This window comes from Centruroides vittatus, unplaced genomic scaffold (genome assembly GCF_030686945.1).
Source record: "Centruroides vittatus isolate TY-2023 unplaced genomic scaffold, ASM3068694v2 contig_926, whole genome shotgun sequence".
Lineage (NCBI taxonomy): Eukaryota > Metazoa > Arthropoda > Arachnida > Scorpiones > Buthidae > Centruroides > Centruroides vittatus.
In genome coordinates, this window is record NW_027122612.1 from 137,185 (window position 1) to 209,273 (window position 72,089).

Consider the following 72,089-nt stretch of genomic DNA (forward strand, 5'->3'; position numbering starts at 1 on the left):
CCCTCGATTTATTTCTTATTTTTCTGTAAATAATATTGAATTGAATAAAAGTAATTTTGTAATTATACAAATATTTTTGATGTATTGTAGATAATATTTTTCATTGCTTTTAAAATAACTTATTTGGTTTATTGACGTAAAAAATTGGTTTATATCAGAGCTAAAATGTAATCACAAGAAAAAAATTATAAATAAGAAATCATTTATTTTATAAATGATTTTAACTTTTAAATTTTGAAATTTTTCATGTGCTATATTTTTTCATTAAAATTTCTCTATGCATAAATATATTCTTAAATAATATGAATAGCAATGAATATTCTATAGAATTTTTCCATAATACTTGAAATTGTATTTAAAATACAATCCAAAATCTCTTGCCAATTAATAGTGTACAATAATTATGATAAAAATTGTGCTTCTTTTTAAATATATACACATTTACAGTATGTACAAACAGATTACAATACTGTATTTGCTTTCAGCTTAATTCACAATAAATAAATAGTTTATGATATTTGCTGTTCATTGTCAATTATCCTAGGAAATCTGTCTATTTCCTGTCCACCTAGAGCTCTAACACCAGAAATTCCATACTCTGTGGCATATAGATATACATCTAGAGTTCTTTCTGTACATTCTGCAATAAAACGTACAAAAGGACGAACATCTCCTTCATTTGCATGTTGTAAATATTCATAATATAAGGATCTATCTTGTTTTCTTATTATGACTGGTGGGTAACCAGCTCTCATTAGAATAAGATTCATTAATAATCGTGCTGTTCTGCCATTTCCATCAATAAAAGGATGAATATAGACTAGTTTATAATGTGCAAGAGCTGCATGCTTCACTGGATGCAAACTAAATGCTTCTTCTGAATTCATCCATTCTATAAAATCTTCCATCATGTCAATTATTTCAGTAGGAGAAGGTGGTGTATGTTCTCCAACATATACCTGAGACCTACGAAAGCAACCTGCTTCTAAAGGGTCAGCGTGACCTAACACTCTTTTATGAATTTGCAAAATATCCCCAACATTAATAAGACCAAACTTATTGACTAATGTATTATTTATATATTTCAATGCTGATTCCAGTCCCAAAATTTCATTATGTTCAACAATGCTTTTACCAGGTACAGCCATACGTGTTTCAACTACCATTCGAGTTTCTGCTAATGTCATTGTATTTCCTTCTATAGCAACTGTATGATGAATGTGCTGGAAATATGCTTCTTTCTTCATTCTTTTTAATGCTGGGTCATTTTCAGGAATATGAATAAGCCTGTCTCTTTTTCTGTCTATTCTAGTAAGTTGTTTCTGATCCAATTCTTCTACAACTGGTAATGTTCTTTGCCTATTCACAAGTGCTTTTGAATGTTCAGGACATACAATAAGTGCTCTCGTGTACATATGATCAGCTTTAATGACATCTTGATGATGATGCTCTAAAAACTCACCATAATGGGTGAGAATATCTGGTTGTACAGGATTCAGAGCTAAAGCATGCTGAAATAGTTTTTGAGCCTTTTCGTGTTTTCCACTTTCTTTCAATTGCAAAGCCATGCGAAGTGATATTAAAGCTTCTGGTTCTGAAATGTAAATAATTTTTAAAATGCAATAATTGTATAATTTCACTTAATAATAATATTGCATTAAATCTTAGTATTATAAAATAAAACAATTCTTAAATATAATCATACAAAATCAATTCAAAAATTAAAATAATAATACACTGGTGTCCAAAATTAAAGCAAAAAATACAAAACCTATAAAATCCACACCATGAAATGTAAATAGCTAAAACTTACATCATACATAAATCAGCAATGTTATGTACAAATGAGGCATGATAACAGCAAATCCAGGCAACAAAATGTAATATATATATTACACACACACACACACAGAGAGAGAGAGAGAGAGAGAGAAATCATTTCTAACAATTATCTACTAGTATCTCTAACAGTGAGGAAGTGTCCTGATACTGTATATCAGTAGCTTGTCAGGCATGTCTCAGAAAAAGCATTTGAATTACTTGTTGCAATGAAGGCAGTTTATTTCTGTACTTTTGCCATGTACATTTGTGTGTGTTGCTTTAATTTTGGATATGAATGTAATTATTGAAAATTACTAATGATCTTATATATTTCAAATTTCTGAATCTAATAAACTAAGGCATTATGATAATTATTATTAGTTAAAAATCTATCATTGTTTAAAACATTACAGAGCCAAATACTGTATTTTACAACATATAGGGCACAATTTTGGACAAAAAAAACTCTGCATCTTACACATAAAGTTGCAATCTCCCTTAGGCTAATGAATTCTCAGGCAACCTCTACCCAGTGCAATTCTTCAATAAAAATGTTACTGTTTATTTAAACATATTATTATTTGCTATAGGTAAACAGCTTTTACATGTACTGCATTAAGAAGAATACTTTAATGATGAATTTTAATTACAACCTACTACTATAAAAGTGTGTATTCTAATTTTATTGACAAAAGGAAAAAAAAAAAAAATGGAATACACAAAAAGAAATTGAAGCTGAGTGATAAAGACTCTTGATGACTTAAAAATACAGTAAATACTTTTTCCCAAATATTCTGTGCTGAAATGGGGGTACAATTTCTATTCTAAAAAAAAGACAGTATTTATTATATTAATAGACAATTTGAAAAATTAAAAATATAATCCAGGCTTTACTAACAACTTTCTTATCATCACTTTACTTGAGATATTAAAACATATATCCAAATATATTCAAGTATATATATTTTGATGTTATGATTAAAAATATGTAACTAAATAGTTTTTCATCAAAAATAATTTTATTCAACCACTTAAATTGCCCATAGAAAGAACTTCAAACTAAATTTGTAGCTATTAAATGCTTCATTTGAATTTACAAGATTTAATAATTGTGAAAATTATTGTTTTTATTGGATAATGTAATTAATAATTTTATAAATATAGGCTAAGCAATAAGTTCTTAAATAATTACTGAATATATTTCTTTATAAAGATCTGATTTATTTATGAAGATATCTTTAAAACTATACCTTTATCTTCACTTCATCACATCATTCAGGCAATGCCTGCTGTTCAAATTAGCATGAGAGGACCTAAGAGTGCAGGAATATCGGTTAATGTTATCTATAGTTCCAAAATGGCGGCTCGTCTGATTCCAGCAAATAGAAGAAAGGAAACAGTGGGGGGACACGTTCTAACCTAACCCTATTCTAATAATTTTGTTGATAATAATTATGGTAATTTATTAGAATAGGTTAGGTTAGGTTAGAACGTGTCCCCCCCACTGTTTCCTTTCTTCTATTTGCTGGAATCAGAGACAAGCCGCCATTTTGAAACCATAGGTAACATTAACCGGATTATCATTCCTGAATCACCACAGACTTGGTATATTGACAAAACATACAACAAGTCTATGATAATATCCATTCAACAATCAACAAACTGCATGCTGAGATGATATTTGGCAGGCTCCTGTTGTACACAGAGGTGATGTGCTGGAGTATAGTTCCTTGAGAAGCTTGCATGATCATCATTCTCTTTTCATCCCTCTCATCAAGGTATAATTTTCCAAACAACAGTCACTCATGAGTGGTTTTGGGCTTCACATCATTTGCAATATACTCTTGTTATTATTATGTATAAAAAGCCTGGAAGGTTAGTGATTTGGTTGATTACAGAATCAGCATATTAGCACTCATTATGGATGTTACATGTGTGAATTTAAAGTCACCCAGATTAATATTTTGATCATTCTTAACTGAACATGAATGAAAACTAGACCTCCACCATGTCAAGCTATGTAATTTATACTGCAGAAAGCAGTCACATCACTGAAGGAATGCTAGAGATAACTACTTTTTAACAGTATAAATGTACATAATATATTGGTATCTCAGTATACATTAAAGGATTTCTAAGACAATATTAATTTCTGATATGTAATATGATAAATTAATCATCAGTCAGTGTAAAAGAGGTATAATAAGAAGAATGATCAGAAAATTCTACATTTAATTTAATTTACTTGTGATAATACCAATGCTGTAACTAAGATTTTTACACATGACTATTGCTAAACACTGTTTTATACAGCAAATAAAATATTTTATTGATAAAATATATTATTTATGAATATGTTACATGTTCTGAAATTATAAATTTTAGAAAAAACCATTCTTGAAAATTTTGCATTTTGCAATTTTATCCCATGCAAATGTCCAATTTGGTCAAATCTTCTTACAGCACTGGATATTGTTGCATAGACATTAATAAAATTTTTCCTATCAGCAATAGAGAGGTTGCAGCCAATGTTTTCAATGCAAAAATATGTACATTGGATGGTCTGCCTTCCTGTAAGCCTAGAAGTTTGACAATGGCATTTCAAACATCAGTGGAATCATGCTTGACGTTTGAAACGCCATTGTCAAACTTCTAGGCTTACAAGACGGCGGTACTGACCGTCTGACGTACACATTGGAAACGTTGGCTGCAACCTCGCTAATATTGCATCTTTTAACTTCAAATCTTGCTCTTTATACTGAAACAAATTCATAGAAATTTTTGTTTGAAAATCAACAGAAATTTTTCTGTTGAGTAATCTGCAAATGAAACTTAGTATTTCATCCTTCCAGCAAATTTGATAGATTATAAGAATTATTAAAAAAGAGACTAATGATTTTATATTGATAATTAAAAAAAAAGACCAAAACACAACAATCAACATTTTTATTATACCAGAAATATTTTCTAGAAATCAAAAATATTGCTAAAATCTTTCCAACAAATCGTATTATTCCTGGAAGAAAATACTCATCAATATGATAGCAGTTTCAAGTGAAATATAAAACCCTGCTTTATTGATATCAAAATGGTTAAAATATATAACAAAATATCTGATTTTGAATAGAGAATGTAATTAACCTTAGAATTTGTTTATATCTTCCAAAGACAAACTAAGATCTGAAAGTATTAGGTAAGTTGTTGTGTGTTTTAAAATAATTTTATTTATTTTTGATAAATCTGTCTGCTTTCTATAAAAGTTAGCAGTTTAAAAAAGTATCCTAGATTTTTGCAATAATACTTGGATATCAAATAAAATATAGTTTCATGCTTAAAACTAAAATGCATAAAATAAAACTAGTTCAAATGCTTAAAAATTACATAAAAAGTTCATAGATGGTAATCCAGATACTCCAATTATATTAATTTTCTTATGCTTATTTTTTCATTTTAAAGCAAACAGAAAAACTTGACTTTTTATTCTATGAATCTCCTTATAGTCCTTCCTGACAGAGATTGTAATGTATGAATTAGAAGTAAATTTATAAAAAGTTCACTCAATTTTCATTATTTTATTTAAGATACATTGATGTCTTTTAGCTTGGAAAGGGTAAAATAATGCATATTTATTTGATACTTTAATAGTTTCTTTGATAAATTTAGACTATTCATTAGTGTGGTTGAGGCCGAAGTTTTCAACGCAAAAACGTGTACGTCGGACGTTCAGCACCGCTTTCCTGTAAGCCTAGAAGTTTGGCAATGGCTTTTAGAATGTCAAGCATGATTCCACTGACTTTCCAAACGCCACTGCCAAACTTCTAGGCTTACAGGAAAGTGGTGCCGAACGTCCAACATACACATTTTTGTGTTGAAAACTTCGGTCTCAACCTCACTATTAATTAACTAATTATTCAATTTTTGAAAAAGTTGTACCAGATGATCAAAGAAAAAGTTTGAAAATATTAATACTGAGCTGATACTGCCAGAATGATCTGTCACATCACTGATTACCAGTTTTAGCTTATTGTTGTTACTTAAATTAAATACCGAGATAACTGAAAATGCCTTACACTATAAAATTTTTATGGATGTAAAGTTACCAAGGATTAAAGCAATATTTTATGCAAAAATATATGGATGAGAAGAAATCTTTATTGTGACATCATCACAATGCCGGGCTATAATTTTTAATCATATTTTTAATTTATTTAATTTAAAATATATGCTCTCCACCTCAAATTAGTAGTGTCCTGCCCCTGTATATTATACTTTTCCTGTTAGCAATAGTCATGCCAGTCATCTAAGTAACTCCTTTCAGGAAAAAACTTTTGAATTGAAATAATGTGACTTATGGTTTGTATCAGAAGATTTGTATATAGTTAATTGGGACCTCCTGTCCCTAATCTTTCCATACTTGGTCTCAGCTTTCATCTAACTAACTCTGTTCTCAAGATTAAAGAAGACAGACAGACAGAGCCAGATGGATGACAGTGGGAATTTATGAAAATATCTGTAGGCAAAGATGATTGGGCTGCAATTTGAAAAAATTGAGGCCCAATCATCTTTGCCTACAGAGATTTGTTTACTTTTTATTAAGCAATAACCTTCCCTGTAACAAAAAAGAGTTTTCATAAACAGTTATTTGAGGAGAGACTTAAAAACATTTGTATGTACTTAGAATTGAGTCCACAAAATCTTACAAGATATTTTATCTCAAGAAATTGAATTATTTTACAGTTCTGCTCATACAGTTAATGAAAAGAGTAAAATTTTGACTTTATAAATGTGTTTTTGAATATTTATTCATTAAATTTCAAAGGCTTGAATCTTCATTAAATTTCTGAAAGACTTCATTAAATTTCAAAATCTTGAGTATGTAGTAAAATACACATTAAAGATTTCTCATGGCTTATAGCAATAACAAGAACATCTTTCTTGTGATGTCAAACTTTTCAAAATTAAACTTTACATTTGATTACAGTACTTGATGAAACAGTTCAATTCACGAATCTTGGCCAGGCTGTAAAAATGCACAGTAGCAGGGTCCAGTGTATTTACTTCATAAAGGGAAGGGATTGTTTGATGAACCTGTGATAAGGTCACTATTTGTTACCAAAAAGGGGCTCTTGAACTTTATAAAATTTCCAGAATCTCAACTGAGTACTGCACACTTCCTAGTCAAGATATATGAAGCAATATGTTTTATGAATATCACCAACAACATTTCTTGTATATCTAAAGTTTTCTCCATATGCTTTAGTTGTCATAATTTAATTTTAGTTAAAATAGGAATGCATAAAACATAGAAAAGTTTAATTATGTTGTTTTATTCCAGTTTTATTTAATGTAGTCAATTCTTTCTTCTACCAAATAGATGATTGAAATTAGAAATGATCATCTTTCTGACACTATCAAAACTTTGAAGCCTTTTCTACTGAATTATCTCATAGATTAGACAATTCATTTTCTGTTTTGAATTCTAAAATATCTTGATAGTTAGATCACCATCTGTGTAATAAAGTCCTTCCTTTCTCAGAAGCTGAATCACAGTAGAGAGTCGTTTATCCGAATCAATTGGGGACTGGGGTTGTTCGGATAACTGATTATGCACGAAAAATATATTAACCAGTCCGATGTTGAAATTTCTCTCCATTGCATGTTGCTTCGTGTTGAATTTTCGTCGATTTTAAGCCTAACAAAAATTTTTATAATAATAATCAGGCTATTGTATCGTTAAAAATTATTTCTTTATTTTGTACAAACAAAATAAATATATTGAAAAATATAAAAACATAAAAATTATACTTTAGAAGTAAATCTAGTATCAAAAATGTTCGATTCAGCACGACACAGTCCGACTGGAAAGTGTTCGGATAACCAGTGTTCAGATAAACGACTCTCTACTGTATTTACTGCGGAACTTCTACCACTTTGTCCATTCCAGTTAACAGACCATCAATGTAAAAATCTTCAAATACATGAGAAATCTTCATCCTCAGCCAATTGTTGTAAAGCATCTCATTACCAAGTAAAGTGCTAGGGCAGTGTCATAAGTCCCAGTTAATAATTTATAACACTACCTTTTTTCTACAGAGACTCCATAGAATTCTTTGTTAATAGGTTTGACATGAATCAATTTTGATTTGTTGGATACATTTTTTACAATATCTGCTGTTAAAATTTAAGGATTTGTTCAAAATCTACATATAATGGAAAACTGATGCTACTGAATTATGAGACCAACCAATAAGGTATCTTAAAATTATATTAAAATATATAAATTTTTATAAAACTTTGATAAAAATTCAAAGTTATTCTTTTCACTTTCCCAAATTTTCATTTGAGGTGAATATCATTTAGTGAAGTAATAAAATAAAAATAAGAGAACACTTTGCTATTATGAAAAAATTAAAAGATAAAAATGTAAATTTACTGAATTTAAATATGGGTATAAATGTATCACCAGAATGGTACACAATTGTAGATGGCACAGACACGAGAACTTGAATGTTATGGAGAAATTTTGTAAAAAGGCAGCTGTAAGTTGTTTTAAAAAATATTATGTACTTGTTGTATTCTTAGTTTTATGACAGTATTTATTATGTTCTATGATGTGTAATGAGGATTGGAAGATCAAAATGCATGTATGAGAAAAAGAAAGAAAATTACATAAAGCAATGGTTTTAAAGTTTTCAATACTGGTTCATGGTTATTTTAACATTCACCTCGAATGAAAAGTTGGGAAAGTGAAAACAATAACTATGAATTTTTATCAGTTTTATAAAAATTTATATGTTTTAATATAATTTTAAGTACTTCAACCTGACTTTGATAAATATAAAAAGTTAAAAAAGATTAAGAAAAAATTATTCTTAGTAGATTCAATAAGATATTTAATGAATAACCTGAAGAAATTTTCATTGGTGCATTGAAAACAACACTCAACTTTGTTATGACATTTATTTCATTCATCACTGCATGATGTGAAGATAAAAAGTTTTCTTATCATTGGTTTCTGCTTCATTCCACTCTGGAACAAGGGTAATGTGGCCTAAAACTGCATATTCTGTCATGAATGTAACATATTCTTGCTGAAGGATACAGTTGCTTGTAGCAGCCTTTCTAATGCCTTAAACTGTAATTTGGCTTCTGGTGTTATCTAGTTTGAAAATATTACCTACCATATATCTACTTAAGTTAGCTTGTGTAGTCGTCTGAGAAAAGATTTGCTCACATTTAGTCATTCTTAGATAAAGGGAGAAATGAAAGACATCTTTTCAACCTCCCAAAAAATTGCTAACAATTTCAGTTAAACTTAGATGTGTGTACTTATTGATTATTACCTCTAACGATCAACTACTGTCAAATTATCGGGCTAGCTAACTCTAGTACCAAATTATTTTAAATTATTAATATTACTATAGCCATTTGCTAGCCCGATAATTTGGCAGTAGTTGATCGTTATCTATAACGGGCTAGTAGTTGTTTATTTGGATTGTTACCTCTTTGACTCTTTAGAATAGAGATTTTACCTGAAACTCTCCAATTAAGTTTTGAAGGATTAGTCCTCAATTACTAACTCTTAATTGTCCTATGTTACACGGTTTAGTTTTCATAAATTCATTCCATAAATTTAGTTACATGGCACACCAATAAGTTAATTTGTTATAATTTCTAAAACATGAGAGCAATTTCCCAAAAATTGAAAGAATTGTTGTAGTGTATGTAGTTCACTAGGAGTTTTATATAGTTCCTATTTCCATCTTGTTATTGTATCTATTTTTAATTCATGAGATAGATGATGATTGTATTCTAGCAGAAACAGGAAATCCAAGATTTTCCAAGATCAGAGACTGTTTTGTTTGAGGTTTGAGAGAGATTAGTTATAATGTCCTTTGGATGCTGTTGCTCTATTAGTTCCCTTAGATGAGAGTTACTGATATACGGGACATTCCAATTTTCAACGCTGACTCAGCGCTGATCTCAACTTTCGCTAAAATTTGTTCCTGTTTTCAATGTTGAAGTGGCGCTGTTGTCAGCGCTGACTCAACACACTCAGCACTCAACAGATATGTTGACTGCTACTTTCCAATGAATTGTGGGTAATTGGTATGACATTTGAATGGAATCCATCTTGCTGAGAATGGAATTATGGAAACTAAGCACTTTGTATTCAAGTTGGAACGCTGTTGATGACGTCAAATTGTTGGTTTCAACACTCAACACTCGTGTTGAAAATTGGAATGTCCCAATATTGTTTGTTGTGGAATTGTTATGTTAAGAGTTGCCAAGTTGTTATATGTATAATTTTTGTTGATGGCAGTGATAGATTGTATTAACTGGAATAGTTCTTTGAGAGATAATTTCAAATAATATACTTTCTAGATAGGAGGAATCTGACTATTTTCATGTGTCATGGATACAAAGGTATCATGAAAGCTCATCAAATCTTGATATTTTCGAATGAATATCAGAATGATGAGTTGAAGAGCCCAACACTAGTTGATTGATCAGATACATATTGGGTGCCAATATTTGTTTTATGATTATATCTATCAGCATGTGTTTTGCATGTGGTGTGAGAAATAAATTGTTTATGAAGGACTCCATATCAAAGTATAATGTTTCAAAACCGGTCTCTATCTTCTGATTCTTCTTCCTCAGAGATTATCCTATTTGAACGACATCAAATTTAGCCCATAATTCATCTAATTTCGAATTTCTTGTCTCCAGTTGATTGATATTACCACCAGTCTTAAACTGATTGTCATATTTGTTGATCATTGTTATTGAAATTTTATGACTTGTTCTGACATTTTCTTAGGCCTAAGTATGTAGATTCCTTAAATAATTTGGAACCAGAGAGGTTATTCACAGATGATACAATATGCAACTGAAGCCAGAAACTCACTTCTACCATGATAGCTTTATGGATGTCATTCTTCTGAAGACTGGCTTCTATGTATGGATTCACACAGCAGATTGAGTCAGATTGTTCATCATATGTATACACAATGAACAATCTGCCTCGAAGACCATACACGATAGCATCTTCAGTGTCGGGAAAACTGGAAAATCACGTGCGACTACTTCCACAAAAAAAGACACTTCACATTGATTAGAAAGGAGAACTTTATTCCTCCCTGCACAGAACCAAATTGTCTCATCCTTGCTTTTGATCTCTCACACCAGTCAAAAACAAAAACAAAAATTTTGCTCCATTCTTCTACTAAACATGTATGTGAAGAGTGGAAGCATCAACAATACATTTTATGGAAATTTAAGAACTAATGTTTAAAATAATTCAGAATTAACCATAGGAATGACCTTAATTTAAATGTTTATTTAGAAATGCAGAGAGAAAAAAAGTAAATCTGAAATATTAACATAAAGATAAGATAACAGCTGTTACTATTTTTATGTTTCACACAACTTTGCACACTTTTGTCCCAAATACTGTTGGCAAGGTTACAATTTGCAAATAGCTCTTACACTTAACAAATTTAAACAAAAATTTTAACTAAATTTATCCTCACCATTTGCAGAATAATCAACTTGATGTCTTCTAGTCTGTCTGAATTCCGGTAATCCATCCAGAGTAATCTTGTCGTCATCATATATCCTCAATTCACTGGTATCAGGGAGAAAGTTTATATTTGACTTCCTAACAACATTTTTCTCTATATATGGGCTAATTTCTAATTTACTGTTGGATTTGGCTGGTGATTTCCAGACAGGATTCCTTATGAGAATTACTGCAAAAAATCCTATAAGGCAACTTATGAAAAAGAAGGATAGACTGAAGCTAGCAACTAGTTTCGTCGTTCTCACATCGTGAAAATTTAATATCCACTTCTGAATTAATTCTCCCATTTCGTTAACAATCCATTTAAACGACGAACACACATCCATTTGTTAACCAATACGCCTCATTATAAGTAATTTAATTCTTTCTTAAATTCGTTCATAATTTAGTAATATTTAAACAATTACATAAATCTTACTAATTCGACATATAACGATTACCATACCCGAAAATTCCGCTACTCCAAATGTAAGAGTGACATCTGACGCAATAACCACATCAATGAAATAAATTTACTGATAAATAAAAAAAATAAAACTTTATATATCGTGCTGTTCGATTATTATTATTACTACAAGTCTTGATATACTTTGATTTGTTTATGTAAAGTATATTTTAACAACAATTAGAAATTTTAATTAATTATAGAATATATAGGAAAATTTTATTAAAAGATGGCGCTGGTTAAGGGAATCGTGTCATTCTATTATTCGATAACTACGTGCGTCATATCATTTTTATTTCTGTAATCGACATTTGTTTCTATAGTTAATTTTCCTAGAAACACTCGCTGTTACATGTGATTTAAAAAAAAAAAACGATTATATGATTTAAATAAATTTTAATGTAATTTTATTAGTTATGTGTTGATTTTTATTTTCCCCCGTTAAATCCAAATAATCCCCCCATAGATTTTTTAAAAAGTTTCCTGTTCTGTGGACTCTGAACGGACCTTTTCTTATGTCCATCGTTGAATTAGACCAATAGAGGCAGGCGAATAAATGAATGATGAAGGATGAAACACGATACATCTAACATATCGCTCTGGGGAGCCGAGTTCGAATCCGGACAGGTAGATAAATCCCCAGGATTTTTTTCGGGGGTGTTCCGTCTGGATATGTCGGGTGCCGTACCTCACCGGCCGCCCCATTGTGGGCCTGGCCGAACTCATAATGGGCTTGCTAAAAGAGGCCTTCTTAGTGTCCACAGGGCGGAAAAAGTTGAGGAATAAAAACCCTTTCATAAAATTGTTGAGATTACACAGATTCGAATCTGTCCAGATCGGCATACTGTTATCTTTACCGGCATGGTCATCTTGCATCTCGGTCAGTATGCTGGATTAGTGGATTAGTTTCTACAAAAGCCAATAATATGCGATGTTTGAATAAATCAAAATGAATGGGAAAATGTTATAATTTTCTTATACGAAATAAACCCTATTCAAACAAATCATTAGTATGCTTGTCGGATGGCCGATCTATTTAAGACGTCAGTCTGCTGCTCTGGTAGACTCGGAAGCGAATTCGCACCGGTCGAAAACTCTTAGAAATTTTTTGGCGGGTAATCTGATTCGAATTGTCAGGTTTCGTCTTTTACCATCCAATCGCCATATTGTAAGCCTGGCCGAACTCACGATGGACTTGGAAAAAAAGCATTCTTATAGTCCATGGGGAAAACACCGCCTTGAGAGCAAGTAAAAAATGATCACTGGCGGAAACATAAAAATGGCCGTTGTTCGGAGGCGAATTTAAAATTGCGCATGTGGTATAAATTGAAGGATAACTTCGTTTATCACTTTCAGAATTTTACTTCCATCATTGGCCCAGTGAATAACACTACAGAACACATCGTTTCTGTGGTGTTATTCACTATTGTGGGTTCAACCAGAATTTCAATGGGGCAGCCAAAAAAATAAAAACAGGACCAGACATATTCTTTTTTTTTTTTTTTTTTTTTTAAACTCTTTCCGCCCTGTGGGCACTAAGAAAGCCTCTTATAGACGGCCCATTATGGGTTCGGCCAGGCCCACAATGGGGCGACCGGGTGGTGAGGGACGGGGCCCGACATATCCGAACGGACCACTTAACCGAAATTATTGCTTCTTAGAAAACCGTCCATCCACGAAGAATATCTACGTTTAAAGAACTTTTTGTGTTTAACTAAGCATAAATTGTTATATTTTTGCATATTTCTTTTGCTAGAATAACTTAAAAATTAGAGTTCCAGCGACTGAAGCTTATCTGACTGGAGTACTGTAATAATTATGCTGTACCATAGTTTTGTTCTAACATAATAAATTATATAGATGAAAGAGATATAGTTACAGACCTTAAACATATAAAAATATTGCTATAAAAAAGTATTATTTATAATAAAACAAAACATTTACATGTACTGTGGTACCTAAAAAATTAGTTTGTTATCCTGCTCAAAACAAATTTAATTCTATTACTCGTAAGACTTCTTTAATACACCCTGTACAATAACAATAAAGACACACTACCTTATTGAACGGCAGCATTTGCAGCATTTATTTGGTAATATTTGATTATTTAAAGTATAATTTGTAAAGCTAATACAATTTAGAAGGCATGTAAAAATTCATTATGCAAATGATTCTTTTACATTCTAGTACTTTCGTATTGTTATTCTCCCGAATGCATTAAAGGTATCTTAAAAGTCATTTTGAATCCAATTTTAAAATATACCCTTTAATTTTATTTGCAGTTATCACTGAAATAATGCCTGGATGTTCAGCTTTTAATTGTTCTAATTCTTCTGTAAAAGGATATATCATGAAATGTTTTCCAAAAGATCCTGTTTGGAGAAAAATTTGGGTTAAAAAAGCATGCAGAGAAAATTAGAAACCTACAAATAATTCTTGTTTGCGTGAAGTTCATTTTGAACCACAAATGTGGGAAAAAGTGAGAGTTGATGGGAAGAAGAAATTAAAGCATAATGCCATTCCAACTTTGTTTTCATTCACAAAACAAATTATTCACAGAAAACCACCAAAAGGAAGATCCTGGACTGTTATAAAACAAGTAAAAACTGCAAAAGTTACTTCTCCAGTACATACTACTCATACTACTGTTACACCATCAACAAATTTTGAAACGTCTTCAATATTTATAGAAGAAACCACATTAGCTGAAAACATTTCTATATGAATGATACATTTCTATATAATACATTATCTAAAAAACATACAAAAGATATATTTATATTTATTAATATGATAAAAATCGTTATACCAGAAAATTTTGAAGCTGAAAATATGCCTCTAAACAATGCAGAAATAAATTCATTATATAATATATCTGGTTATTTAATAACAAGTATAGAAAAAACCTTAAAAACCTGTAACAAATGTATCAATGGGATCCAAAGAAAGTCCTCTATTAGAATATTCAAAAGTAGTTGGATTTTTTTTAAACTTCTAATTCCATGTTTTTTGTAATAAAACTTTTGATATGTTTTTAGATATGGAAGATATTTTCTACCAATATTATAATGTGAAAAATCAAAACATTGATATAAGAAAATTTTATTTGGAAAAACTTAACAAATATATTAAAAATGACCGTATTCCAGACTGCCATAAATTTAAAAAAAAATATGACAAGATTTATATCTTTCGTGTTAAAATAAAAATTTAACAAATCCATATGCAAGTAAATCCACGAGTAAGCTACAAAATTAGCCATATTCACCAACACGAGTTTGATTATTGATGTAATAAAATAACATTTTTATTTCTAATACAGTAGAGCATCGATTATCCGACCCCCGATTAACCGACTTATCGGCTAACCGACCGCGTTCTAGTCGGCAAATTCAATTGTCCGCTAGTGATGTGGCGCTACAATATTTGGCTATGTCTTGGCTACTTTAATATTATTTTTGTTAAATTTTTGCGTGTTTTAGCTGGCAGCACTGGCTCGACCATGAAAAGGAGGCTAGTATTTAAACCAGGCCGAATACACTATACTAATAATGTATTTTTTCATACTTTTCGGTTATCCGACTAACCCCAGTACCCAATTAAGTCGGATAATCCAGTGTTCCGCAAACTTTTTGTGTTCAAGGTACACCTACCAAATCAAGAAATTTTAGAGGTACACCAAAGAAAAAACCAATGTTTATTTAATATTTATTTATTATAAAAATCAGTACAATGTTTAATGAGAAATGTGAACCTGCTTAACTGAGCACAGGCGATAAAAATTTGGAACAATCGGCTGCTCTCATCTCTTGGTCGATCGTCCTCAGGCGTTCTCTTTTTTTTTTGATTTAATCGTAGTGAGAGTTGAAAATTCCAATTCGCATAAGTAGGTTGTGGCAAATGGTAAGAGAATTGCAATAGCACGCTTTGAAAGCAGTGGATACTCATTTTTTATATGCAGCCAAAAATGTGCTAGTTCTGTTTCGGAAAATTTTAGTTTTAATGTCCGATTAGTTTTTAGCTCCATGAATTCTTCCTGCTCGTTTATCGGTAGGTGTCCAATGGAAATGCTATCTGAGAATGGATTTCGTACACAGTCCATAAGTTGCAGGTCACACTTAGGAAAATAAGAGTTCATTTTTTCTTCTAATAGCTCAGTGTTTCACTATCAAAGCCTGCACGTTTTTTCTGAATCGGCAGCCATGACATTTGGGAACATTTCATTACTACCATTGGTAGCGTGGCTGATCCATAACACCAACTTAGCGCGAAAGCTTTCAATCTTGTCCGATAACGTTAAAATATTAGAATTCCTGCCTTGCAGTTTTTTGTTGAGCTCATTTAAATTGGCGAATATATCAGCCAGATATGGAAGTTTTGCTACCCATTCTTCTCTTACACAGAAAAGCAAAATCTGAACCCTGGGCCTCTAAAAACGTCTGGGTCTCATTTTTTAGCTCGTAAATTCGAGAAAGCCATCGTAGTTCTGTATGAAACAGAAGTGACTGATGATCTGCTTCCATTTCCTGACACACTGCATTAAACAGACGAGAGTTCAGCGGTCGCGACTTGATGTAATTGACAATTTTGACGACTTCTTGTAGGACAGACAACAATTCATCAGGCAGAGACTTCGCCATCAGTGCTTCCCTGTGTAAAAAGCAATGTACATTTTTAATATTAGGGTTTTTTTCAGAAGCCCTGGTTATAAATTCCCTAATTTTTCCCGTTATAGCTGCTGCTCCGTCTGTGCAAATGCTTATGCAGTTGTGCCATTCCAAATTATGCTCACTGAAGTACTGGTCTGTTACTTTGAATATTTCTTCTGCAGTGGTATAACCAGGAAGCGACAGACAAAATAAAAAGTCCTCTTTTATTTCATATTTGTCAGTGTATTTGTCATAACTCTCAGCTATGTGTAGGTGCATTATCTTCACAAAACTTGACATTTTTTCGCGGCACACCAACTATTGACCACGGTACACCAGTGTGCAGCGGCACACACTTTGCGGAACACTGGGATAATCGATGCTCTACTGTAGTTCCATAGTCACATTTGATATGAGATGCGCGTGCCCACTGATATCAGTAGCCTCGTCGACTTGTAGCGCAAAAATTCCACTAAGCCTTAATTTTTCAATTAACGTTGATTGAATGTTGCTAGAAATATCATTAATTTGACGTGAGATCGTATCTGCTGACGCAGGTATTTTTTCGATTTCCTTAGCGGCTTCTTGGCTAATCATAATCTTGACAACTTCTTTGCAGACAGGTAAAATTAAAGTTTCAGCGAGAGAATGAGGCTTCTTGGATTTAACAACCATATTAGCGATCATGTAGCTTGCTTTCTGCGCTTTGTCTGATGTTTTGAAAGACGAACTCATGAGAGTTACCTGTTTCTTAGACTGGTCTTTCAAACGTTGAAAAAAGGCTTTGTCTGTTTGAGCCACCGATGGGTGTTTAGTAGTTAAATGTCGTAAAATTACTGGGCACCATCGAATTATTACCCAAAGTTTCTCCACAAACAAGACATTTTGGGATTGGGCATGATCTGTCTCCGCAATATATAAAGCCATAACGTATATAGCTCTCATCATATTTTCGATTAACAAGCTTAGGTTTTTTTTTTTCGTTGACTCTGCTTCTTGGGAATCATTAGTTTCACTTGACGAACTTGCGGTACGTTTAAGGAATTTATCCATTATATACACATACATGTATTAAGGTCTATTTATCTGTAATAAAAAAAGTCAATTACGTTCGCGACGACACAATCACAAACTAGCGGCTAGTTACTGGCAAAAAGCGATTTGTTTCAGTTTACAAAAGCGCGTGACAACGATGACTAAGTGGGGCGCAGCATTACAATATCACATTGACACGCGCATGCATGCGGCACGCGGGTGGGCTGTCCCGCTCCTCGCGCAACGAAATACTTCGCTCGCATAACTCTCAGCTATGTGTAGGTGCATTATCTTCACAAAACTTGACATTTTTTCGCGGCAAACCAACTATTGACCACGGTACACCAGTTTGCAGCGGCACACACTTTGCGGAACACTGGGATAATCGATGCTCTACTGTAGTTCCATATTGTTCATTTAATAAATTTTTATATTTTATCTGCATAGCCTTTTGATCTTGATACGCTTTATTACTATAAACTTGTGTAATTATTATGCATATATAAAAAGCTTTAAAATTGTAAAAAAATTTATTAAATTACTTTTTATCATACAATATTGCAATATAGATACAAATATGATAATTTTTATTTGGTTGATTATTATATTAAAGTACTTCAATATAATAGCCTTGATGTTAAATGTTTTACATAGTGAAATAACAAAATGACACATGAAAGACACACATCTTTACTCCAGAGGGTGTAAGAACTATTGTAACTTCATTTAAAGAAAAAAAGGATAGTTTTTACAGTATAAAGACGGGACGTTAAATAAAAATACAAAAAGACTATTAATAAAACCCTCAAAACCTTTCCCGGGAGAGAGGAGATGAGTTACGTCAAGCCAACACCCAGCTTTACCTTTGCATGTTGCGTAAGCACGCTTGCGTTGTATACATCCCAACATTAAATCCTGTCAAATTAGTAAATACAGTACTAGTTTTGACAAGCCGAATATCCATTTCATAAACTACTGACTGATTTTTTACGTTTGTTGTAACATAACGTTTGGAATTTCGATCTAGAAGTTTTTCAAATAAGTAAACAAAATTAATTTTTTATATAAAAATACTAATGCTAGAGATTTAAAACTTATCGAGACTGTAAGATTCATCCACCCGTCATATTCTTGAATAAAAAAAAAACGAATAAAGTGCTGTATTAAACTGAAAAAATCGTCATTTCTTAATGTAAATCCATTGGCCACGTGATGACATTCGACAGAACATGGCGGCAATGACTCGTGTGTCGCTACTCTGATAATATAGGTACTCTAATCCTATCTATCTAATCTGTAAGAGAATTTGCAATTTTCAACGACTCCGTATATCCATATAATAAATCATATAATGTTCTTTTCTGGTCATATGTATTTAGTTATATTTATATAAAGTGCTAAAATTAATTTACAAAAGGATAATTTTTAATGAGAGCGAAAAATCCTCAAAAGGAATCGGTGAGAATCATTTTAAAACGAGTGATTCTATACGATTTATCACAAATCCTTTCTCGAATTATATGATTGCTGCATAAAAATATTAGTTTCATTTTTCTATGCAACTGGGCAAATAGGGAAGCAAGAGTTTTCGATCTCCTATGCTGTTTTGAGACAGAATTTCTTTGCATTTAATATCAATATTTCGGAGATATCTTTGAATGTATTTAGACTTGTTCCTTTCCATCTTGATGTCTGTGATATGATAAATTTATTAGATAACCGTCAAAATGTGTATGATGTACGAGTACATTAAAATGTAACTGATTTTTATTAAGTTATAGAAATCAAAGAAACGAATAAATCGAATTCTTTTTATTATGAACATGTTTAAAATTTAATTAATTTAGAATTTATTTAAAATTTAAATCATAATAAAATTACCAGTGATATAACTATAATTTTGAGACTTCGCTTCAAATAGTTTCGGGAGCCCACCAATTTAAGAAAGTTGAAGATCATATATTTCCAATCATCTTATTCATATTTCTGAACAAACTTTATTTGATTTTCTTGGTTTGATGATAATTATATTCTTATTTAAAAATTATAGGCCTATATAATTTTTAGAATAGCAAAATCTTAGCAGTAAGAAGAGGGCTTTCACATCTTTGGTCTTCACATTGAGGGGGTTCTGTGGAGTCTGTTTACGCTTCTGAAAATTACACAAGCTAAATTTATGCCGTGAAAACGATTTCTATTTTTCTGTACGAGGGCTATTCGGAAAGTTTGCGGCCTCAAATAGAACAACAAACAAAATAATGTTAATACTTTTTTTTATTTTTCAATGTAGTCTCCTTTATTAGCAATACACTTATTCCAGCGATATTCTAGCTTTTTTATGCCATCACAATAGGTCGATTTGTCAAGGTGTGCAAAATACTCGTTTACTTCAGAGGTGACTTCGTCATTTGAGTGGAATCTCTTTTCAGCCAAGAATTTTTTTACGTTTGGAAAAGGATGGAAGTCACTGGGGGCCGAATTAGGTGAGTACGGTGGATGTGGAACTAATTGGAAGCGAAGTTCGTTTACCTTTTGTTCAGTGATTCTGGCGGAATGTGCAGGTGCATTATCGTGGTGGAACAGAATCTTTTTCTTCTTCAAGTGTGGCCTCTTTTCTTCGATTTCTTTCTTCAGTTTTTCCGAAAGTTCACAGAAATAGACAGCATTGATGGTCTTTTCTCTTTCTAGGTAGTCAATAATGATGATTCCTTTAGCATCCCAAAAAATCGAGGCCATCACTTTCCCCCGCTGATGGAACTGTCTTTGCCTTCTTTGGTGATGGCGAACTGTGATGTTTCCATTGCTTCGACTGTTCTTTTGTTTCAGGAGTGTAGTAGTGGACCCACGTTTCATTAGTAGTCACAAACCGACGCATGAAATCCTGTGGGTTTTTCTGATAGAAGCCCAAACACTCCTTTGACATCAAAGTGCGAACACGTTTTTGCTCGGCGGTCAGCAGACGCGGCACCCGCCTTGCTGAGACCTTCGTCATACCCAAATTTTCGGTTAGGATGTGGTAAACTCGATTGACAGAGATGCCTGTTGTCTCAGCTATCTCACACGTTTTCAAACGGTGATCTGCTAACACCAAATCGTGAACTTTGTCGATATTTTCTTCAGTGACAGCAGTTGACGGCTGCTGTCACTGAAGAAAACCCTCGCAGCGACTGCTGTCCGCTGCGAGGGTCATCTTCCACACTCTCTCTGCCAGATGTAAAAAGGGCTGTCCATTTTTCCACAATGGTGTACGAAGGAGCAGACTCTCCCAAAACTTCATCCATGTCAGCTTTGATTTGAGATGAGGTCAACCTTTTTCTCGTTAGGTATTTTATGACTGCACGAGTCTCCATTTTTTCCATTTTTGACAAAGCATGTGCCCACTGACTATCTGATAAGCTGTTGTGAAACAACTTTACGACAAATCAAGCAGAAATTCGTATCGTATCTTTAGCAAAGATGACTGAATTATTCCCGCCAAAAATTAAATTGATCGCAGCGCCGCATATAGGCAAGGCCGCGAACTTTCCGAACAGCCCTCGTATTTGTAAACTGTTTATGTAATATTTATATGTTACTATTTTTGCATTGGTAATCAGTTTCTAAAAAAAAGGAAGTAGAATAGCCTATACTTAAATAGATTTACTACAAGTCAATGTTCTGTACAGGAAATTTTATTTATATAATCAAGCTGTGTAAAATGTTTTGGCAATCTCAAGTTCGTAAAGTCAATCAATCAATCGTTTATCTAAACATCTGTTATGAAAATTAATGTGAGAATTATGCTAAATGGATTTTTATTAGCTCCTTTAGTTGTAAATTCATTGCAGGGCGCCAATTTTTTATAATTCTTGTGAGTGCTCAAGTTGTATAATCAATTCGCAATTGGTACCCGACTGCGTATTAAGAATAGACCTTAAATATATTATTAAATGTTTGTAAATAACATTTTATACAGTATTATTACATACTTAAAACTTTTAAAGTTATTTAATATCAATTTTAGAGATATTTTGGTATAGTAAATAATAGTAATTTAAAAACAGTGTTCCTTCAAAGCCATCTTTCAAAACCAAAGTTTTAAAAGCTGTGATAATTGCTAACAAAATGACTAATCCTAATCAATTTTCCCGTAAGCAAATTTTTAAAGGAAAAATAAACATATAACGTGGAACAACTGATAAAAACCATTGTTATTCGAGAGATTTAACAAAGAAATCGTACAAACGTGAAGCATACTAACTTGTAAGCGTGGCTGGTACAAAGTACAGACTGTTCTGCTACAGCTAGACTCGTTCGTGACTATAATCATAATGAATCCAACGCGTTATTCGTAGAACAGTGGAAGAGGAATCACATACACTTCAGGTGTATGTTTCCTATTCGACCGGATTCGAATGTTCATCTATGCATCCGGAATCCTGAAAACTGCATCCATCGAGTAAATCTTCATCTTGAGGACACCCGAGAAGAGTAGCTCGAGTTCGGGATTTTATGAAGACTTGTATAATCCCGAAACAGTATGAGAATTTCTCTTTCTTGAAAAAATGGAAATTTTATAGATCCTTCAATCCAAGCTCACGCACCGACAGTCACGCTTCTGCTAGCGCCATCCAGTTGTAATCTCTCACGGCTTTAAATTTCGATCAAACATCTTTCGTTTCGATATAAGTTGTGACCGGAAGTCATGTGACTCTGCTCTATTTTTATCCGGATATCCTGTGTTCGACTGTCGGACAAACGTGTGAATGCTCCCGTAAGATTCCATGCACTTTGTAATTGGATAACCGACGTGTGAAACAGACCTTACTCAACCGTATTGTGTTGCTTTACATACCTACAGTCTATTGTAAATATTAATAAACTATGTTATGAAAAATAATGTATTTTTTTTTAAAACGCCACTTTTTAAAGATCATGCGCACAGCCAGATTAATGAACCCATGCCTTGACAAAGAATTACATATGGAGTACAATTTTAAAGTCCACGATTATTATAAAACATTATCCTAAGGGTTAAAATTAGTAATAACGTTTAAAATATTAAATCATAAATATATATTTTTTTTAAATATATTTTTTTCAGATTTTTGTAAAAAAAAAATGTTTACTATGAAAAGTTTTTATCACTTTCTTTCGTTATAGTTTATAGAGTTGAAGAAGAAATTACTACCATTTTCTTCGTGTGTGATTGATGCATTTTTTTATTTATGTCAATAAAAATAATAATTTTTCTGTCATTAGAAATCACTCAGGTGTCTAACTTGTCATATAGACAATGAGCATTCAAAAAATTAAATTCTTAGGCAGATAAAGTGTGTACTTAACATAAAAATAATTTTATACTTCCAAACTAAAATAAAATAAAATAAAAAACCTGTGATTTTAAAATGTATTTTGTTAAATTATTTTGAACAAAAGAAAGTTATTTGAAGTTATGTCTTTTCATAATTTGATTACCAATAACACACTACATCTTACACACTTTTCCAGCAAAAGTTTAATAAAAACAAACGTTTATGATCCCGTTCAGAGGTCTGTCTCAGGTAAAAAAAACGCATTAAATTACAAAATAAAGAAAAGAACTTATACTATGTGCTTATCATTTATTTGTTATGCTCTTCCGTAATTTGTAAATTTTTTAACATTGATTTCATTAGATTTTAAAATTTTTTAATAAGTAAAAAGAAGAGGTTACACTATCAAACAAGCAATTATATTGATGTCGTCACAATGCCGGGCTGCAATTTTTAATCATATTTTAAATTTATTTAATTAAAAATATATGCTCTTCACCTCAAATTAGTACCGTAGTGTCTTGCCCCTTGTAATCATACTTTTCATTTAACAACAGAGTCATGCCAGTCATCTATTAACTGCTTTCAGAGGAAAAGATTTGAATTGAAATAACGTGACTTCCGGTTTGTATCGGAAGTTCGTGTATAGGTAAACAGGTCCTCTTGCTCCTAAGATTTCCATATCTGATGTCGGATTTCATCTATCTAACTCCATTCTCGAGATTAAGGAAAGACTGATGGACGGACGGACAGACGACAGTGGGAGTGGGAATTTATATCATTACATTTTCTTCAGAATATATTTAAATTGTTAATCACGCTTTACTTCGCTTTCTATTTCTGAGTCAACATCTGTGTCAAGTAGCCAACATAACAGTAGCTCCTAATTGCATGAATTTATTCATGATTTATTTTATATTAGTGTTGTATTGGCATAAGTTACTGAATATTATTTTTGTCTTTGTACAGGTATGCTTATTTTTGATTGAACTGTGTTCACTTCTTATGTTGTTTTCAATTTATGCACTAAGCTAGCAAACAGAATTATGCACTCGGAAGCTTGTATGTGAAATAAGTATCCATTGTTAATTGTAATTCCTTTCATGTGCAGTTTAGTTTATTGAAAACTTCCTGTGTCATTGTCATAAATAGTTTTGATGAAAGCTGATCAACTTGTATTATTGCTTTTCGAATGCTTATTTTCCTAGTTTTTATTATCTAATATTATCATGGCGCATATTATCTAATATTATCTGTACTCAGTGGCGCACTCAAGATTTAATTATTGAGAAGCCGAGTTAACAGAATAAAATTTTTTTTAATGAGAATTCAATAAGATTTCCACCTTATGTGACCACTAATTCCTAAGTGATATCGAAATAGAACACACGACATAATATAAATATAAAAATGAATTTTAATTAAGAAAATAATTTTGGAAAGTTTACTTGTGTTTCTTTTTCTTTTACTTTGGGATGCCAGGGTTCCTTGGCCCACTCTCTGGGTGCGCAACTGGCTGTGACACTGTAAATTTTCTCTCTTAGTATGATAAAACTTTTATTTCTGTTTTAAGCATTTAAATCGTGAAGAACAGTTTTAATTTTTATACTATTAAACAATTTTTTGCATGTATATATGTTGCAGTCAAAACCTGTTTTTAGTTAGAACGCGTTTTAACTAGTTGAAAGTAGTTTATACTGGATGTCTTTGTTAAAACCCGTTTTGTCTAGTTAAAACTACTTTTAACTCAAATTCATTTTTGACTAGCAGTAAATTCTAGTTTTAACTAGACAAAACGGGTTTTAACAAAGACATCCAGTATAAACTACTTTCAACTAGTTAAAACGCATTCTAACTAAAAACTGGTTTTAACTGCAACATATAGATATATACATAACAGCCATTATTTTCCTTTATTGAAGGATTATGGGATTATGATTGTATGACTTTAATTAATATTACTGATGTTGCTTTAGTGTTAATATTGCTGACATGGCTCTAGGAACGTTTTTAAGGAAAATCACATAGTGTTTGATTATTTTTATAATACTTTAATTAATATTGCCGACATGGCTCTGTGATTTTCTTCAAAAATGTTCCTATAGTGTATGATTAATTTCGTATCGCTTTAATTAATGTTAATAACACAGATGTGTGACCAATATTCTAAATAAATATCGTATTAAATAATACAAATGTTTTAATCCCAATTATCACTTTATTTATTTCCCTCAAACGTATTTATGTAGCTAAAATTAGTTTTAACTAATATTAAAAGTTAAAACTAGTTTTATCTAAAATCAAAACATGTTTTTGATTTGTTTGTTTGCTATATACTCCTAGGCCGCTCGACCAATTGCTACGAAACTATAGTTTTGTTCAAACGCTTCTAATTTAGGTTGTGTCGTATATCCCATCCCAAAATATCGATTGCATTTCTATAAATCAATCAATTTTTATTTACATTCGATTTTCCGAGTTACACGTAGCGCCATCTATTGGCAAAAAAGTTTACAAAATGATTACCTAAATATAATTCTTATAAAAAAGAATATAATTTTAAAAAATATAAATTATATTCACTAAATTACTGCGACAATGATATAACGCGAAATAGATGCACCAGTACGCCATTACTGCAAAAGGTAGCAGATAGCAAGGAGTGTAACCATACTTTTCGTGTTAGATACATAACCAGCAAGACTCTATTGCTAACTCCGTTCAGGGCAAATTTTTGTATTGAAATAACGTGACTTGCGGTACAAATCGGAAGTTCATATATAGGTAATCTGGTTCTTCTCTCTTACAATTTCCATGTCTGATCTCTACTTTCATCTATCTAACTCCGTTCTCAAGATTAAGGAAGGTCAGAGACCGACGGACGACTGGAAATTTTTTCAAATTGCAGACCAATAAGTATACTCCAGTAACCAAGTGGATAAAACCACCGAATCTCGGTAGCCGGGCGTGGTTCGCGCATGGCCAACAGACTGGCCAAGTGGAGTTTTCTGGGTTTTCTTCGCGTTAGTAACACTTCAATTGGGGCCAACTTTACATAAACGACTTCCCCAGATGCATTTTCCTTGGCAGATCACTCACGTGTCGCGTTGTCGTAACCAAATAAACCAAACTAATTCTAACGAGCAATCATTTATTGTGATATCGTCACAATGCCGGGCTGAAATTTTTCGTCAGAATGTTCTCAATTCTTTTAGTGGTGATCTTGCTCCTGTACATCATACTTTTCCTGTTAGCAATAAATATGTCTAACTCCGTTCGGGAGTTAAACATAGTTAGACATATCACATAAAAGCAATTATTCTAGCATTTTTACAAGATGTTTTTTATTTAAACAAGTTATACAAAGTCTTTCGGACGCTAAGGTTAGCAACTTCGATCACGTGCGGGGCCATCACAACCGATCCAACACGAATCACTTTTAAAATATTAATTAATTAATAGTAGACCTGTATTAATTAGTAGTTTTTGACCATCCTCTCTTCCGGGAGGAGGCAATGACTACTTTTGATCGAATTACTTTAACCCCCTGTCGCAACATCTTTCTTCCTATCGGATCCACCGATATCGTGACATTCGGAATAGGAAAATTACATAATACCAGGTTACCAGCCTGCACAAAATATGATGATTTAATTGGTTTTCGAGGTTACCGAGTTTAAATATTTGGTCTGTTTTTCGCGAAATTTCATTCGTTGGTACATTACAACTTGATATTCGGCTGTAAATGGTACAGTTTGTTATAGCTAACATCAGAAAAAATGCTGTCTACTTTACCAACGACATCGTGTCATTTCGTACCATCCGAGTACCGCGATGAATGTGACAATAGTAGGCTAAAATAATCAAACTCTTTATATGGTTTTCGTTTTAATGTTTGTTATATCATAGTATTTGATTTAATATAAAAGATAAAAGTGTTTTATAATTGTGATATATATTATTTATCTTTAAAAATTATGTTATGGTTTGTTAACATATGGCGGTCTTTAATCATAGTAAATTAGACAGCACTTATCTAGCTCGATAATGCTCAAACTTTCAATATCTGGGAATTTTTTGATTAAATTTAATTTTTCCAGAAAAGAAGAAATAAAGTTGTTTAAAGTATTGAAAAATAAAAAAAGAGAGGAAAAAGGAAATAAAAATAAAATATTGAACTTTCTCTTCTTGCCTTCTGGCTATTTCTGAAGTAATCAAGCAAAATGCAGAAGTAAATCATGAGGCAAATGAAATCAAAATTCATAATTTGCTGTTCTTTTAATTTCTAATAACTAATTTAAATTAAACACGATAAGATTTCTTTTGAGGATTTTGAATATTTACTTGTTTTCATAAAGTAATTAAGCTGTAACTTTATAAGTAATATTGTGAAAGATTTTTTTAAAATTTTAATTTGCAATTATACGAATGATCTGATTATAAAAATTCTATTGATAGGAAGAATTTGTGGCCGCCAGCGCCAGAGATCCCGAACACTGCCTGGCAACACTTGCCAACGAGATGTTGGCTGGCAACTTGTAAAAAAGTGGCGCAAAAGTTTGCGGGTTTTTGCCTGGATGTTGGCCGAGGATGTCGGTGACAGTTCTCACCTTTTTAATAAAGTTTTTTTGTTACTGTTCGTGTTTGTCTGCTTAGTTCTAAAGATCAGTAGGATCGAATGACAAAGTGGTGACCCGAACGTGATGCGATTAACGAACTACCTGGACTTTCGACTGAATTGGATAGTGAACAACTCTGTGTCTATGAAGGAACATTTTTAACAGGACATGCAGGTATGATCAGTTTCTGAATCGTAAATTCAATAAGACGACTAAGAGTGCGTGACTCGGGCTAAGCCTAATCAAAGACTATCCCGCTTTCCTTGTACCCGCATAGTTAGGCGCCCGAAATGGCGGAACAGAACGAGTTGGAAATCGGACGTGTACAGGCAAAAATGCCTATCTTCACTAAAACCAACATCAAATTATTTTTTGTGCAGCTAGACGCAGCTTTTGCCATTAATCGGATTACAAGTGAGAACACTAAGTACAACTATTTAATCAATTCCCTGGACGCGGAGATTCTATCTAACGTCAGTGACTTAGTATTTGACCGTCCAGCCGAGGCTCCGTTTACTAAACTCAAAGATCGACTCCTCGAAATTTTTCAGAACTCCGCTGCTAAAGAGGCTAAAATTCTGCTTGAAGATCTGGCGTTAGGGGATCAGAAACCCAGCGTTTTACTCCGTAAAATGAGGGAGCTTTCAGCGGGCAAGATTACCGAAGAATTTCTTAGAAACTTGTGGCTCCAACGTCTCCCCAAAAATATTCAGACAGTTCTGGCTGTTAGCGGTGATGAACTAGACAAGCTAGCCATCCTTGCTGACAAGGTTGCTGAACTTACAGAACCAACCCAACTGGCCAGCATCAACTTAGAAGCCGACAATCCCGTAATCAAAAATCTCGAAATGCAGATTTTAGAACTCACAACGAAGGTTGCAGAACTTAATGTATCGCGTACTGCTCGTCCCCGTTATCGTAGTAGAGAGAGAAACCGACATGACCCGAATTCGAGGTATCGCATTAGTTCACGCCCTCGAGGAAGAAGCCTCAATCGTCAGGGATATTGTTACTACCATGATAAGTTTGGATCAGCCGCTAGGAAATGTCGTTCGCCGTGTTCCTTCGACCGAACTGCTGATCAGGGAAACGAGCGCAGCCAGCCGCAGTAACGGCCTGTGGGTCCAGCCTGGCTCCTAAATATAGCCGTCTGTTTGTGTATGACAACAAAACTGGCCTAAATTTCTTAATTGATTCTGGAGCAGATTTATCGATCATTCCCAATCGCACTAAGAATCAGCCTACAAAGGTTGAATTGTATGCTGCCAACGACTCTAAAATCTCGACGTATGGAACAAAGGTGCTAGAACTTGACCTCAACTTAAGACGTTCTTTCAGATGGGAATTTACCATAGCTGATGTGCAGAAGCCTATAATCGGTGCAGACTTTTTGGCCAACTTTGGACTCATTCTCGACATCAGAAACAGATTATTGGTCGACCCCCTGACTTCCCTTACTACACGAGGAAGATATTATACAGGACCACCTACTTCAGTCAAAACTATAATCAGCAATTCCCCAATGCAGGATATCCTCAAGGACTTTCCACATCTCACTCGTCCTCGACCGTTTTCAGATAAAGTCAGGCACAACACAATGCATTATATCGAGACACACGGTCCACCCGTATTTGCCAAACCCCGTAGATTGCATCCGGCTCAGCTGCAAGTAGCAAAGCAAGAATTCCAGCACATGATGGAGTTAGGTATATGCAGACCATCAAAGTCCAACTGGGCTTCTCCCCTCCATATGGTGCCGAAGGGTCGTAACGATTGGAGACCTACTGGAGACTATCGTGCCCTGAATAGGATAACTGTTCCCGATCACTATCCAGTGCCACACATCCACGATTTTGGTCAAAGTCTACACGGAGCCCGAATATTTTCCAAGATCGATTTGGTTAGAGCCTTCCATCATATACCAGTTAACCCAGATGATGTGCCAAAGACAGCCATTACAACGCCATTTGGGCTATTTGAATTCGTTTTCCTTCCTTTTGGTCTCTGCAACGCAGCCCAATCATTCCAACGATTCATGCACGAAGTTTTGAAAGGCTTAAACTTTTGTTTTTCATACCTAGATGACATCCTCATTGCTAGCACTTCGTGGGAGGAACATAAGATGCACATGCGGCAAGTGTTTCAACGCCTTGACAAGTACGGTCTGCAAATCAATGCATCCAAGTGTACTTTTGCTGCTCCACATGTATCATTCTTAGGATACATGGTGTCTCCCCACGGCGTTATGCCACTTCCAGAACGTGTATCTGCCATAACTCAACAGAAGCGACCACAGACCCTCAAACAACTGAGAAGGTTCTTAGGCATCTTGAACTTCTATCGTAGGTTCCTACCCCATGCGGCCCATCACCAAGCTCCTTTACACGACCTACTTAAAGGAGCAAAGAAAAACGACCAGCGCGAGATTAAATGGACTGACAATTCGATTCAGGCATTTGAGTCATGTAAGTCACAATTAGCAGATGCCACCTTACTACATCATCCTTCACCAAGTGCTACCCTTGCACTTCACGTCGATGCATCCGATTCTGCTGTGGGCGCTGCCCTTCATCAAGTTACAGCACAAGGTCTCCAGCCACTGGCGTTCTTTTCCCGCAAACTGAGTAACTCTCAGCGTCAGTATTCTGCATACGACCGAGAACTTCTGGCTGTGTATTTGGCTGTGAAACATTTCCGGTTTATGCTGGAAGCACGACAGTTCACCATTTACACAGACCATAAACCATTAACGTTTGCCTTCCAGCAACGACACGATAAGTGTACACCCCGTCAGTTGAGACATCTTGATTTTATAGGACAATTCTCAACAGACATCAGACACATAAAGGGGATCGATAACGTTCCAGCTGATGCTCTTTCCCGTATTGAATCAATTAGTAGCCCATCTATAGATTATAGCAAAATTGCAAAAGACCAACAGCAAGATCCTGAGCTCCAGTCTCTCCTGACTTCAAGTGACTCATCACTTGTACTTAAGAAGTTTAAACTTCCTGATAGTGATGTCGAAATTTACTGTGATGTATCGACAGGTCGCATTCGTCCATACATTCCGCCTAGTTATCGTCGCACTGCTTTCAACACTGTCCATAACCTGTCCCATCCAGGTGTAAGGAGCTCAACAAGATTGGTAAAAGCAAAATTTGTTTGGCCATCCATCAGTAAAGACTGCCAGACATGGTCTCGCACCTGCATTTCTTGTCAACGATCGAAGATCCAGAGACATGTCGCTAGCCCTTTGGGAACCTTTCCTGTTCCAGACGCTAGATTTTTAAATATTCATATTGACATTGTTGGTCCATTGCCACCTTCCAACGGCTCAACATATTGCCTCACAATCATCGATAGATTTTCTCGTTGGCCTGAAGCAATCCCGTTGCCAGATATAGCAGCTGAAACAGTAGCTTCAGCCCTGTACTCAGGCTGGATATCTCGCTTTGGAGTGCCTGCCCAAATAACATCTGACCAAGGACGGCAATTCGAATCTGGCTTATTTAAATCTCTCACTCAGCTTCTTGGTACCCAAAGAGTTAGGACAACAGCATACCATCCAATTGCAAATGGCATTGTTGAACGCTTTCATCGTTCACTTAAAACTGCCATCAAGTGTCACTCTACTGAAAGATGGACGGAAGTGCTACCTACAGTCTTGTTAGGATTACGAACTGCGCTCCGTGAAGACACCAATACTACCGCGGCTGAGATGCTCTATGGCACCAGCCTCCGACTGCCTGGAGAGTTTTTCGTCCCAGGTTCTCAGGACGTCAATCCATGTTCTTTCGTCGAAAAACTCAGGACGATGATGGCAAACTTAAAACCAGTGCCTGTGGTGCACCACTCCTACCGCAACCCATTTATCCACAAAGAACTGCAGTCATGTTCCCACGTATTTCTTCGCAATGATGCTGTACGGAAGCCCTTGCAGCCTCCATACGATGGACCCTACGAAGTCGTGTCACGTGGTAGCAAGACATTCACTCTATGCATAAAGGGAAAAGAAACTGTAGTTTCTATTGATCGACTGAAACCGGCTTTTATTCTCGCAGCGAGTGAGTCGGACCAGTTACCCCCAACGTCTCCAATGCCAAGACCAGCGCCAACTAGACGTACCACAGACAATCCAGCCCCAACGCAACAAACTACCACACGCTCTGGCCGACATGTAACCTTTCCCGCTCGTTTCGTGTCGCAGACACTGGTGGGGGAGTAGCTGTGGCCGCCAGCGCCAGAGATCCCGAACACTGCCTGGCAACACTTGCCAACGAGATGTTGGCTGGCAACTTGTAAAAAAGTGGCGCAAAAGTTCGCGGGTTTTTGCCTGGATGTTGGCCGAGGATGTCGGTGACAGTTCTCACCTTTTTAATAAAGTTTTTTTTGTTACTGTTCGTGTTTGTCTGCTTAGTTCTAAAGATCAGTAGGATCGAATGACAAAAGTTAAATTTCACAACTTTTTAAATTAAAACTACAATTAGTAACTAAAAATATATATATTGTTCTAAATCTAAATAAAAATTGCTTAATTTAATTATATTATTATCATCTCTGAAATTATGACCTTTGTTTGCACTGATAATTTGTTCGGTTTAATTATGAATTATTCTTCAGCATATGTCTTCATTATTAATAAGAACAAGAACAAAGAAACACTCTCAAATTTATATAAAATAATCTAATACAAGAGCGTCAAATAATTGCAGCAAGTCCCTGTAGCGCAGTGGATAGCGCGTTGGACTTCTAATCCAAAGGTCCCGGGTTCGAATCCCGGTAGGGATGTTAACAGGTGGTGGCTTTTGTTTATTTGTTTTTTGATTTTAGAGATGGCGTTTGAGATTGTTAGGCATTCCAAAATAATAAAAGTTTCAGTTGAATTCAACAAATTAGATTTGTTTTTAGCATTTAATTTGCAGAAAGACAATTGTGTCGGTGATTATGAAAGTGAAAAATGGAAAACATCGAGTTTATTTCTCAGACTATTCGTAAAATTTTACAATTACGCAAATAAAAACCTATTCTTCAAGACTAGATATATTTGTATTTTCTTTTTTATAATCAAAATATAAAAATTTAAAAAAAATCATCTCGCCAACTAAAAAATGACTTAGGCCGCTTTTATAATCTTTCAGCACAATTATAAAATTAAACAATAATATATGCAATATAGCTTTATTTTGTTAATAATACATCTGTTCGAATTCCTAGCGTTTCATTTACGTCATCTAGGTCACAACATTCTCAACGAAATAAAATACTCATAAACTTGATACAGAAAACGTTTCATCGCCGACAGAGAGAGTTTTGGAACATTTGGTTGATATTCTTTCCTTTTAATATTGAGTTATTATGTTTAAGACAGTATCTTGACAGTCACCGTATAGACCTCAAGTTCGCATGAAGATTCTAAGACATGTCTATTGTCCCACGCCTTATACAATTTCCGCAGGATAATACACTTAAACTATTTGAGTTTTCGCTCGTTTGACCTGCCTTGTAATGACTAGAAAGTAAAAAGAATTTAATTAACCTCGTTATTACATTAAAAAAATATGGAAATAATGGTAAAAATTACTTAATGGATGAAAATATTTAAAAATAAATAACTTCTATTGTTCTATACACAATGTAAAAGTAAAAACACTAGATATTATTTTTCCGCTTGAAATAGCATTTTGAAAAGAAAATAGATGAAATATTACGTTAATATAAGGTTCTATGAACAATAAATTCATATTAATCGACTTATTTTTCTTAATTTATGCATAATTTCAAAACCTTACTGACGAAATTGGAATATTTCATTTATTATAATTGATTTTTTTAAGTATTATAATTTTATAATTTCACAGTTATATTTAATAAGGTAATGGTTCCAATGAAAATGCAAACTCTATTTGAATAATTCGATTGTTTATTTCATATTTATTTTTTGTTTAGGAAAGAAATTAACAACTTAACAAGCTGAAAAATATAATTATAATCCTTCAAATAGGCATTAATACTGCCTACATGAATACTTTCAAATTTATCATTTTAATTTTCCTCCTTTTCAAGCTTGGTTCAGTAATTATTACTAATTTAATCGTTAAAAATAGATTTACATTATTTGATAGTAAAAATCCAGACATAAACAATAACAAAGAGAACAAAGTTTTATGACGAATGACTGGTATTTTTTTCTTTTTTTCAATCAGCACTAATAACTACAGTCCACGAGTAATACAGTAACAATATCCTAAGTTAACGCAATGAAAGCATATTATATACTGCATAGGAGCATTGATTCACTAAGCTGGAGGCTGATATATTTTTGATGGGGAGATATGAAGGGACTTAGCTAAGGCACCGGTTCTACAACAGTAAAATTAAACCTGGCTCTATCACAAGAAAGCAAGCAGGATCCTCTCTGACAGAAATGTGAAAGCTGTTCTAGACGTCACATTTCTTATGTATTAAAAAAAAATTTTCAAATAAAAAATATATAACAATTTTTAACTTTATTTTGTTGCTTTTTAAAATTTTAAAATATAGTAGGAGCCTTAAAAAATTAATTAATCTATGTATCTCTTGACTTCTAACAGATCCTCTGAATTAAAAAAGTTCTGGAAAAATAATTTGATTACTTTTGTAAAACTTGGAAAAACTATTTAATTCGGGTTTTTATATAAGTAAATGTAATTTCAGTAATCTTAGGAAGGTTCTGAGCTTGTTCGTTTTTTATTTCTGTGATATCGTGCACTAACATGAACCTATCGTGCACTAAAGTTATTTTCCCTTCTATCAAGAGAATTGGAGATTTGAAGTTATCAGCGTAATATAACTGGTAAGATATTGCTTATAGTAGGGTCCACATAGTATAGGGTATAGTAGGGTAGGGTACAAAATGTCCACTTTTTGGCATCCGAATCACAAGTCCGAGCTGGATTTTTTTTTTTTTTTTTTTTTTAAAAATGCTTATATGTCCGAGATTTTAATAAATAAGAATAAAGTACTGAATAAAGTTGTCTATTTAAAATAATTTTAAAACACTGCCAAACAAGTTTCTAGACTGGCCATAATAATAATAACTCCGGCTGTTATGTCCTCCATATTGTTATTTTATAGAATATTTACAATAAACTAACGTTCAACGTAATTTGTATTGTGTTAGTGATAGAATAACGCCAAAAATCCTATTTCGTTCATTGTTTTAACGAACGTTAAAGTAAAATCGCTGAAGGAACTTTCTATTTTTGTCATGCTATTCGTGTGTTTTTTACAATTTCTATATGAAATGCTTACCTTAAAATCGTTATGACACGTTTTTCCATCGCAAAAAAATAAAGTAGAAACGGTGGCACCGGGAATCGATGAATCGTCACGAATTTTTGAGTAAGTGAGCAAAGCCCTACAGTATTCATATAAACGTTTAAATTTGTAAATAAATTTAAATTTCAAAGGTTGGCTCAATTTTTATTTATTCCACGAGCCCATAATAGCAATGTGGATACAAACATTTCATAAATGCATTTACAATTGACCAAAGAGAAAAATCGCCTCTCTGTAAAGACAAGAGTACAGTACAACTTGAAGAATATGACTTGTGAACAAAATGCGTAATAAAAAGCAGCTTTTGATTAGAGTTAGATCTTCATAGAAAAAGTCTTCCCGGCTACAGAAATATTTTTTTTTTTTTTTTTTTAGAAATTAGAGTAAAACAATAATCAGAAAGTTGTGAATTTCTGTAATAATAATTGTTTACAGTCAGTATTTTTTATTTTTTTTTTTTTGTAGTTTTAATTCAATACTATCGCCACAATCTACCACCAATAATAATAATAATAATAATAATCTAAAACTAAATACTGTTTCCTGTAGCATTATCATTGCTTATTTATTGCCTTTGTGGCCATATTGACTGAAGTGTCCATTTTTTTGTTTTGCTCGCCAAAATTTAGCAATCTTGTTTTATGATTACTACTACATACTTTTCTCCCACTAGTCTGTTGAAAAGTCTTATAGATATAACGAATAGTTATAGAAACATTAAGTTTTGTTGGACATTAACGCTTGGTCTTCAATAAAAAATGAAGATTAAGAACTATTATCGGGAAGTTTGGTTTTTACTTGGAGCCTATATCTGTAGGCTACTTTATTTTAAAACGAATACATTAAAAAGAAAAAAAAATTATACTAATATTAAAGTCGAAAAACATACTAAATTGCTTGTGAATTTTCACTTTAAATTCACTTTTTAAAATCTCATGGATCAAAAACGAAAAAATCTGTCTAGAACTAGCTTATATTTTATAAATAAAAGATATTTACATTATTTATCCGTGACATTTGGTATAAACATTCAAAATGCTATTCCTTTTTTGTGTTTAGAAATATGAAAACATGTCAGAGTTTTTGGTGCAGAATGTCATAAAATTTTATGGATTTCTACACTATTGAATTGTTTATGATGAATCAACAATTGAAGTAAAACTTTGAGGTTTTTAAAAGAGTTCCGTGCGATGCTGAGAGTCTTACGAAATAAATCTATAAAGTCAGATTTGGATTTTAAAATATTAGATTTAAATTTATTTAAATCTACAGGTATTTGACTTCAAAAGTCAACAAACTCAAAAATCACATCTTGAGAAATATTTATAAAGGTGTTTAAATCATATTTAGAGTTATTTATTTAAGGATAAAAGATCCATTTAAGGATCTAAGAATATTATTTAAGGATTTATTTAAAAGAGCGGACTTATTTTAAATCCTTTAATTAAGGAAGATAGCTAAGGTATAACATTATTAGGTGTATTTCTATATATTAACTCACTTAAACCAGTTTAAACCAATCATAAACTATTGATTCATTATAAAATAAGATAAGAGCATATATTATATACATATATATACTCTTATATATATGCATATATAGGTAAACTTTTCACTCTGGAATATTTTAAGTGTAAGGGCGTTACAAAAAGCAGGATCTATGATATAATTAAGAAAGTGGAAGAGAATAAAACTCTATCTAGCGCTGAAGGAAATGAAGGAAAAAAGACTAAAATGACTGAAACAAAGCGTAAACAACTAACATGCCGCTTGTTGGTAAGGTAGACAGTCTTTTCTTAAGTTAGGTCAAAGGTTCAAAATATCTCACACATGAGCATGGAATATTAAAGAAAAGGAATATCGTTATTAGGAAAAAGATTTTTGCATTTTAGTACACTCGAAGCAGTTAGAAAATCAAACAAGGTGGCCTACTCCAATGATTGAACAAAGATCTAACACCTAAAAAACAATTTGGATTTGTTATGGACAACTCTTATTTTACACTGGATGGCTCTGAATGTGAGAAAAATAAAAGTTTGATATAAGCTTCTAACCTGTTATTATCTATTAATTAGGAATAAATAACTATGAGCCCGCTGACCTTATTGTTATGATTACAGATTCATCCCACATTAATGAATAAAAATCGGAAAAATGCGTGATAAATCTGTAATCATAAGAATATGGCCTGCGGGATAATAGTTATTTATTACTAATTAATAAAAATAAAACTTTATACTATGAAAAAAGATCGTTACGCAAAGTTTCCGACGGAGGTTTTGTGTGGATAGTCATGAGGTTTGAGACCATCCTCGCTGGCAGTTTTAGGCCTTCAGTCTGTCTAAACTTTGCATTATCACGGATTGAATATAGTATGAAGAGTATCAAGAAGAAACTACCATTCTTGAAGAAACACTAACCGAATGGAGATTACGCGTTTTTTCCAGATATACCAATGTCTCACTACGCTCAAGATATTTGCTGTCTTTGACCAACATGGGATACGGTATACTCCCTCGAAAACAATGCGCCTAATGTACCCAAACTGAAACAAATCAAACGGTTTTGGTACTAGTTAAAGTATAAAGTACAGTACGTGATGAAGAGCGGAAAGCCAATTCCATCAAAGAACCTCGCAAAAGAATTCTGAACAATCCTTTCTAATTCATGATTGAGAACTTCCAGAATCTCTTGAAGTAAGTAAAAACAAAAATTCGAAAGGTAGCAGACTATGGAATAGATCCGATTTACTTAAACTGACAGACTGCTCAAATATGTTTTCACTAATAAATAAAGACAGTTTATACACGATACATACGTATACCCATGTGAGAAGCTAATTAAATAAAGGATATCATAATAAAAAATACATTTATATGTGCTATATATTTAAAGATTAGATTTATAAAAGGCAATTTATTACCAAGAAAGTATATAAAAATGTACTAAAGTAAAGATTTAATAGCATCGACTTTCTTATAAAGACCATATTAGTGTTTTTTTTAATACTTTTGGATTTTGGGCAAATTGTCCGATTTTTTAAATTTAATTTTTAAAACTTTTTGTTAAAATTAATTTTTTTTTATAAATTAAAACATTTTTCTGTCAATTCGAATCTTTATTCTATATTACACATTATATATACTGTACTTATTTTTATATATTGCTGAATTTACATAATATATAAAGCAATAGAAATTAATACATTAATAAGTTTTATACCGAAGTTTTATACATGATATAAATAGCAGTTTTGCTGTCTTCGTCTGTTTACTACCAGCTAAATACTGAATATTTATCATTTAATTGTGAATACATATTGTATATGTTATAGATTTCTTGTTATTTCGACAGTTTAACTTGACTTAGTTCGAAAAGACAATAATATCAAAATCAAAGAGCAACTATTCTTTTATAATTTATTACTTTCCTTATCGTGGTAATGCACCGACATAAGGCAACAAAGCTACGAAAACTGTAAATTTTATTTTTGAGTACTTGCTGATAACGATTATATTTACATAACCATAAAAGGAAAATTATAATACATACGAAAAGTATTTGGACAATATATTATTATTGTTATTAACTATAATTTATTGCTAATTCATGGATATATTGTATCTAAAAATATAACAACTTTTCAAACTTCTTATAATAAATTTTACATTAAAATTTTTATTATACATTTATCTAGAAATTCCACCATAGAAGAATGAAAACTGACATTAGAAAAATGCAATAAATTATTCAGATAATGTAGTAATTTGAAGATCATTTAATATAGGAATTTATGAGTTATTTTTTTCCTAGTAATTAACATTTTATTATCATTAATTAGTCATTAATTTTGATATAATCTAGAATCTTTAATGATCAAAGTATACAATAGATGGCGGCATTATTGTTTTACAGGATTATCATATTAAGCATTTAATGAAGGGCTATAAATATAAATAAATATAGCATAAAAATTAGTCTTGTGTAGCCTTTAAATTTACTTTCATAAAGTTTACAAAAGAAATTCTGTAATAATTAAAAAATAAAAATATGTTGATTTAATTTATGATTTTTAGGTATTAACATATTTAAAAATGGCATAAAAAAATGTTATAAGTTATCTAAGAAAACTTACTTAAGATAAATTTAAGCATATGTTTGAATGCAAAACTTCTATAATCTGGTAGTAGAGTAACGTAATAAAAATGCAAGAGTCAGAATCAAAACAAACAGATGTGTTTGACATTGCATCTAATATCCTTATCAGAGAAATACAAGTAAGAAGAAGAAGTAAAGAACTTTTGGAAATGTCTTTAGAAAAGACTCGTGCCATCTCAAAAATAAGATGTCTTTCAAAACTGACTCGAGTGATCTCCATATGTTGTTTGTTTATACACTAACTTTATAACGACTAGAAACTAGAAAACGTTAAAGTAGTTGTAAAATTTTCAAAGGTAGTTTTCATCTAGAAAAATTTCAAACTTTTTACTCACAAAAATCTAAATATAAAGAAAAAAAATAGACTTTTTTTGAATAACGCATCGTAATCGTTTAAAAGGAGATCTTTAGAAATAGCAATTAATTTTAAATAAGTTAAAAAAACATCGTAATGTATTATATTTAAGTTATATAATTAATTCCTCCGTTTATGTGAATCAACAAATAAATAATTTATAAAAATATTAAATTTAATTTTGATAATATGAATATAAAATGAGTTAAGTGAAAAATAAAATTTGATGATAATATCTAGTAATTAATTTAATACTTGATTTTAAATTAACATTAAATATTACAAAGTAGAAAACCCAATTCCCCGATTGATAATGTAGAATAATTAAAAGGGCCCCCCACCCTTTCACAGGTCCTTAATTCCCAAATGTAGAATAATTAGTGTCAATATTTTTTCCTATAAACTCCTTTGCAAAATTAGATTCAATCTGCCTACTAATTTCATACCGATGCAAAACGAGAATAAATTACAAATAGGATAAAATAAAAATCAAACAAATGAATATTATTATTTCACTTAGATCAAAATTCTAAACTGTATCGTTCACTTTATTAAAATTTAAAAAATATATAAATTATTATCATTATTTTTATTATAATTTAAATATAATAAATATAAATTTATCCACCATTCCAAATGACCCCTACTAATGACCCCTATTTCATTGACCCCCCATAAATCGATTCACCCCTTAGGAGTCGCTAGCGACTCCTAAGGGGTGAATCGATTTATGGATAAGAGGGAGCTCTCCCTCTTACCTGTGTGATAACTTACAATCAGAAAAACTTAAAATATAACCTTATTATGACCAAAAAAAAGTTAATATAAAATAATCTAAAATTTTTTCTTGATGTCCAAAAGAATTTGTTCTTAGTGACATCAAGAAAAACATTTGATGAGATTTATAAAAAAAAATTTCTTAAAGGCTTATTCATTATTTCTTAATCCAAAAATAGTGTACGCCTTAAAAGCAAATTTTTTGTTTAATAATGAAAAAAATATACAAGATTAAGGTACAGCAGAGAAAATTATTAAGAATTACTTAAGTGGAAAAAAATCCGATGTCATTTTCGATTTTTTTTTGTATGAATATTACATTTATTGAGCTTTCATTTATTTTTTATAAATGTCAAAAATAATATTTGAATTATTTAAAAATTTAACTTTTTAAATTAAAAAAAATTCGGTTTTAACCATAATAAATATTAATTAAGAATAATATAAAAAAATTACACATATAAATGTGTTAAAGAATTCTTGCACAAGAAAAACTTCTTACATTAAATTTTTAATTCATCGTAAGTCATGAATATTTAAAATGATTTATTAAATTTTCTTGTTAAAAATTAAGATTTTTAAAGTAAAAATTTAAATAAAAATCTCTTTTAAAAATTTTCTTTTTGTTTTGTTAAAATTTTAAAAGCTTAAATAACTTTATATAAAGTTTTTTATATTTTACAATTTTAAAATCGAATATATAATATATATTTAAATAAAACTTAAAATTTTTTTTTAAATTACAATTTTAAAATCGAAAGTTAATTATTAAGTTTGATATAATTTAGCTTTAATATATTTAAATTTATATTATTTGTATAAATAAATAATATTATCAGTGACAGTATTTCAAGTCGTGAGAGGTCCTAAGCAAACTGTACATAAAAGAGGCCTTCGTAAACACTATAAAAGTGACAGAAGGCTCCTTATATATAGGCTTATATAACGTAAATTCCGTATCATTTGTATTGTTGTGCAAGGCCTAAGATACTAAATAATACCGAATTATGGGTATGAACCAAGATCGAGTATTTCTACCTAAAATTTCCACTAAATTATTTTATCTACAGTTAATTATTTAAATATTCTTTATATAAATTATCTATAATTCCGTTTTAGTTTTAATGGAAAATAAACTAAACTCAAATTCTGGAAAAAAATTAAGTTCAATTTGTGAAGAAATAAATAACTGACTTAACAATATTCGAGTTTTGATTCCATAATAAAAGCTTAGAGACGTTTACAAAATCAGCAATCTCAAACAAAGAATGGAGTTCATTGAAAAAGAATTTCATAAGGCATTATTTATTAACAAAGCTAAAGCCAGTTGAGAACTAGCGTGACGTCATGATATACTCAACTTTTATCAGGTTCCAATAGTGAGTCGGAATTAGATTTAGTCATCGAGATGAAGTCATTACTGTCAGGACCCCTGTGACGTTCTCAAGTATTTAATTCCATTAGTCAAACGCACATGTGTTTCATTGGTTCGGTAATAAAAAAAAGAGTAGAAAATCATAAATATGCAACTAATATTGACTGTCATTCTGGAATTTTTCGTCATGATTAGACTTGATAATTTTCTTTCATCTGTCACGTTTGATAAAGTAAAATGGATTGTGATGACGTCATTTTTTTGGTGTCCCTTTTTTTAAAAAGATCGATTCGATTCTATATTTCTGTTTGGGAAAATTTGAGAGAATAAAGACTGATCTTTTCTGATCGTTTTATATTTTTCGTAATAATGCGTATGTATAATTTAATATCTTAAATTCAATTTTACCAAAAAAATATAAAGTTTTTAATAAATCAATTTTCTTAAAATTTGCTAAATCTCAGATGAAAATTCTATTTATTTAATCTTTTTTATTATTTATTTGTTACCTTTCATATTCATTTATCTTTTAAGCTCACATTTTCTTTACTCGTTTTGTTTTTATCTTGTTTTTCTCTCCTTCCGTTTTCTTCTAAATGTTTTTAAAATCAATTTTCTCATCTTTTCGTGTTCTTTTCTTTTCTATTATCAAATAATCTTCTTCGTTTAAATTTTATAAGATTATTAGGGGAAAAAAGTAGATCATATTTATTATTTATAAAGATAAATTCGATTTTCATTTTGTATACCAAATAAAATTACTTATTTTTGTATTAATGAAAAATAACATATCCATTAACGAATTAAATATTTATTGAGAGAAGAAGAAAATTATAAGTAACCATTACTAGCTCCTACTATTTAACTGAATCAAGAGTTAATGGAAACAAACTCTAAGTTGAAGTAACATTGTTGTAAATGGAATTTGACGTGTGACAAAAGAGTCAAGTTGATAAAGAACACTTCTATTTTCCCTACTTTCTTCTCAATAAAATTGATTTATGCTTAAATTATAACATAAAAATAGCTTCATATGCTATACTTTCAGCATAAATCAATCTTATTGATATATTGCACACAAATACATATACCTTATCTATTAATTAGTTATGTAGTTCAAATAGCAATAATTCCAAATCAATTATATTTCTACAGTTTGACATTTACCTTTACACATTGTACCGTACTAGTATAGCATATATTTTATATCTACACACACTTATATAGCCTACAACGTACAAACACGCATACACCTGCATACCTGTAATTATTTAATAATTTAATAAGTATTATATACACAACTATAATATAATGGTATATTATTTAGTTAGTGTTTAGGATAGTCTGAAAAAGTCATTTGTCTCAATTGTCCTTTTCGTAACATATTAATCTGTTACAAAGTTTAAGTTATGTCAATCGTTATTTGCATGTGGTTACTAATAAACCATTTTTAATTTAATTAATTTATTATTTTTTGGCAAATTTCGCAAGTTATATGTTGCCGTGAATACAATACTGGTTTATAAAGTTGTTTGATATATTTACATATTATACTTAATAAAGTAGTTGTGTGTGGTAGGTGTATATAGATGTGTGTGTGTGTATGTAAATATATAATTTTTCCTGTTATATATATGTATTAATTAAAAAATTTCAATTAAAATTCTAGCAATTTATATTCTCTCTTAGATAAGGATAATCAATAATAAATTTTCTAAAAATTAATTTTTCAATCTTTAATTTTAGTTTTTTTTACTAGAAAATATTTTCACATCTTACAAAATATCTTTATTTATTTTTAGAGTTTTCAGTTACTTAAACAAATTGAATGAACATTTATAACATTCATTTAAGACATTATTTATATCAAAATAAAATTTTAATGCTAAATTACCATTCACATGTATAATAACTGATTTGATTCATGTGTGTTTAAATAAAATAAAATTCTACATAAATACTAAATTTGTCTACTCCAAATAGATATTTTAATCAAATAATTAATTTAAATTGTCCGTTAAATAAATTTTTATCAAACCATTTGAACAGCAATAGGAATTCATTAAAAAGGCGACAGCTTTCATGTATATAAAAGAAGATTGATTTCTCAAGTAGGAATTTATAAATATAAAAATTAATTGGCTTATTATAGATGGTAGATGTTTAATCTCATTATGTCATTTACATAATTATAATAAATAACTTCATTAAGAAGTTTTACTTTGCATTACTAATGTAGTACACCCATGGTGTGACTGAACTTGAAACCCTTTATAGAGTTTAATGACCTTCAAATTAAGTTAAAATCATTTTAATTTATTCAAGCAATAGTATTTAATTATTATAAAGCGATAAATATTTTTAAAATAATACAATAATGCTTATATTTTTTAGGATATTAAAAAATTATCAATTACATTATATTATAATAAATTTATTTTTCAATATATTTTAAAAATCTTATTAAATTAAGTAGAGATTATTTATTTATTTTAAAAATAATTTTCAAATTTTAAAATCGCCTTAATCTTATTTTACAAATAATCAATTTTTATGGATTTTAAAAAGCATTTTCTTGTGTATAATCTATTTGTTTACAATAATTTAGAGTTGGAAAATTTTTAGGGAAACTTTTAAAGAGGAAATCTTTAAAATTTCTCAATATTGTCAACAAAATAAAACGATAAACATAGATCTAATTAAATAACATATTCCATAAGAATAATTACAAAGGAAGAATTGTAATTTTCCTTCATCCCTTTCAGATATATATCTATCTATATTGAAATTAAGCTCCGGAATTTCACTTTAATTCCGGAATTTCATTAATTCCGATATGGAATATTGCATGTTATTAATCATTGAAGGATATCCGGCATGTAGAGTGTTTAAAATTGAATTTTCCTTGTTAATGAGTATTTTAAGAGATTAAGATAGAATGATAACGTTCTTCAAACAATTTTGTATTCCATGTAAGAAAACGGTTATTGGTACCACTGATGAAATGTCTTTATTTAATTCAAAAACGTGATGCGAAAGAAGAAGAAGAAGCAGAAGAGAAAGATCCGTGCCAACGATCCATCGCAACTTTTAATTCAAGAGGAATCCATGGAAATAACAAAAACAGTTGGCATCTTATATCACTTATTGAAGAAATTCCCGAGGTAAATCAGGAACTGTGAAAGTATCGAATTTAATTGTAGGAGAAAATGATAGAGTTTTTCACAGTATGTGAACGGACTAAACATGATGATCTCTGTTGATCAGAGATTATCATGTTTAGTCCGTTCACATCTGTTCATTTATAGCTTTATTTTATTTTCCCTTTTAATAACCTCCACTAACTTGCAAGCTCTTTGAAATTACGATTTTTCAATAATAATTTAAGATAAAATTTCTATCTTAATTATTTAAAAAATAATAATAAACTGTGAGAGCAATTTTATAAAAGATATTTTTAAACATTAATTTATTCTTTGATATATTCGAATAAAGTTATTGTTGTATATATATATAATAATACTAGTGCCGTAACTGGCTTCAATAACATAAAATTTATTATATTATTATTATTGCAGAACATAATAACTTATAGAACTATATTACAATATATAATTATAGAATGTACCAAAAAAATATTCATTTATAGACAGGCCTATATTTCATTAATGCTAAAACATTGTTTTTTAAATAGGCTATTTCTATTCTAAATGAATAATATCAAATTACTCAAATATTTTTTAAATAAAATGATGTAATAGCAAGAACCAAAAATCTAATATAATTTTCTATGCTAAATTTATAAGTTATTCCTTCCTTCAAACTGAAGATTATTAAAAAAATTTTAATGATATTGATTTATCATCCATTAATAAATCAAACGTTTTATGAAATTTTATTCTCAACTTTAAAACAACTCGTTTTTTTCCCCTCTTATTAAAGACGTAATCGGAAAGATAATTCTTAAAAGTTCTAAAATTTTTCTGTGGATTAGTTTCTTTATCCACGTGAGACTGTGAGATGAATGTATATGCTTTTAGACTCGATCTTTAATTTTAGAGATATTTTATCTTAGTTAACTATATTCGGATAAGAAAAACTTTACATTTAAAATATAATAATAATGAATAAATAGAGAAATTCGTGTTTAGTCAATTGTGTTGCTAAACTACAGGGTGTCCCAAAAAGATGTACTCACTCTTTGATAGACGATTAATAATATGTTTTTTTAATTTAGTAATACGTTTTAAATTAATGTATTTATTTATTTGTTTATTCATTTAACTTCTTAGGACTGTGTGTTTGTCAAGACACGTCTATTTACAAAAAAATATTTATATATTTGACAATCAAAGAGTGATTACGTCTTTTTGGGACACCCTGTATTATTATCATCATATAATAATTATTAATTCATTTGGTTATCTGCATAAAGTTTAAGTGTTGATTGATTCTGACTAACTTAAAGTGTTAAAAAAGTTTATATTTGTTTTAACTAATATCACCAGAGGTAATAATAATATTAGTAAAAATGCAACGTTCTCCACCAAAGCGGGGAAGACCGCCAATGAATCGCTCTAAACCAGACGGCAAAAAGAATCAACCATCCTCGTCAAACGCCAGGCTAATAACGGATTTTAACTTAAGTTCCGAAAAAGACTTCACAGAGGACGTGAACCCTAATTTTTCACAACTAAGCACTCAGTCTCTCAGGTGAGTTAACTAACTTCGACCCTACTTTACTTAACAAGCCGGACAATCTACCAGACACCTCTACAGCAGTCCTTTGGAACAAAATCTCCAACTTGATTAACATTTCTAACGATAAACTTTTTAGCCAAATGATCCTTATAAAAGATCTTGACCTTATACATGAAAACATCCGTGAAATTAAAGAACAACAGAAAAAAAATGGAAGAACAAATAAATAACCTAAAACAACAGGTCGACAAATTACAAGTAGATAAGGACTGTATTCAATTTAAAATGGACTCTCTAATTAATGATCATTACCGCAATAATATAATTATATATAATTATCCCAATTCTTAAACTTTCTAGACTAGAAATTCATAATTTTATTACTACTTCATTAAACTTGCAAAACATAGCTGAGGAAGACATCCAGGAAATAGTTCAACTAACTAAATCATCAAATTCAACTATAAGACTTGGCAATAATCATATTCGTGATCGCATTTTTTCCACCTTTATACGGAAGAAACAACAGAATTTGCTAGAAGAATGGAAAAATATGCAAATATCACCGGACTTAACAAAAATCTCAAGGATTAGACGAAAATACCTACTCCCAACTTTCTACGAACTGCGAAAACATAGTCCTCAGGTCAAACTACGTAATGACACTTTAATAATTGAACGTGAAAAATTAACTTATAGTTTAAATACCGGGAAATTAGTACATGTGGATACCTTTTTTCCGTCTTCTAGGTTAACAAATACAACAAGCTGATATACTAAGAAGCAAAGTAAAATTCAATACGATAAAACTTATTTGAACAACCAATTATTTACTGTTGTCAATTGGGATAGCCAAGGTCTTAAACATAAAATTCCTCTAATCAACCTTTTTTTATTCCAAACTTGAACCCGATATCTTCGCTACAACAGAAACTTGGATAACGTCTGAATAAACTTATAAGTCAAATTTTTTTGATAAATTTATAATAGAATCAGTAATGGCGCATAAACTAATAGGCCCAGGTCGTCCGAGCGGTGGTCTCTGTATATTAATAAAAAAATATTTTTGTAAAATAATACAAAACAAAAAAATCCGACAGCTACATCCTGCTCATTATCTCAATCAACAAACTCATCCTTGCAAATATAACCAATAAACTAATGACTCTAATGCTCGTTTATATCCCTCCTAATGATTTAACAAATCTAAATGAAACCTCCAAACTAATTGATATTTCGGCAACATACGACTACTAGGAGATTTTAATGCAAGAATCGGTGAAACAATGGACTCTAAATATGATGGACCTGATCTTCTAATACAAAATACTCGTCAATCGAAAGATAAACAGCTTAATAGACTGGGGAAAAAACTAATATAAATAATAACGGATCTTAAAATGTACATAATAAATGGACGCATCATGCCTGATATTCCTGCAGAATACACTTGTTTAACACATGCCGGAGAATCTACTATTGATTATACAATCTGTTCAGAGTTACTACTGGATTGCTGTCTGGACTTCACCACAACTACTTTCAACATCTCCGCCACCTGCCTACAATAGCAACATTTTTGCTATTTTTCGACTAAGAAATCAGACAACTTATCAATTAAAAGTCAAAGAATAAAATACAAAACTTCAAGATATTCAACAGAAATCGAAAATCGATTTACTGACATTCCGAAAATAACAGAAAACAATAGTGAAGAAATTTATAAATTAATGACAAATATGATGAATGATTATATATACAATAATAATGAAAAAAGAAACCTTCATAATAGATTCAGACAAATCTGATACGATTTTGATTGTCATAAAATGAAAATGGAAAAGCAATCTAAACTAAAAATTTTCAGACTAAACTCTAATGATACTAATTTTATTAATTACAAGAAAGCCAAACAATCAAACAATCCTACAACAACTTACTCTAGACAAAAAAGAAAAACTACTTCAGGAAACTCGAATCAAACTTAATCGAAAATAGTAAAGACAGTAAATTATTCTGGTCTACAATAAGAAGATTCCATTTTAAATCAAACCTAACTGAAAATTCACCAATGATTAACTTCGATACTTGGAAAAATTTTTATCAAAGATTCCCAAAAATTCATTCAAACTTATTACCAATAATAAACACTGATGATTATAACTGCAATACTATTGAAGAACTGAATGAAGCAATTCAGAAAACAAAGAGTAACTCAGCCCCAGGAAATGATAATATTCCTACTAAATTTCTAAAAATGCTTCCAAATAGCTCCAGGTTAAAATTGTTAAATCTCTTTAACACCATGTACTGTACAAAGCCACTTTGTATCATGATTCTTGGAATACAGTCATTCTTACCGTGATCCATAGAAAGGGTGATCAGATTTCCCCTAATAATTACAGACTTATAGCATTATCATCAACTATAAGAAAATGCTTCGCCTCAATCCTGGCAAATAAATTTCAACAATGGACTAAAGTTACTGATCTGGAAGCTAAATTTCAATATGCTTTTACCAAAAATAAAGGAACTGAATCAGCAATATTTATATTACTAACGATAATACAACTTCATCTACTAAAAAAAACATAGAAAAGTATATGCTGTTTTCATCGATATACGAAAAGCTTTTAAATTCAATTTATATCCCACTACTAGTAAATAATTTAAAAGCCTGCGGTGCAAGTATCCGATTCGTATCTACTATAAAAAAGCTTTTCTTAAATTATAACATAAAGATCAAACAAGGCAAGATCCTTTTCCCCTCTTTTCCTTTTCCTTTTCTCGAGGTGTTCTTCAAGGTGATCCCCTTTCGCCATATTTATTTAATTTCTATCTACTCGGCATTGATCAACTTTTCATAATTCCACCGATGGTATTGAAATAAACAACAGAATCTTTCACTACATACTATTCGCAGATGATCTAGTAATACTAGCTCCCACCAAAATATCATTACAAAGAAAAATTAACCAGCTAAGTCTCTATTTTAAATCAATTAACTTAGTAATAAATCCGGCTAAATCCAACATTATTATTTTTTGCAATAATAGCAAAATATCTGAAAAAAAATATATAGGCCTATATATATCATGACAATACTCTACTACAAACAGTTAATGAAATAAACTATCTGGGAGTCGTCTTTGACTAGAACCTAACCTTCAAAGCTCAAATCTCAAAAATCAACATCAAAGTAAAGCAGGCTATCGACAACCTTCTATTCCTATGCTCAACCCTGAAAACCTAATTTGAATATCCATATGAAACTATACAATTCTATAATCAACCGTATTATTTACTATGCAAGCCCTACCTGGAGTCTGGATTATTTATATAAACTCGAGACCTTTCATGTTTATTTCCTACGTAAATTATTCCATCTAGAAATAACAATTCCCGGTTATGCTGTTCGACATGAAACAAATCGTATCTGGTCCTTTCCCCTGCTGTTAAAACATATAATTAAATTTTATTATAGAATCAAATTCAAAAGTGGCAATAATATAACTTTCCTACATCAAGAAATAATCAAGCAGAGTAAAAACGTAAATTCCAAGCAGTTATGACAATACAAATTATGTAAAATTCTGAATTCATTTGGCGTATCAGAACTATTATTTAAAGATATCATTCAGGACTGGAAATACGGTTATACTCTTCTATTAAACTCTGCCATATCTCAATCTATAAATAAAGATCAACTCTCTTTAAACCATAGTAATTTTCATTCCTGGTACATCAACTTATTTGAAATCCCGTCTTCCCAGCCATATCTGTGGCAGCCAATTGATTTGAACGTGAAACGACTAATAATCTAGCTACGCCTTAACAAATATTCTCTCTTTGTCAATAATACCTACATAAACTTTTCAAATACCCATTGCTGTTTATGTCAATCCGAAGACTTCTCAGCATTCCACCTTCTACAAAACTGTCAAGAACTTACAGATATGCGTGAACAATATGATATCATACAAATATATAACTGTAGATCTCCTCTTAAACTCAAAATAAATTTAAACTTTCTCAATAAAAAGGATCTATATAAAATTTATAATTACAGTACTTTGTTAAAGTAACGGAAAAAATTTTAAAAAAATTAAATAAATGTTATTAATAGTAAATAAAAATCATTATAAAACTTAAATATCTAATACGGGTATTTTTTTAAATACTTATTCTGTTCATGTCTATAAGACATAAGGCAAAATGACTGTACGGTTCTGTTAAATTATGATTGTTTTATTATTTCCCGGCTCGGCATGTAGACTCTGTGATGGCTGCCATTTCATAACGGATATTTTCTCTCAACTGCGCCAGAGTAGTCGGATTACTGACGTAAACTTCTGATTTGAGATATCCCCATAAAAAAAAGCCCATAGGGTTCAAATCAGGACTTCGTGGGGGCCAAATTATGTCACTTCTCCCGTCATGGGAAATTTCGCTGTTCGTTTAAATGAGTGCCGTGAGCGTGATGATTTACATTTAGATGACGTTATTTTTATGAAATAAATTCCTAAGCTATGTACTTTAATAATTAATAAAGATTTTATCGACAGACGTCAAACTTTCTTTTAAATTGATAAATCAAATATAAACTTTCTTTTGAGACACCCTGTATAATACTTTTGTAAACTAAAATTGTTAACTAATATCATCTATGTGTATCACCCCTGTAACCGGGAAATCTCTCCCTTTTGCTAATAAATTTGAATTGAATTATTAATTCATTCATATACACATGGACTGATTTAAGGGCGAGTGTCCTGAAAACTTGCCCAGTGGCATCTACAAAAAAAAATAATAAAAATGAAATTAAAGTACAGAAAGCAAAAAAGAAAAGAAGTGAGGAATGATTCAAAAAACGAAATACTAGCAGGCTATATTTATAAATACCGTAACAAGTTAAAGTAGAGAAATTCCTTTACAGTAGAGTAATTCCTTTAATAAAAAATTTTTTTACATATTTTTATAATATATTTTTAAATTTGCAGCATTTAGTTTTCATTTGCACGGGCGTTAGTCGCTACAAGATCCTCCACAACTGCGAGTTCCCTGGGGCTCTCACAAAATTAAATCCGGCCCTTCATATACAATTTTCTAAAAACTAATCCTATAGTGAAATGGAGATTTAAAGACTTCAAAATATGCAGTAAAGAATGAGATTCTATCAAGCGAAGCATAGAATTCTTTTAGAAGTTTCTATTTAAGAATCGCCTACATACAAAAACAATGACTGAAAACAGCTGGGTACCTTCAAATACTGAGCAAAGAAGATGAAAAGACATTAATCGAATTTTCTTCATTTTTTGTCGTAGGAATTTCAGGTTAAAGCAATAGATATTAGGTATTCAAGATTTTGTTGTCACGAAGAATATAAACATCCACCCTACAAAAAATATATTAGTTGGTAGGTAATAAATAGAATAATTTAAAAAAAAAATGATTTTTCGATTTAAATGTTAGAAATCACTGCAATAGTTTCAATAGCAAGATTTAATGGTCTAATTAAAGAACAATAGTGCGTTTAATTTTGGACTTTTATCATCTTTGTTAAATTAATTTAATGAGCGGTATATATTTTTAAATTGGGACAAGACAGACACTGATTGAAAAATCGATCAGAAAAGATTTTTCGAAAAATCAAAATCTAGCAAGGAATTTAACAAATGAAGACAGAATAAAAATATTACTATTACTTTATACATTTTGGACTCTATTTTCATAAACAAAATTAAGAAACTTCAATCCATATTCTGAAGTTTTTTAATTTTTTTAACTCTTTGTTTTCGATAACAAAGAACTGCTTCATTAATGATACAATAGTTTTACCGGCATTTTAATTCAACTGCAGATATCTGAACTTAAATCTGGGTATGGAAGTTATTAAAAAACATTGTCTGTGATAACTTTAAGTTTAAAGAATTGTATTGACGTGATAATGTTAATAACAACGCTTCAGTTAATAAAATTTATTTGTGTGCAAGGTAAGGTAAACCACTGATTTACCTTGTGTTTAAGTGACTCTAGTCAAAGCAAACGGTTCATTCAATCAAATAACGAACTGAATTGTGTTTAAATAATTTAGAATAAAGAAATAATTTTATCAGGAATCCAATTCTTTCAAACATATAATAATTCGGAAAACTTTTACTCCAGAATGAAAAAAGAAAGCATAAGTAACAGTAAACATGATTAGTCTAATGGGTTTTTTTCATGTAAAATTCGTTTTTTCCCCGTTAAAGAATTTTATAAGATTACTTACTAATTGCATCAAAGTGTAAAAGTTAATAAATCCTACAGTGTGTAAATCTAAAAACGATGGATTTTCTTCTTAAACAAATACAAGATTGCAAGTTTAAAGCAGATCTTTTCTATTTAATTTCATTTATAAGTTCAAACATTTCCCCATTGAATATCTCTATTAAACTAACACATCTTGGGATTAATGGAACTTCGAGTTCTATAATTGTTTTAAATAAATGTTTATAATTTTATGCAAATAAAAACAGTATTTTAAAACATTTCGAATTGAATTATTTTAACTGACGTAAACATTTTTGTTATTTTATAATAGCAAAAAGTTTACATAACTTAAAATAATTTAATACCAAATGAAATTAAATAGAAAAGATCTGCTTTAAACTTGCAATCTTGTTTAGTTTAAAGTAATTCAATCGAATGTTTTAAAATACTGTTTTTATTTGCATAAAATTATAAACATTTATTTAAAACAATTATAGAACTCGAAGTTCCATTAATCCCAAGATGTGTTGGTTTAATAGAGATATTCAATGGGGAAATGTTTGAACTTATAAATGAAATTAAATAGAAAAGATCTGCTTTAAACTTGCAATCTTGTATTTGTTTAAGAAGAAAATCCATCGTTTATGATAAAAAATTCGTACAACAGATGCAAAAATTTCATTTTACAATAGTCAAATGTAAAATATTTTAAAAAATAATAATAAAGTTTATAACGTTTTCTCCGTATAGAAAATTACAATTTTATTTTCAATAATTAACGTAAAAGTGAGACTCAAAATCGGTGTAAGCAAAAATAAAAATTTTAATTTTACCTAAAATTGTTTAAAATTTTAAAAATATATTCTTTAATACGTTTATGATAAAAATTTATCATGATTTACTTGTTTATACTATTATTTATTGTAATATTTTGTTTTCTTTTCTTTTAGTTTTGTATGTCTGATTGTTTAAAGATATTGTTCAGAAGAACGTTTCTTTGTCCATTGTCTTTTTCCGCTCTTTGTTTCTCTGTTTCCATTGTTCATACTGTTCGTCCACTTGGATTGATTTGATGGGAGAAGGTTACGTAACACTTAAGCGATCTGCCAAGAGGGAAGCACAGGACAATATTGAAGGATAAAAATAATTTTTATCTTTTAACATTGAGGGTCCCGGCACTACTTAAAATATTATTGGGGGCTGAACTGGTTCTAGCGCGTCAGATTAACGCCCATGTCGGGAAGGTTATCTATGGGAAACTGATCCCTATTTACGAGTTACGCAAGCAAGGAGAACCGGAAAATTCCATATAACCAAGCCATTAGTGAAGGGCGAACCCGCGACCCTAGTACTCTGATTTTATTCACTTGGTGATTGGTGTGCGTTCATCTATTTGATATTTAAAGTGCAACACAAATATGCTGTTAATACAATTCTTGTTTTTAATAATATTTGCTTTTTGCCTTTATTTCAGATTAAAATTTGACAAAAATATTATTAGCCTGTTAGAAAATATTTTCCTTATATTTTCTAACAGGTTTTATGCAAACAGGCTCTATGCAGGCTCTATCAAATGCAAATAAAAATCTTGACGAAATTCTAATTCTAGTTTTTAATTAAATAATTAATCATATAAATTAATTTGTAAGTGATAATATAGTATAATTAAATAAATTTACGAATTTTAGAATATTAATATGTACTCATAATCTATTGTACTATACTGTAAGCTAAATTCAAGTCTGGCAGTTTGTCTGTTTGTTCGAGTACGGCTGAACCGAAATCTAAGATACTTCGTATATATATTCAGGATACTCCTAAGAAGGATATAGGCTACTTTTAAATTTACGTTTGCTTGTCTGTCTGTTCGAGTATTGCGTGAGAGTGGCTGAATCCTTCTCACGATATAGAACGTATTTTGAGTAAATTTCGGCGTAAATCTGTTTTAATCGACTACTATATTATAAGCTTTTATTCCTTTTCCGTATGTACATTTTTTATAAGAGTATACTACCTTTACTTAATACCTCGTATATCATTTTCCTCAGCTTGTAAGTTATTACATAAAAGAAATACATTAGTACAATTTCTAATTTTAAATTTCGTTTAACTAAAGAAATTTTTAGCATAGAAAAATAATTTTATTCAAGCTATTTAGACTGTAAGTATTACAAGTAGTATTAATTTATATACATTTGATTATTGAGAAAAATTTTCGCTTTTGCAATTGTTCCAAGTTAAGAATTTGGTTGAGAGATATTTGGAAAGGTAAATGTAACGAATTTTCTTATAGTGTACGATAAGATTTACAATTTGTTTTCCAATGTTTCCCTTTGATATCCGCTTCCTGGTAAATTTTCGTGTTTTACTGCGGACAAATGTTTTTCATTTCAAAAATCGGTTAATGTGCAAGGCATAAATAAATAAAGGATTATATCTTTCCACTGACTAAAATCAGTGTAATTAGGTAAACATTTTAAAAAAAAGAACATCGAATTACTTTTATTTATGTAAATTTACATTGGCATTCTAAAAATCCACGAACTTAAAAAAATTTACAAATAAAATATTAACTTGAAAATAAGCAAATTAATAGTTGGTTCATTGTAGTTGGAATATCTAATTTACATATCATTAGAATTTACTTAGTTTTAATTATTTCTGTAGGTCGGAAGAATGAGTTTTAAAAAAAAATATAAGAAATGGGTTAGAAAAAATTTAAACGAATGCTATTTTAATATACTGAATAAACAATTTAAATTTAATGCAAGCTCAGAAAATTCTTCAAGTTATATTAAATCAATAAAAATAATGTAAAATATACGATTAAATTATAATATTTTTAATGTAAAATATTTGATTAGATCGTATAATTTGGATTCTAAACGTTTAATATTGACTGTTTAAATAAATTATCTATAAATTTTGTTGTAATTACTAAAAATAAAATTGTAATACAGTATCCGTTTTATTACTTTATGATTCACGAAATAATTTACAGTGTATCAAATCGTGGGTATAGAATTACAAACGGTTAACTGTGAAACCGTAATTTTCAGATAACAGAATTTGTAAATTGGAATACCAAAAATTTGTTATTTTATGTAATTATTTGGAATTTTGAATATAATAGGAGTACCCTGTATTTAATTTTGTTTGTATTTAAATAATAATTATAAATCTGAATACATAGATTCGATAAATGTAAGTCAATTTTTTTCTAAATTAAATCAGGTACATAAAACTTTATTTCAGTTATTTACATAGACATAAATTTGTATACATTACTTTTGAGGAAAAAATAATGAACGAAAATCAAATTTTATGTAAGAATTAAATACACAGATGGATGACGATGTTCTGTTACGAAATCAGTTTGAGTGAACTGACGTCCATATTTTTTATTATGTAATAAATTATTATTAATTATTATATAATAATTATTATGTAATATAATGTAACATAGTCCCCTGCAATCATTGATAAATCTCGAGTGTTATTTAATTTCTGAAATTTTTAGGTGGTGCTGTGTGATGGATACATTAAACCTTCATTTACGCTGGGCAATCGGATTTTGAATAATTTTAACACAACGATTTCATTCATTCGTGTCTTCAAATATTTTTATTATTACCACACATTTAAAAAGTATTTATAGAATTTATAGAAAATGTGCAACAATTGCCTCGTTAAATTCAATAATAAAGTATTCAAAGATAAGAAAATAAACCAAATTTATATATTCAAATTTATATATTCAAATTTATAATTATTATTATTTAAAGTCAGATTTTAAAATGCAATTTATAATTATTCCTAAGACTTTGAAGTTATTTTACTTTAAAATCTAGCTTGTCTTTAGAATTTTATATAATATAAATGAAACTATAAAATCTAAAAAACTAAAATTTACAGTATAAATATCAAATATAAATTGAATAATGTAACAATTTTAACAATAAATAAGAGAAAATTTTTAGCTAACCTGTCAACTTAAAACAAGAATGATTACAATACGTGGCAATTGATGTACTTATTCACTTCAATAACCAGTAATATATAGAATTTGAATTCCAACAGTATGGAAATTTGTATATTTGATAATTCAATATATGTATTAACACAGAAATAAAGTTAGTAAATTAGAACTCTACTTTTTATATCTGTTAAGTAAAAATTGATAAAATATTTTTAGTGCAAATGAATATGAGTTATATTATTATATAAACTTATAATCAATACATGGAATTGATTACAATTAGAAAATGTTATAAAAGTTACAGTATAATTTTTTACATTACAATGTAATAAATACATACATTATCTTTAAGCATATAATTTAATTCGTAAATTAAAATTAGACATGTATACAAGACACAAAATAAATATATAAATAAACAACATGTTAAGTAATTGGAATTCATTTTTTTCTTTTTGTTATGTGCAGATAAAATCAGTAAAATGGCACGGCAGAACAAATATTTTGAATTTTAGATTAATTCAAAAATACTTTATATTAATATACGATAAATTTAAGTAACGTAATTAAAATAACATTTCTAAAATTCAAGTAACGTTTTTAAAAGAAATTTATGATAGATTAATTAAAAAATAATACTTTAACAAGAACAAACAGACATATACATCCATGTACCCAAGGGAGGAATCAAGGAGGACTGAACCCCCAACAAGAAATTCGAATTAAATCAGGTAAAAAAAAATTAATTATTTTAAATGTTTAGACAACGTCTGAATTAATTATATTTCGAAAATATAAATAACGTAAATTAATATAAAAAATTTAATAAAGCTTGTTAATACTCTATTTACATGAAACAGAATTATATACGAACAGTATGTTTTCACGTATAAAGGAAGGCCCCTACCAAAAAACATTTTTATATGCTCGATAGATTTCGAACTTTGTTTTTTTAAATACAGTATACCAAATAAATGGAACAAGTTGTTTTTAGCATGCCGTATACAAATAAATAATTAAAAATTGTATAGTTTATGATATATTATGCAGTATATATGTCTTCTTTTAGTGACTAATTTTATTGACTTTTTTAAAATATATCAGTAAAATTAAACGGCCACGTAATCGAAATCTGCTATTTTTCGCAAAAATATTCAAAATTTTAATCTTAAAACATGTCGTTTCGATGTTTTAAATAAATTACTACAACACAATTTAATTATTTTAATGTACCAACAGTCGATCTAATTTTACTTAATATTTAGATACAAATTTAAAAAATCAAAACTTCTTGACAATAGATAAAATTTTGAAACAAAATATTCATTTTATTATTTGAAATATTTTGGAATATTTCAGTAATATGCGCTTCACGTTTTGGAAAACATTGAACTAGACATTAATTTATTTATATTAATTTCTGTAATTAAGAAAATGCGTGACTAATTCAAAGATATATTGTCAATTTTCCTCAAGTATTATTGCACAAATCAAACATTTAGTATTTATTTACTGCTTTTAAGAATGGTTATTTCACAAAGTATAATTCTATTCGCCAAGAGGAAATGGATCACCAAGAATTTCTGATGAATATTGTCGGTAGTGGTTTTATGTTTATTTAATTGGTAGAGATGTTTCAAACGGGTCCAGTTCAAAATCTCGCAGAAACGAAAACTTGTCAGGTCAAAATATCGCGAGATGAAAATTTGATATGCTGTGATATTAATGCTTATCACAGTGGTTTTCAACCGAGGTGCCACAAGAACACCAGGAGTGCTGAGCAGCGCCATAAAACTTCTTATGTGTTACTAAAAGTACGAAAAACGCAATTACATTGATAAAGAAGGGTGCCACAAGAAAAAATTTACCAAGTTGAGAGTGCTATTATTAGAAAAATGTTGAAAAATACTGAGTTAACAAATTCGCTCAGACAAATGTCTGAGTAATAAACCAAAGTTAGACCACTATCAGAAAACTTTAATTAATGTTAGGCCCTATTTTATTTATTTTTCTTTTGAATTATACTAATTTTAAATTACAAACAAAAAATACTGTTATTACAATTGTCAATCACAATTACTTGTGTCTGTTATTTTACGTTCTATTTTATTTAATTTCAAAAATGAGGAGAGAAGAAATGAAACCCGTCAATTTTAAGCTAGGTCTTAGTATAAAAATTTGCAAGTTGTTTAAATAAGTGAATTGAAACTCAAAAATTATTAAAACAGTTAATTAATTATCCGTCAAAATTTTACGGATTGCTCTAAGAAAAACTTAAATCCGAACGTGAGTGACGTAGAAATGCACGTTTCACCAACAAAAAGCGGTTTTATAGAGTTACATACAGTATGTATTGTACAGTACAAACAGAATATTGTATTAGTAATGAGAGATAATATATAGGTGAGAAATTTTATAGGAGAACAATTATTGCTAGTGGGACACGTCATTACATGTGGTATTATAGAAACAAATGAGCGAGATCGTTCTATACATTTGTGCTCTTTGTGTTAAATAAATTAACTTTGACATCTGTCCCATCAGGGCTGTATTTACTAGAAAGTTATGTTAGCTTTTTACTTAGGGCCTCGAGTTTCAAGGGTCTCAAAAATTTCTACCAAAAAAAACAAAAAAAAAAAAATTGAAGTCAAATTTTGTAATAAAAATTCTTTACAAACCAACAAAATATACTTTAAATACTACACAAAATAAAAAGTAGTTAATATGTTTAACAGTTTTTCTTTTTATGATTGACTTCTAAAAATGTGAAGAGTTGGTAAAGGGCCTGATAGAGAGTTCAGCTTAAGGCCTAGAAATGCTTAAATCCGGCCCAAAATTGCTGGCATTGTAAACTTTAAGGAAAAAAAATCCTTTAAAATTGACAGCATAACTTGTTCATATAAATCTGGACAGTTTTATTTTTAAACACCAGAGAGCGAGCGTCCGGTGAAAAATGCGAATTGTAGAGCAAACTTTGGAACACAGTATAGACTTTTAAACTGCCCACTACACACCCGCTGAGTTAAATTTCTTTTATATTCTTTCTTTCTCTCTCGCTCTTAAACTACACAAAACTACCAACAGAAATTTCTTCGATATTTGCAGAAATTTATTTACAAAAGTTTCCTTTCGAAATTTTTATTGAGTCTAGAATATGTAGGAACAACGACAACATCAGGTTTTAGAGTGTGTAGACATTTTAATTCTTTCCGGATTTTGATTCGTCGAAGATTTGGTCGTATCCGTGTCAAATAATCACTAAACATTTGATTACATTACAAACAATTTAATGTCGATTGTACATCAGATATGAGAAAAATATCAATATGATATTATTTATTTTTAATTTTCTGTTCTCTAGTCGTAATCCTAAACATATGACTAATAGACGATAGATTGACAATTAGTATAGAAACATTCCAGAATATCTTTTAAATTTTAAATTGAATAGAGTTTATAATTTTATTCAATTTAATGTTTCAAATTGATTAACTGAGCTTAAAACCTAGAAGCAAATTGATTAACTGATTGGCATTCATTTGAACGTTTTAGTAAGTGGTATGATATAGTGGATTCGAAATACATCAGTGGATCAGAGTCAGAAATTAATCAGATTGCATTAATTTTACTTTAAGTAACAGTGATTAATTAAATAATCGATCCAAATTATGAACATGGACTTTAGAAATGTAAAAATAGAGCAGGCCAGATAAAAGTGTAAGCCAAAATGCTATATGAGAATTTAAACTAAAATTGCAAATTGTTATGCGTTCTTATGACATTTATAATAATTAAAACAAATTTCAATGTTAAAATGAAGTATTTCTTAATTAAAATATACTGTGACAATTAAATATATTCTTTCAATCTGATAACAATTCAAAGATTTTATGTTCAATTTTAATATAATTGTAAGTTAATTATTAAAAATATGTATATCGAAAAATATTAGATATTAAAAGAATTACAAAAAATTACATTGTATTTAAAGAATTTTCAAAATACTTAAAAAATATATTTACTGTATTAACATTCTTTACATCATATTTTAATCAAGCTGGGTTGATTTAAGTGTTTGTATTTTATGCAATTTTGTATGAAAATCTTTATATTTTTTATATAAAATTTTCCATTTACAAAAATTGCTTGTCCTAATACAGTCGAGTCCGCATAAGTCGACACCCCAAGGGGAAGTGAAAATGTGTCGAGTTATCCGATGTGACGACTAAAGCGAAGTTGAAAAAAACCACAAAACTACAATTAGGAAAATACAGTAGTGCAATGTACTGTACTTCTCTGACCATCCATCACTGGCACTAAAATTGGTTTCTACTCCAAATACCCCAGCAATTTCCATTGCCTTTTGTTTCAGTATCGGTCCAGAAACAGGAAGATTAGAAGAACAAATTTGCTTAATCAACGTACAGTACGAGAGACTCTTCGACATCTTTGTACGGCGACTTTCTCGGGCGTTTCGAGACAGCCGCGACGAAAATCAAAGAAAAAGTAGCTTTTGGACACTCATTTCTAACAGAAATGTGAAACACGTGGTACAAATACCCTACGTGAGAAAATGCAAAATCGGATTTTGCTGTGACGTTGATATAAATTGTATATTTTCTTTTCGTTTATGTGTTATTATTTTATATATAAAAATGCATAAAATTTTAAAGGCATTTTTATTAATATGTATATATTAATAAATAAGTTTACTCCCCTTCTGAAAAAAACGAGTTTACACCTCACAGTGAGGTGTGAACTTATTTTTTTTCAAGAGGGGAGTCGACTTATCGGACGTCTAAACGAGTGTGGAACAGCAAAAGTTTATCCAGTGGTGACGAGTTAAACGGTGTCGAGTAAACCGGAGGTTTTTAACGTTAATGCCTATGTAAGTCGGCCGGGACCACAGAAAATTGACTACTTAACCGACGGTGTCGAGTTATACCTATGACGACTTATGCGGAATCGAATGTATATGTATGCCATAACATCAATCACACATTGAACTTGTTTAGAGTTTTATGGATACAAATATGTACATATTTGTGTATATATATATATATATATATATATATATATTCAACATGTATAAGATTATTCTAAATTTAAATTTAATTTTTTGACATTGTAATGCCAAATTCAATTTAATGTTATGAATAGTTTAACAGTCTCAAGCAACTCGTGGCCTATACTTTGCCTAGAGCTAAAATATAAAATTTGACAGTCATATTTGGATTATGTCATTGATTATTGCAGTTCTATTCATAAATATTTAGATGAAATAAAATATGGTTAATACAATTTTATAATCAGTAAACTGCAAAGACAGTTCAACATCTACTAATGAGTGATAAAATGTATATCAATAAAGAATCAAAATATTAAAAAAGTTTAAAAGTATATATATATATATATATATAATTATTTTTTTTAGTTTTAGAGTTTGATTATATAGTTTTTATAAATTATATTTTAAAAAATTTGTAATAAGTAAAAATTTTAATCTATTTAACACTTTAAATTTTTCTTATAACAAAGTTTTATATACGTAGTATTTTATTTTTATATTTACATATATTATATACATATAAATTTATAATATATAATTATATAATATATTTTTATATTTTATGTATTCAGACAATTTTTAAACTAAAATATTTATAAGAAATTCCTTTCTTCTTACATCAGTTTGCAAAAGTTACTTATTTTTATTTACTTATTCATTATTTATATTTAATTTTATTTTTATTCATAATTCAATAATTCTTAGAATATTTCTACAGTAATACTTTGAAAGGTATACAAAGTATGACGAATGATTATAGTTGTTATTAGAAAGTTCTTATATGACAAAAGATATTACATTTTGTTATATTTTTACAAATGCTTTTAAAAGTTTAAGAAAAGTATTAATATATGAATGAAAATAGATTGTTTGATATTAAGTAAAATATTTTAAGAAAATTTAGGAAAATTCCCAAGACACTGGTAATTTTACTAAGTATGCTTCACTGTAACGGTTTAATACTGAAGCAAACATCTCATCGGTATCTACCAGTATTATAACTTGCATCTTTATAAAAACTCTATTATTTAAACCCCTACTTTCTATGCCACAATATCATCGCTTAATATTCAAATCATGTATTGTACACAGCACGTGAAATAATATAACAATATATTTACTTCTAATGAATGAATTCAAATAAAAAAAGTAATATTTGTAAAGCAATGAAGTTTTCATAGTTATTTTATACTTCAATTCTTATATAAATTAAAAAATCTATGTAATAATTGAAATATTAAGTACGAACGAAAAAATTAACGAAAATAAAAATAATTAAATTACAATATATTTTTATTAATTTACCACTTAAATAATATATATTACTGATAGTAAAATACTTGTAATTTTTAAAATATTTTTTTCGTTACTTTTATACGTAGTAAATAATGAAATTACATAAATAAAAAGCCCGTAACGTCTTGACGTTCCCCTGTCTCCTATGTCTAAAAACGTAAAAATCTTGGAGGTCATTTTTTGACTGATGGCCATACTTTTCCTCTGTTAATTACACAACACAAAGTAATATTTTAAAATATATTACATCTTTACCATCATAAAACATGAAATCATATAAAAATTTCAATATATAACGAAATTAAATATGTATAAAAAATGTTACAAATCAGTCTATATATGTCAAAAATGGCTTAAGAATTGAATATTTTTATTTAACTTTCACTATATAAATCAGGATTTTAAAAGAGTATATTAAATTTATTAAAATTAGTCTATATACATATTTAAAAAGTGAGCTTTTACAGAACGAAAATATATTCTATAATATCTATAATTTATGTTAGTTTGTTTTCTGTAGGACATGTTTTCCATGTATAAATATTGTTCTTCCTCAGGGTATATTAAATAGTAAATATAAGAAAACAAATCTGTATTGTATTAATAATTTTTTATTAGATTTTCTAGCTATTCCTATGTGTTTAGAAAAACAGGTTATATATTATGCAAGCATTCAATTTCCCAAATATATTAACAAATATTTGGGAAATACAAAAGAAAATATCTTCAGTATTTCCACATCTGTCATCGTCTTTACTATGTTTTTATTTTATTTATGACAAGTCTAAGAAAAGTTATATAAAAACCTGGATGATGGTTTATACAATTATAAAGATGACACAGTTATAGTGACTACAGAACGATTTATATATATACAAGGTACAGTACTTATAAAATCCATTTGCAAATTTAAACGTTTATTTTTGACTCATACATGATAAATATAGATAAAAAAAGGCGTTTAAAACCTTGGTTCTTGAAGATTTTTTTATACTTATTTGATATTAAGTTAATTACAGCAATTTTGAATGAAATTTCTTCTCAGATCGTATAACTGAATAGCCACAGTAGAACGAAAGCTTAATTGCTTATTCTTTGCTCAATGTTGTTATGTAAAAATGTTTAATAAAACTACTTAATTTGAATGATTTTAAAACTTAGAAGTGTTTTCAAAGAATGGAAAGTCGACTCAGCATATAACTTACGTTACGAATGATGGCGGTTTCGTCGAGAGTTCAAAGATAAAACCATATTGAGATAAAATTTTTGAGGATTAAGTTTTTAAACACAGTTTACAGTGTGATTATATCCTGTATACGTACAAATTTATTGAAATTTAAAATTGCACACGAATTTAATTCGTACAAATTTTATAATATATATAAAGAAATATTACTAAAACGATAAAAACATATGAAAAAATAAATAAGAGCATTAATATTAAGTAAAAGTTATAATTTCATATCTAATCAGAAAGAAATTCGAATCGAAAAAAATGTATTAGATTCCAGACTAGAAACCAGCTGATGATGTAATGGTTCACTAAATTTATCGGTCTAGTTCGACCGTATAGTGAGCTTTTCCATCTTACTCTATAGTATCGATGTTACTGATCATGTGACTTTTTCACAGTTGATCATCTTATCTTTACATTCTTTAATCAATTATTGAAGGAATTATCAAACCATCTTATTCATACTTTCATATATGATCTTATATTAAAATACAATGTAATTTTAGTAAATTATAAGTTAAATTGTGGTAAAATAACTGTGGTGTGACAAGTCCTACAAATTGATAGCAAATTCAAAAGTAGCTATTAAGAAGATTAAGTATAAATCGTTTTATGATAATTTTATACACATAATTTATAATAAAAATAACATAGATTAAAAACTGCTTATTACTTTTTCTACATTTAAGATTTAACATAAAAAAACTAATTTAAAAAATTTAATTATTAATTTCAGAATATCTAATCGATACATAATTAATTAATTAATACGTGAGCACTGTTACAAATGTATAATGAGCTTTATCATTGTCCCATTATATTATATTTAGGAGAAAGCCTCCGAATATAATAGAATTTCAGTTAATCATAATTATGGAACTCACTTTTCTCCCAAAGCCATAGAAATATATCAAAATAACCGTTAATTTATCGTTTTCATATCATTTTCTTGCATAAAAATAAATTTTGGGGCTCTTCAAGTCATGGCACTTTTCTATCCCAACCTGCTTCCGAATACTTAGTTAGGCGTAATCATAAAAAGAATTATATGATTAGAACATTGTATATCTTCAAAGCATTTTCATCAATTATTATCAGCAAATGTTTAAAGTATTAAATTTTAAGTTGTATTGAAATATTAATGCAACTGAAATTTGCTTTCAATATTGTTTTATATTCTAAATAAAGTAAGTTCGAAAAGTTCCAAGGATGAGTAAAGAAATCAAATATGGAATGAGTTATTATATAAATTTTTTATATTCTATTATATAAAATAATTATTCTGAGCGTCAATACGCTTTCTCCAACAATTTCTTCAATACAGATAACTTTTAGAAAAATCAGATTTTTTTAGTCACCTCAAGAAGCCTCAAATCATTTTTCTTTTAAAACTTTTTTTTTTAACTTTGGATTAAGAAAAGTCATTAGGAGCTAGATCAGGGAAACAGGAAGGTTGAAGAAAAATAGCATTTCCAACTTTAAAAGAAAAATAGTCTGAGTCAATAGAACTAATACTAGACAAATCAAAGAAAATTTTGAGATCATTAAAAGAAGCTAACGTTTTAAAATGTTTCTTGAATTAGAGAGTGTTGAAGATAGTGTATTAACACTCGAGAAAAATTTATTTAATATTTTTTAAAATATTAAATAAATTTTTTTATATCTTAATAAGTTTTGATTTTCTAATTCATTTTGAATAATATATATATTATTCAATGTTATTAATTATATATATATATATATATATATATATTTATTTATTTATTTATTTATTTATTTATCTTATAACCTGTTCTTATTAAAATAGCACAAATCACAAAAATACATCAAAAAACGTTAAGTCATTTTAATTAATTATACCTTTATACTAATTATGACTGTTATTTTTACTCACACTCGTCGACAAAAAGATACACATACAGATAGAATTGTTCGATTATTGGCAAAACTATGGCATACCTCGATGGCATCGCAGAGATATACAACTACATCTCAGACAGTATGTAAATGATTATAAACGTTATGTAATACCACCAGAGTGTTTTAAATCAGTATCCTGTAAAAAAGGTGGCAGAGTCTCACTGTGTTTAGAACTTTTCAGTGCCTGTACGACGTAGTCAAATTCATCACACATTCCTAGGGGATTTTCTCAAAAGTCACATCATCGGTCTGAGGAAAACAGAATTCGAAGAACTGATCGCTTTCAGGGTCGTTTTGACTTGATTGAAATGTTGAGGGCATTGGATACATCAGGGCACACATACACGGCAGACAAGCTTTACCACCAAGAAAGATTATCTGATCGTCAAACATGAACAGCTGCAGTGATGTCTTTGTTCACCATTCAGAGACATGGAAGCCTCGCTGTAGAACCTTGTTTCTTCCATTACCATTGGCAGGCGGCTAGCAGAAGCAAATTTGAATGCACGGAGTTTTGCCGTTAACACCTCAACACAGTCTATTTCGTTTGCAGTCGCGACAGAAACATAGATTGCTATGAACTGTCTTTAGCAACAAATTCCGATTGTTTGTGAAAGGACTTCTCCATGTGAGAGTATGGAAGATCAGTGCTTTAATCTCTGTTGAATGGCAAACTGCTTTCAACTTGATGCTGGCATGTTAGTCTGGAGGTCATCTTGTTCAACAATCGATCATTCCTAGTAGTGATACAAGTGATATCGACGGCACAGTATTACGTTCAAAAAATTCCTGCGCCTCATCCTCATGTGTTGCCTTTCAAAGTAAGACTAAAATGGTCTTCAGATTTGTCACCTATTGAACATTTGTAAGACTAGATGAAACGCCATCTACGAGTGTGAGGAATCTGGAGAGGTAGTTGCAACATCTGCGGGCAAGTCTGTTGCAGAATATACTGTATCTGCATGCCTACATGCCCAACTGTATCACCGCATGTACCCAGGCAAGAGAAAGTTCTACAAGGTACTAAAGATGCCTTATACTTGTGCTGTTGTTCCACAGGAATAACATGTTCCTTTCCTATGATACTATAATCACTTATTACCATTGTCATTACTTTCACACTAATAAAGTTTTATTCGATTATAATGTCCCCTTCTTGTTACGTAACTTTTCTGCCAGTGAGTGTATTAATAATAAAATAAAACAAACGTGTTTTTCAGGAAAATAAAATAATCAACAGAAACGTATCGTGGATTTGCGACACCCAAGGGCAGTACAGTGTATACAGTATATGTTGATGTTTTGTCATCACGCACTGATGATGAATAAAATAGATGTTTTTGTTTATGAACATTTTCAATATTAATATTAACGTAATATTTAACTTTTTGTTGACAGTCTTTTTTATTTATTTACTAATAGAATATTTCATAACGCACTTTTTTATTTAGCGCCTGGGGCATATATCCCATCTGTTTTTGTATTGCTACTCCTCTGATAATTCATAATATAAACACATCTAATAAAAAAAATACATAATAAAGATATAGCTTAATTATAGTTATTTTAAATAATGTTCTTTAAAATTCTTATTAAAGTTCTGATGAAGAAAATAAACTCAAACTTCTCTGTCTTTCTGAATTATTTTGTAGTAAACAATTCAACTGGAACTGCAGTATTAAGAGCTTATGTATTATAATAAAATTATGCGTTTATAAAACTTTGAAAATTTTGAACTAATTCGAAAAATAAAATTACGACTCCGGAAAATCTGAATTTAGATTAATTTAACAATAAAAATTTCATTTAATTATGTTTTAAACACATTAAAACTTATACCACCTTATATTTTAAAAACTGTAGCCAATGTATTTATTTTATTTAATAATATTCAGGAAAAAATTAAAACGTTTCGTTAATTAATTATTAAAATAAGATACGTTTTTAATTTAAAAATTTAATATAAGCTTATAGAAAAATAATTGAGGATTATAGTATATTCGAAAATAATTTTATTAATTAGACATTATTTAGAAAATTAAAAAGTTTTAATTCAATTTAATCCTCCTTTAAATATATTTTGTGGAATAATGACAAATTATCTTCTAATCCAGTTAATTCAAGGCATATAACTTAAACACATTTAATATGATACAATTTATTAATGATCTTATAAAAATGGAACAAAGTAATCTGATGATGGTTTGGATCAATTACTTCAAGTAATTCTGTAATAAAATGCTGTCCCAATTAAAAAAGGAACTTTTTATAGAAAAAAAAATAAAATAAAATACTTTTATTATAAATGTGATGTTATAAGACGTTTTCTGATAAAATCATCAGCATTTTATAAGTTGAAATATGAATATCTGTTATGTAATTATAACTCATTACTAAATTAATTAATTTTAAAAGTTAAAAATCGGCTTAATTATTAATTAAATTAAAAGTTAATAATAATTTAAAATAATTATGAACTTTTAATCATATAATAAAATGCTTTAAAAAATTGTTTTCTCTCAAAATTCGAATTTAAATAATGAAGTTTTATTAGTATAAATTAATTGTTAATTCATTAAATAGATGACTCTTTTGTAAACTTGTAATTTCTGTTTATTGATTTATCAATATATTATAAATTTAAACACAAAGATCAATTAAACTTATTTTAGAAAATTTAACTTATGAAAAATCTCCCTTCATTAATTTTAATAAATTCATCTACGATAATAAGGAAATTTCATTAATGAACAACATTTAAACAAAATTCTTTAAAATAATCCACTTAAGATGAATATAAATTATTTGAAAATATCCAATTCCGTCATTAAGCTCTTGGAATTTACTCATAATTTAATACAGATTATTATTAATCACAATTTTGTTTATTCAGTTATCATCTTGTTCTTTATGCAATTAAAGATTATTTTATAGTTTAATTAGTTAATAAGATAGGCTTTCATTACTGAGTTATATACACATGTGAAATTTATGCTGTGACTACCAAAATATGTTTCTGTAATAAAATATGATAGATTAAGCCACTGCTAATAATGATACGAGACAATGTTAACAATACACTTTATATAATCTTGTTTAACTTTATTCTAAATTAAATTAAAATTATAAAAATGAAAATTATACATATTTTATTAACTTTTCTTATTAAAAAGAAGTTGTTAATATTTTTTTAATGTAGAATCTTTAATTAAATATTCTTGTATAAGTCTGTGGATAGTTAATGTATATGTATTGAAGTTACATAGTTAATATAGAATAAAATTAAATTACTTAAATATAACATTAATTTATAAATAATTAATAATAAGATAATGAAAAATAATTTGTTTACTGAAGTTTTAAATTGAATAAATTTTGTAAATAACTTTCTTTAATTAATTAACTTAAATATAACATTAAGTTATCACTTAAGTTTAGGCTAGACTATTTATAAATTGTTTTAAAATAGTTAAAATTATTACACATTAAATTAGATTATATATATATTAAAAACATTTTAAAATATTTTAGAAGAGAGAGAGAGAGAGACGTTTAAGCATATAACCTATATGTAATACTGCAAACGTTGTGTTTATGATGTTACTGTAAGTTTTCATGACTAAATAAAGATAAGATTTGTAAGCAAAAGATAATGTTTGTGGAGAAATAAAAAGGAAATTATGGCCTAAATGATGAAATGTCCTGATTTCAGGATTTATTTTATTGGTGCTGTTTGGTATTATGGAAGCATCTTATTCCGGAAAGAAGCTTTTCAATGATATTGTGAAACTATCTATTTGTGCTATATAGCTGCCATAATTTGTTTTTACTTTCAAATATAATCATTATTTATAGACACAGAGTTTTACTTTGCTTGTAAAGCACTTAATTTTTTTATTATATTAGTGTAACTATTTTAATTTTTCATAATAATAAAATATCTCTTAATATGTAAAAAAAAAACTGTAGTAAATTTTATGACTCTTTGTAACTGTAAATGTTTTATAAAAATCTTCTTCAAGATTTAATCAGATAATTTATAATAAAAATTATTATTTTTTATTAGAAACACATTATCTGATTAAATTTTTATATAAGACAACTTTTTATTATATTGAGAATAATTGGCATTTAGTTAAACCACTATATTGTACCCCAAATAATGCCAGCCCCCTAAAGCTTCAATTTGTGTAGATTTTCATATCTGTGAATTACTAAATATATGAATTTCTTAGGTGATTTTTAATCTGTTGAACCAAAATTTCTCTGCTAGTCTTATCTATATATATAAACAAGACGAGTTGATAATAATAATAATAATAATAATAATCAGCGCAGAGCCCTAACGGTTAGGAGTTGAAAGTTAAAATTTGGTACACAGTTAGGGTACGTCACGAGAACGCACACTAAGAAGGGATTTTTCGAAATTCCTCCCCACGGGGGAGAGGGACAGGATTAAGGCTTTAACACTTCCATCAACGATGGAAGTGTTAAGTAACAACATAAGAGTCAACAATGGAAGTGTCACGTAACAATGGAAGTGTTAAGAGAAAGCGACGTGCAAGACACAGATGCAGTTTTTTTCGTTTTTGCGGAAAATCGAACATATTTTTAGACCCATCTAAAAATTCTCTAATTAGTTTGGAAACAGAGGGACCCAATTCTTGCATTCTGTGAAAACGGGTAAGGTTGACTATAATGTAATAATCTCAATCTTCGCTATCGTTACTTTTGCCCGAGCAACACCGGGCCTACCTGCTAGTTAATATATGTAATTCTTAGTGTTTGAAGTACTTCAGTTTAGTGCCACACTCGATTTAGTGCCAGTTTCAGAAACACAATGATGGCGCTAAGTCGAATTTTGACTATATATCAGTTTAAATACTTTATACGAGTATAATATATATTTATTTATATGTAGGATATTTTATTTGTTATTTTTCATGATAGAATAAAATTCAACAATTGTTATTGAATTTTATTAAATAAACACTTGTTTTTATCTTTATAAAGTTCAAATGAAACCGAAAATAAAGGAGGGTTCGATCAATTTAGGAAAAAGAATTTTGTAACTTTAAAATACTTAGAAATTTAATATTTGTATAAAGTCTTTCTACTTTATACAAATATTAAATTTTTTGATAAATTATCAATTCTTTACTTTGATTGTTTATCCTGGAAACGACTGCAGGCAAAGTTTATTATTTATTAAACAGTACTTTAAAACATGTTACATAAACTACTCTTGCTACATAATATAACAAATCAAGAAAAAGCTTTGTAAATTTATCTTCATTTGCTGTAATATCACACTGAGAATTTAGTATATATTAAATAAATAAATAAAAATTTACAAAAGAATTTTCACAAAAAGTACTTTTTATTACTTTGAATTCATTGATTACTGTGGCTTTTATAAATAACTTTTTAAAGTTATTTTTATTTTAAATTTAAAAACAACATCCAGATTCTTATTAAATATTAATGTTTTAAGAAAATACTAATGTCTAATGTTAAAATAAACACAAATACTTTTTAGCAGTGGGTATTTTTACATACATCTTACATATTTATTTTTATAAAATATAAAACTGTTTTATAATTTAGTTTTTCATTAATGATTATAATATTAATGAAAAGCTTTACAATTATTTTTCCACAATTAATAAAGCCTGTATATATATATATACCTTTGTTTTGTGTTCCTGTATGATTAGTTCTCTTTCAAGCAATCTTATCCTCACTCCTAACAATTAGAACGAGAACAAGAGGCAATCAAGTACTAATGATTATAATATCTTTACGTATAAATTATCCTCTGAAGATCCAGATACAGATTTCAACATCCATATAGCTATATGCAGAAGTATATTTAATGTTTTATATAAAGAAAAAAACGGAAATGGAGTGAAAAAAGGGTTTGAACCCCCTCTTTCTACTCCTGAACTTATGTAGCAAGTGTTTTCCTGTAGGTTACTTTCGGAGCTTGAAGTTTTATCCTTCCTTAGTTAACTGCCATGTACTGTACAAATCTAATTCTAAAACTAAGAACTTCATAGATTATAAAACACAAGTTTTATCATTAACGAGCTGTTTTTGTAATAAATATCCATCAAGTGAGCTTGTATTTCATACTTAACAAAACACGTAGTTTTAGAATTAAGGATGACAAAGCCAGTTTTACAATTTAATTTAATAATTAACA

At 29.7% G+C, this 72,089-nt stretch overlaps 3 protein-coding genes and 1 non-coding gene across 4 annotated transcripts; 1 reads left to right on the forward strand and 3 right to left on the reverse strand.

Moving 5' to 3' along the window:
* Positions 1-230: 230 nt before the first annotated feature.
* Fic (FIC domain protein adenylyltransferase) lies at positions 231-11,909 on the reverse strand. Its single transcript, XM_067281836.1, has 2 exons — positions 11,358-11,909; positions 231-1,594 (listed from the first exon to the last, which is right to left on the reverse strand). The coding sequence occupies exons 1-2, from the start codon at positions 11,731-11,733 to the stop codon at positions 510-512; spliced, it is 1,461 nt and encodes a 486-aa protein (XP_067137937.1). The 5' UTR covers positions 11,734-11,909; the 3' UTR covers positions 231-509.
* Positions 11,910-16,210: 4,301 nt separating this feature from the next.
* Positions 16,211-16,801, reverse strand: LOC136984659 (zinc finger BED domain-containing protein 5-like). The gene has a single exon (XM_067281734.1). The coding sequence runs from the start codon at positions 16,799-16,801 to the stop codon at positions 16,211-16,213; it is 591 nt and encodes a 196-aa protein (XP_067137835.1).
* Positions 16,802-16,885: 84 nt separating this feature from the next.
* LOC136984660 (SCAN domain-containing protein 3-like) lies at positions 16,886-17,428 on the reverse strand. The gene has a single exon (XM_067281735.1). It carries the CDS (start codon positions 17,426-17,428, stop codon positions 16,886-16,888), a length of 543 nt encoding a protein of 180 aa, XP_067137836.1.
* Positions 17,429-32,167: 14,739 nt separating this feature from the next.
* On the forward strand, positions 32,168-32,240 carry TRNAR-UCU (transfer RNA arginine (anticodon UCU)). The gene has a single exon. It is a non-coding gene; the product is annotated as a tRNA-Arg (tRNA).
* Positions 32,241-72,089: the final 39,849 nt, after the last annotated feature.

Bases quoted from the DNA above. Each gene is read 5' to 3' on its own strand.
- Fic (XM_067281836.1), bottom strand. From the start codon at position 11,733: ATGGATGTGTGTTCGTCGTTTAAATGGATTGTTAACGAAATGGGAGAA. The intron at 1,595-11,357 runs GTGAGGATAAAT...TTTACATTTCAG, and splicing joins AGTTGATTATTCTGCAAATG to AACCAGAAGCTTTAATATCA.
- LOC136984659 (XM_067281734.1), bottom strand. From the start codon at position 16,801: ATGTCAAGTTTTGTGAAGATAATGCACCTACACATAGCTGAGAGTTAT.
- LOC136984660 (XM_067281735.1), bottom strand. From the start codon at position 17,428: ATGGCTTTATATATTGCGGAGACAGATCATGCCCAATCCCAAAATGTC.